The sequence below is a fragment of the Patagioenas fasciata genome, chromosome Z, assembly GCF_037038585.1.
Source record: "Patagioenas fasciata isolate bPatFas1 chromosome Z, bPatFas1.hap1, whole genome shotgun sequence".
NCBI classification, from domain to species: Eukaryota; Metazoa; Chordata; class Aves; order Columbiformes; family Columbidae; genus Patagioenas; species Patagioenas fasciata.
In genome coordinates this window covers 4,952,219-5,024,307 of record NC_092560.1, presented here as the reverse complement: position 1 = coordinate 5,024,307, position 72,089 = coordinate 4,952,219, and the positions used below count along the sequence as shown (strand labels likewise).

The window sequence follows — 72,089 nt, the reverse complement described above, 5'->3', positions numbered from 1 at the left end:
AAAAAGGAATCATACTGTTGAAAACAGCACACTATGACAGGTAAATGTCAACATTAAAGGTGCTAATGCTTTGCACCATCTTAATGCTCTATCTGACTAAGTATTTCATGGAATATTTGGTTTGTAAGAAATAAAAAATTTCAAGATGACAGTTCTGGGAGATTTCCGACAAGATAGTTGTGAACTAGACAGGTTAATGCAGCTGAACAAGAACTGTGTGCTCTGCTTTGTGCGAAAACCATGACAGCAAAGAAAACCTCTACAGAGGTTGGATAAAAGCGTTTGGAGACTTTCAGAATGGACTGAGCAGTCCTCAAGACGTTCCCAAGCAAACAGGACTCACCAGGGGGACCTGTGGTCCCGTCACAGGAGACATGTATCAGATACAGGCTTTGCCTGCTAGTCTGAGTGTCCTGCTGTGTATGACCGCTCCAGATCTGTCCGAAGCCTGCTAGATTGTGGGGATGTGTTCATTTATTTACAGATACTATGCAGTGTTTTTTTGTTTTTTCCCATAAACTCTGTATACCTCTATCAATTCCAAGCGAAATGCTGGATGCCAAGTCACCACAGGGTATGTGTCAGCATTTGTTAAACACGCTCTGTACTCTCCTATTAATTTTACATTGCTGTGGTTTCACTGTTGGGGAAATGCAAATGGCAGCACATGGCATTGCCCTGTGGGGAAACAAGGGAAACGCTGCATATTTTAGTAATGCAGGGTTCATTTTTCCTGCCTTCGTAGACTTCTTTGCATTTTTTTTTTGCTGTATGGACAATTTCAGTGCTATAATTTCACAATTTCACCTGCCCAAGACATTCCTTCTCTATAGGCAGGATTTTTTGCATATGACTTATAAATATCCAAATAAAAAAAAAAAAAAAAAGGCAGGCTTTCATGGAAGGAGAATACTTCTGACAACAATAAAATCCCTTAACGTTTAAAATACAACAACAAAATCCTGCTTCCCCACGTATCAGTCCATGGAGTTTGGATGAAGGCTCATAGAGCATTACAGTTCTACATCTTGTGTACTTTCAAGCCCTATTATAGGGCTTGATAAACAGGATTAGATAGGTGTTGCTTGAACTTCCTATTTGATGTGGAAAAATAAAAGGAGCCTGGCTCCAACAGGCACCTTTTTTTTTTACTTTTCTGCAATGTGGAAAGAAGTTGCAGCCAAGGTGTTCAGTGGGAAATTGATGATCCCAGAGACTAAAAGCAATCAGGGCTGGTGAAGCATGAGGTTTGCAGGGGAGCATCAAGAAGAGAGGATGAGGCAAACCTCCTCCAACAATGGAGCACGCTTCTTGCAGTGTTAGTTTGTTATAGCCATCATACGCCTCTGCATTTTTCAGCCCATTTCCACAGTATCCACTTAGGATTCCTTCACCAGCAAAAACGCAGAGCACAGAGACTCCATCCTTCGCAGAGTCCCTTGGCCAAAGAAGGCTGCCCTAAGAGATCCCTGTGACAGTTTGAGTTCCACCTGATTGTTTGGTCTCAAGGCCAGTGGCTTGGCATCATTTATTTCGAGCAAAATAGTATGCATCTGCTGTATTTTCCATGTGCAACAGTTCACGTTTTCTTGCCTGATGTCAGCCAGTAGGGATGGAAAGTGAGGAACACATTATGTATAAAGAAGACGATCATACCAGTGCAGGTACAAGCCAAAAAACAAGTAATATAGAAAGAAACCCCAGCTAAGTCGATTCTGGGCTGACATGTGTTGTGTTCTGTGGCTCCAAGAGCATCGTGGTGTGTCCTGAGACTCTGCCACTTGACCTGGTAGGACACAGGGTCAGCGGGGTGGAGGCTCAGCAGGATGTGACCAAAGCAAAGGCACAGGTTACAGACAATAACTCCTCCTTAGATTGCTTAAAGGGTTCTTCTACTACAAGGCCAGTCTACCAGAATTGGTCTATCTTGCAACAGAGAGGCCCTAATTTCTTGCTTTCCTCTTCTGCATTTTACCTCCTCAAAAAGAACTTTTAAGTCTATCACTTCACATCAGTTTCCACTGAGGACCAAATATTTTCCTTTTTCTAACTCGCCAGCTTCCAGACATTAAACAGCAGACAGCTTCTTTCCCAGTGCCTGAGCGTTTTCAGAGGGTTTCATCAGTTTTATGGGTTTTTTTAGTAATGCTCAGCTTTTCTTCTTCTAAGATTTGAGCTTGTTATATACAGCAGATCTATCACTCCCAGATGTGAACAAAACTAGGTTAGGACAGACATGACATGAAGGACTGTGCTTTTCACTTCACTGTAAATAAAAAAAAAAATATACACAGCAAGAGACCAGAGAATATCAATAATCTTTTCAGAACCCAGTGTGGGTGAACAGAGAAACTTAACTAAACAGCTGCATTTCTACAGGTAGTCCTAACTTAAAAAACAAAACATATGTTCCTAGACTAGGTAGTCAAACAACATAAGGACTATGTGATTTATGATGGCTAAGATAAGCCAGTGCCATAGATGTTGCTTCTGGAATAGCTGAAGAGATAGCATATACTGTACTGACAGTTGGGTTGAATATATTTTATATATTTCCAACCCTCCAAGCAAACATAATGCCTAGTGTGGCATACATGGCTTTTGCCACAAATACATCGACGGATTTTGCCAATACATCCCTCTTGTTAAAGAACTGTGTTGAATAAAGAAAGAAGAATCCATGTTGAGATGATGTCCTCTTTTCAGAGTAGGAAGTTCACCAGTGTTCTCTAGCTATTCCTACTGGAGAATACCTCTAACTAAAACTCAGGGTATGCTCATTAATTCCATAAGCTTTGCATTAAAGAGCTGCCCATACCTCTCTCTCTGGATACCTCTCACTGGATCCAGGTGCTAGATCCCAAAGCGGTGACAGATGATGAAGACAGGTTTCTGTTTCACTGTGCTGTTATCGAGGACAAAACGGCACAGTTGCCTGTTTTGGATGCAAAACAACTCCTGATTTCTGAATTCCACTGCACATCCCTAGAGGACCTGTTTAAAGTACCTTAAGGATCCTTTGCAACTGTGTTAGTGTCCAGCTAAAGGAGTATGTTCTGCAATTTGCTTATTGTTACAATGTTCTTCTCATAGATTTGTACTATTAAAAAACAAAACAAACAAAAAAAGCCCCTTAAGTTTTATACTGATTACTTAGTAATCAGTACTGTACCATGCATTATTTACACAACACATGATATTTACTGTAGTAACAGCTAGGAAAGTATGCATGTGTATCGGTGGCCAGTCCCTTCAAGGAAGCACTGTCTATACTTGACTCAGAGGCACAGTCTAGTGTCTGGATACATTTATGGGAAGTCCAGAGAAGGAAAGAAGTTATAAAAAGCCTAGAGGCTCCTGTTTTGTGGGAACTAAAATTGGAGCATACTTCAATTAATCTGCAGTGTGAAACACATCTCCAAAAAGCATGGGCACACACCTCCGGGTTTGACAACTGGACTACATGCTCCCAGTCAGCTCTGATCAAAGCAATTAAGCTCTAGGGAGGAGTGAAACATAACCCCAACTTCATGCACAACGGGCTGGTCCTTAAGTATCTTATTATTTAGCATACTGGTATTTTCACTCTGCATTACAACTGCTTGGTTTTCCCTGGACACCTTGTAGCCCACGAGTATCACAGAGTCATTTTGGTTGGAAGAGACCCTTAATATTATCGAGTCCAACCATGACCTAAATCTAGCAGTAAATCATGTCCCTTAGAACCTCATCTATGCATCTTTTAAACCCCTCCAGGGATGGTGACTCCACCACTGCCCTGGGCAGCCTCTTCCAATGCCCGACAATGCTTTTGGTGAAGAAATGTTTCCTAATGTCCAGTCTGAACCTTCTCTGGTGCAACTTGAGGGCAGACATCATCAGCTGAAGTTTAGAGTAATATTACTACAGTTCAAAAAGCCATACAGACTACATTCTTTAATATCTAGAGATGCTGGCTCATAGTACAAATACCAAGTAGCAAAGTGACTCTGAGGAGAAGGGACACACTAAAATCCCTTTTCCACCAAGAATACAAGGTCACAGAGCAATTCAGCACAAGTCAGACGAACCAGCTCCTCAGTCCTGAAGCTGAGACAGTGACTAGAAGAGGTCTAGGACCAGTAGTCAAGGCATGCAACTAATTCTGACCCAGAATTAATTACAGCAGCAAGATACATGTCAAAGCCAAAGGCCTTTGCAGGAAAGAATTTCAGAGAGAAAGGGCTTGGACAGGTGTAGTTTGGCTACTATAATGGGGAGGGGTAAAGAATGCATATATAACTAAAATACATAAAGATTTTTTGGCAAATAGACAATTGTCTCCTTTTTTAAATTCTTTGAAAGCTAAAAAAGACCCAAGATAGATAATTAAAAGCTCAAGAACAGTAGCATCTGATGAGCAGCTTCAGAATGGCTGCCAGATCTCTTCTGTATTTTAAATTGAAATGATTAAGTAGAAATTAGACTCTAATGTTTCTTAAAATACCTTAAAAGGGTGCTCAGTTTTAATATTTCTCAGTACTTTAACAATTCTGTACCTAAAATAATAAATGCTAATAGCACTGCAAGGCTTTGGTTGAAGTTAAAATATACTAAATTAAAAAATAATAGAATATCTTTTTATCTTAATATAGTACAAAATTATCATGTCAAGCTTGATGTCATACGATATGGAGCCCAGGATTCTCAGGATTTCAATAATAATAATGCAGAAAAATTTTAGTGTTTGAAAATTGTTAAAATTATGGTCTTAACTTTTCAGTTTTTCTTCTCCTCTAATTTTGAAGAGTTTCATAACAAAGATATGAGACTTGAAGAGTTACCATTCCTTTAAGCATAATCTTTTACACACAGTACATCTAAAACAGCTTTTTGAACTTATGGTAAGCAACCATCCTAAAAATGTTTAAAAAAAAAATAAAAAGTTCATAACACAGTGTTTCCAGAGATACAAACCTAATTTCTTTGGAATTGCTGAGAACTTTTATCATGAGAGACTCATTCACTTCCTTATATTTCCTCCTTCAGTTTCCTTACGCGCTCCAATTTTAAGATATCACAAGAGTTCCCCAAATACAGACTTTGAGTTTGTGTGTGTATGCAATGAAAAAACACAAATACGATGAGTGACAGAAAAACGGGTGACATGAGAACACAGGAAACAAACAGTATTAAAGTAGCACAGCAAAAATACATTTTTCAAGCCTAGAAACAGGTGCTGATAACTTTTTGAAACACTGGTTTCAAAACTGCTCATTATTTTCATGTTAGACAAGCTATCTCCTCCCCAAACAGTTGGTAAAAAGGGATGAACACCTGCCACTCTAGTAAACAAGCCAATGTATTTGTGACTCTTCTTCACATATATAAACTATTGTATTGCACTGAGTTGTAAATTTCCCTTTCTCACTCATGTCAGCGTTCTGGGATTACATGATTTATAGCTTCAGAAAATTGGAAAATATTTGTCTGTTGCAGACACCACATAAAATTGTTGAATATTTTAAATCAGTAAACTTACATAAAGAAAAAAAAAAAAAAACAACTTAATCATTCTTTAAAAAGGAAAGACATTGAAACTTCTTTTGCTTGTGTGATAAACAATAAAAAGTTTCTCTTCTGCCAGTTCCAGAATCTTAACTGCCAAAAAAAAAAAAAAAAAAGTTTAAACACTTTTTGGATATTTTCAACTTATTTCATACATATGCATAATGTAATTGGTTTCCTGCTAGCCTGATTGCAGTAATTTATCTTATATACCACAAAAATAAAAATAGCTCCTGGGCAGTTTAAATTGTCTAGTAATGAAGATTATATGGGAGCAAAAGTCTATTATCCTCAATGTTGCAGAAATTAATCCTTAAATAAGGTTAGTATGTCTAAACATATTCAATCACTTAAAATTTTGCCACTAGAAATATTTCATCATCATAAAAAACAAGTGGCCAATGACCCATCTAAGATCTAAAAGGCAAAAGCATAAATTATTTGGACACATCATAATGTCATTTCGATAATAATGACAACAGTAATAACAAAAACAATAATAATGTCTCAATAATAATATTGAATGCCTTTCTGTGTCACAAGTCAATGTTGGGTAGGTGTCATGCAGTAATTCTGATTTCAGCTTCTCTTCAGAGTAGCATAGTTTCTCCCACACTTCCTTCTGGGGTGGGAATTTGTGAATTTCCTACCTACACAGAAAAGCTTCACTGCTCATTAGTCCACAAGGTATAATTTTTTACAGCATTTTTAATATTTTTTAGTATTAATATGATGAAAGGTTAAAACTGAACTGATCACTTGGGTACTGACACCAACAAGGCAATCTGAGCAGACGTACTTTTCTGTAATTCTGCTGAATTCAGTGAGCTACAGCAAATTACACTTGACTAGGACCTACACCACCTGCAGAACTGCAAATGAGAACAGACCACCCATTCTGAAGATATATCAAGATAGAGTACTCCCTTAGACATTGAAATTATTAGCAAATTTCTAACTTTCATGAAACCGTTGGAGCAGAAGTTAAGGAAGACCACTGGGGATTCATCTCACATTATTGGTGTCATGTGCCTATCGAGTCACTTTAATAAGGATTCTTACTTCTAACAATTAAAATAGTCAAATCTTCATCTGCCAGGAAATCTCCCTGAAAGCAGTGACTCATTCACAGACAAACGGGAAGTCTTCATTATCACTCAGTAAACTAACACAAAATATATGCTTGACAGATAATTTTTCACTGCTGTGAACTCCCCCATATTCTTTGAGACCTCTGTCAGAAAAACCTTTGAAACACAAATAGACTATTTTCTCCTTTTTCAGTTTCTTCAAACACTCTTACAGCACTTCATGCTTTTGGCTGGCTTTGTAAGGCTAAAACCAGTCACCACTGGCAGATTAATATAGATAGATCTTATTTTCTACCATAAGGCATGGAGGTTTTTCATTCTTTTCTCTTGGGCAGAAGGGGCATAGTTGCCATTTGAAAGTCTGATTTGAAGATAACTTCTGAAGGTTCAGTTTTCTGTGTGGTTTTTATCATATTATCAGATTATGTGAGCAGAGGATCCACTGTTTCATACATTCCAGTTTGATGCATATGGAGATAGAGGTACCCTGTCCTTCTATACAGTACTTAGTAATTGGTAATTAATTTAATGAAAATTTCTCATGTTTTGTGAAAGTTACTCTTCTCAGAACTGTGAATACTGTTGGTGCTTATTGCTTTTTAAACATGGAGTGCAGTGCTTGCACGTACAGATGTATGTACATGCATAGGAAAAGAGTATTTCAGATCAGTTTCATTCCTCTCTTATTGGTGGCTAGCGGAGCAGAATAAGGACACTCTCCCATGATATAGCTGATGCCAGATTAAGTTTATGCTCAGCCTAATCTCAAGCTTTGATACCAACTGAGCTCCTGTACTTACCAGAGAAATTCACAGGTAAATGTGTTGCAAGGAATTATAGTTTGGAGTCTCTCCCGGTCTGTCCCTCAGATCTATTCCACATTGTATAAAATCTTTAAGTTTCCAATCAGAAAGATCAAGTGAACAAAAATGTGGAAGGCTGCTTGAGATGGGTGATTAAAGTGCTTATTTGAGTGGCAGGAGCTAAACTCTTATCATAGTAACTTCTAAGTGTTTCAGTTAAAGTGAATTGGCTTTAAATGACAAAATTGTACCTTAAAATATCTTTTAATGTGAAAGTTCTCCAGGAAAATGTGCCTTGGGGTTCAAATCACCCCAAATAGAATATTGTCAGTCATTAAAACACTGAATTAAAAAGCACTGACTATATTAGAGCCTTCTCATTTTGCAAGCTCTTCTCAGGGTTCATTCCAGCTGCTTTGCTTTCATTAAAGATTTGTGAAATGAAAATTAAACATTTTGTTTCAGGATGAAAGGAAAGAAAAGAGTTGTGAACAAATCTCTGTTTTGAACATAATTTTTTCCACATAAACCCCCCAGTAGTGGCAAGTGAAGGCTGGATACTGATGCCTTTATGTCTGCCCCTTCGTGCAATCCAGGACAAAATCTCTTGTTTCGTCTGTTTCATTTAACTTAGATTTCACTGTCAGAAATACATTTAACACTAGTGACATTTACCTGTTACTGACAGATTTTATTAATAGTTTAATAGTTCACTAACAATTCCTCCCACACCCAGTAGGCACAGATAAGAAAAACAACCATGATTCTTCTTTGGTCTGTATCCAAAGACCTCACTGAACTTCTACAGGGTGAATATCTGCTAGTGCTTGACTGTACTAAATCCACAGTTTATTTTTCCCTTATTCTCTCAGTCCTCCGAGGTGAGACGTCTCAATAGTGACATCAACACGGGCAGTATGAATGGAACTTGGCAGATCAGCGTAAACGACCTGGCGCACAGCCATGCTTAATTCTGCTCCCCTGCAATCTCAGCCCAGAAAAGAACCAGAAGCACTTCATCTTAAACAGAAGCAGAATTCTCTACCATAGGGAAGAAAACAACCTAAGCCAGCAATTAATCTTCATCCTTTCAAAAAGTGGAAAAAGGAAAAAAAAAAGAAGGAAAAAGAAATGGCAAAATGCAGCATGTACATTTTCTAGTAGTTTCATTGGACTTGGCTGGCTGAAAGGTATGCTTATTCATGGAGTAAATAACAGCCTACAGGAACCACATATATCTTATCTATACATCCTTCACTGCCCCGGGCAAGAATAAATTTCATATCTGGTCCTCAGGCCAGTGTGTACTATGTATTACAACTGAAGTGCTCTTTCACCATCTCACTCTTAAAACTTTATTTTGGTCCTTTCACTGCCATCCTCTTCTGGTCACTCTAAAATCTTATTAGATATGACTAAGTCTGGGGTTTTATATGCATCATGGGAAAATAACCATGATAAAATTTAAAACTTCTAACAGTTCTTACATTTATTTCCTTAACAGAGACTCATTGTTTTTATCACTTTTCTATTTTGTAAACACGTTCAATATGTATAATCTGAAAAAGTCAACCAAGTGAACTCAACACACAGTAACTTACTATCTTCTTCTAATTACTCTCCAATTTTAAAATAATTTCTTAATTCTAACTTCAGTTAGTATTGGTGAAAAAAATATTTATCTCTAATTAAAATATAATTTTCACTTAAGCAAAATTTTTGCACAGAACACATCTTCTATCATCAAAAACGTAATCCACAGTTCCTTAAGGAATACAACTTAATTGTCTCAGACCATTTTTCAGCCAAGAAATATGAAAAAAAATAAAATTCAGATTGCCCAATTGAGAAAAAAATACTTAAGTTTTTTTGTTGTTATTTTGTTTGTTTGTTTTACTGAGAGCCAGATTTTTCCAGAGAAAATAATCTTTCCTAATCAGTCTTCAGATAGTTCAGCAACATCTAGCTGACATTAACCAATATACAAATTTGCTCCGACTTTTAATAAATAAAAATTTAATGTAAATATTACAAATAAAATGTTACTGTAAATTTTATAAATTAAAAAAATGTAAATTTTCTAAATAAAAATTCAATAAAGCAGAAGAATCATATGCTTGTCTTGCAGTTGGGGATGGTGGAAGATACGGCAAACCTTCATTTCACAAATCCTGGTGATATGTGGAAATCAGATCATATTCTGCAGTCTTCAGCAAAGCCACCACAAAACTGCCTATCCAGTCCTAAACTACTATCATCTGAGAGAGAAAAAAACTGCTATTCAGAATAAATTGATGCTCATGTGCGTTAAGATCTTATGTCTCTACAATAGCTGATAGTAGACAGTTTTCTCTGGAAATAATCTATCCTAACACAAAAAGCATAAACCAGGCATAATTCCTTGGCAGATAAAACAATGAGCAGGCACAGAATCTGTTTTGTAATCCTTGCCTTGTAAAGTACTTATCTATTGGTACTTTAAAAAACCCTGAAGAAATAAAGAGCCATCACTTGTGGCACTTTATCTTCTTTCCATTTCCTGGTACCAGTAGTTTGCAGGTATTTATGTTCCATCTGCATGAAACTTCATTGCAAGGCTAATGTAATGCTCCACTAATAACTACATCCTGGAATTAAAGCTACAGTAATGTCTTTCCATAAACCCCATCATGCTATCACCTAAAAAAGTATTACCTGTACAGAGAGTAACTATTACATCCCTTTTGGGATGTCTCCATTTTCTGCAAAACTCAAAGACACTGTGGTCTGTATCATAGTGACAAATGTCCTGACTACATGAAAACATGGAACATGAATACATCTCAGTGTAGTGATTTCCAAGGAATTCTGTTTAAATATAAATTTCTTAGACATAAGACATGAAAGCAGAGGTTTTTGAAAGAGCATAATCTCTTAAAGATATGTATTTCTAAAAGTATTGCAAAGTATACCTATCTTAGGCAACAGACTTGTTTTTAATGAAGTATAAATGAGTTAAAAATGATACTGAACCATTTTTGTAGATGGAATATTTTCCAGATTTAGGCAAAATACTACAAAACATCTGTTTCAATGTGTTTACTGTACATCACCAGTCTGCTGACATTATAGTTTTTACTGTATTTTTAAATGCCTCTGATTGGATAAATATTTTGTGATATATAAAACCAGCATATGTATAACTGAGTTTGGTTGGTTTGTTTTTTTGGTTTTGGTTTTGGTTTTGTTGTTGTTGTTGTTTGGTTGGGTTTTTTTAAGAATTACTGCTATGACAACCTACTTGATAGATACACATATTTCCAATTTTTAGAGGTAAGAACTGTTTGCTATTAACCATTCAGAAAAATATCCAGGACAGAATTGTTCAGATACCAGGCTGTGCTGTTCTCATTAAAAATCATAAGCTTTACCTTCATATGCCAGTTGCTTTGGCAGAGAAACATACCTGTCCAGGTTATTCCCGGTGTGGACAGGACAACACACAGCTGTGAAAGCAACTCAAGACTTTCTATTCTCCACTTCCTTTCAATGCATTTCATGTTATATTTATCATTTCAGTAACAAAAGCACAACAGTTGAACTAGGAGTTCTTTACAAAGAAAAATATATATTTTAAAAATTCCATATTTCTCATAACACACATAAAATTATTGAATATTGCAGCACTCAGATTCAACATAGAAACAGACCATAGTTTGGAAGTTTTTCAGACAGAAGGTTTAGGGATTGTGCCGTAGCTCGCCGATTGTCAAGTCTCTCAATCAGTGATTTAAAGGGTAACGGAATAAACAGGTGGCTGCATATGTGCATTTATATTTATTTATACGTTGCCATAGGAAATGCTTTGTTTACAATCATTTTGCAGACAGAGATCTTTTGGCACCCACCCTCCATCCTTCTTCATACATAAACCAAAACAAGAAACGTTGATTATCGCTTATCTTTTGCCAGGTGGTAAAAGAGGAATGCATCCCAATATGTATCTGGACATCATCTGGATCAATTTCGCTAATGGTCCAAACTAAAATTTCTGTTTGGAAGACTGACAAATTAGGGAGGAGAAGGTTTGCAAATGCCTGCCTACATTTGTGAGCCATGTATCATTCTACTACATAAATTATAACTAGAGATAATTATGTGGAATGCAAAGTTCCTGACAAATTTATGTTTGCTTTTATTTCCTCATTTCTATTAAAATCACTGCAAAAAAAAAATAAAAATAGATGCAGCAGCACTAAGTCATTTAACTAATATTTTGGGGAACAGCATCACAACATATTACACAGTGCATCACATCAAAGCTGTGGTAAGGTCTACAAAGCACACACTGAAGCACGCACCAACTGCAGGAGCTGTTTTTCGCCTTCACTGTGTCACAGGAGACCTGAGAAAGGACTCGGGAGGGACAATCTTTATTCGGATCTTACATTCTCAGTCTCTTCACCATGCACTAGCACACACAGAATCACATAGTACTTGGTAAAAGAACATAACGCAGAAGAAAATCTGTTCTGCTCCAGCAAAAAAGTACACTCAGGAATAAATCTAAACCTCAGGCATTTATAGCTTAGATACATATCATATACAAACCATGATGTTAGTAAATGACCTGACAGTTGCTTAAATGAAATACAGGGTTGTGTCCTTGTTAAGAACCTTCATGTTAAATGTTCAGACAGGTCTATGTTTTTTGTCCTGAACTGTTTTAAAAAACCTCTAATAACTGATGTTCCCTTGACAAGGTTGTATAACTCACACTTTCATACAAAAGTATCAAATTTCCAGTAAAGCTTCCTGATAGATTCTCCTTAATGTACAATGAAGGCTTATAGTTAGTTCTCTATTTTTAATGTGTCATGACTCCATTCTCCAGTCCCTTCAAACAACATACAGCAAATTCCTAACCTGATGGCCAAGAGGGAGGAATTATTTTATGGTACTCAGTTGCAGAGCTCAAATAAAAATCAGCTGTTGAAAAGCAGCCACAGCTTGAGAAGCTCAAAATGAGCCCACAATGTGCACTTGCAGCCCAAAAAGCCAACTGTATCTTGAGCTGCATCACAAGGAGCGTGGGCTGGGAATGGAGGGAGGTGATTCTGCCCCTCTGCTCCACTCTGGTGAGACCCCCCTGCAGTGCTGGTCCAGCTCTGGGTCCTCAGCACAGGACACACATGGACCTGCTGGAGAGGGGCCAGAGGAGCCACAGGAATGATCCGAGGCTGGAACAGCTCTGCTGGGAGGACAGGCTGAGAGAGCTGGGGTGTTCAGCTGCAGAAGAGAAGCTCCAGGGAGACCTTACAGCACCTAAAGGGAACCTACAAGAAAGCTGGGGAGGGACTTTTTACAAGGGCATGTAGTGATAGGACAAGGGGTGATGGCTTTAAACTGAAATGGAAGAGATTTAAATTAGATAGAAGAAAGAAATTATTCATGATGAGGGTGCTGAGTCCCTGGCACAGGCTGCCCAGAGAAGCTGTGGATGCCGCATCCCTTCAAGTGTCCAAGGTCAGCTGGACGGGGCTTTGAGCGACCTGGTCTAGCCAAAGGCCTCCCTGCCCATGGCAGAGGAGGTGGAACTAGATGATCTTTAACGTCTCTTTAATGCAAACCATTCCGTGATTCTATGATCGTTCCATTTGTGGTTCGGCCTTGCAGGGCAGATAAGACAGTTTAACAAGTGACTGTCTGTCAGCAAGAGACAACATGAGATACAAATCTCAGGTACACAGCAAATGCACAGGTGCCTTATCCTTCAGTCCTTCACCCAAACCAGTTAACAGTCCAACAAACTTCCTAAGAAAATACTACTTGTTTCTGAAGTCACTTGATCATACAAGGTAGTTCTTACTTCTTATGACTGTATGTATATATTATACAGTGCAACTTGCTAACACTAAGGAAATATTTCGAAATTTAAAATTCATTCTGGATGTTCCAATTTCTGGATGTCTCCAATGAGAGAACCAGTTTTAAAAGCTTTGCTGTGAGTGTGACTTCTCAGGATTTTCTGAAAATCCAGTTTCAGAATTACAACTCTTTCTAAGAACACTGCATTTGCATTACTTAGTATGTTATTTTTCCAACACAGCAGAAGCTGAGTAAATTACATTTATCACAATTGGTAGCTATTTGGTTAAAAAAAACAAAAAAACAAAAAAAAAACCAAAAAAAAAACCTACCAATTGCTATGATGTATTGACTTTTTCCTCAGTGGTTAATAAGGGCATGTAGAGCAGAAGGAGTTTGGTTTTATGGCTTTAAAAGAGAGAAAAATACTCTAATTGGGTTAAAAAAAAAATATATAGACTTCTACTCTGCCAAAGTATCCTTTCCATTTAGCCTCACCATTCACTAACATATAACCTCAGCAAATTAAGACAAACTGCATACATCTGCAGCAGAAGCAGCTTCAAAGTAACAACTGTATTAGGGGAAAAAAAAGCTTTGAATAAGCTTTTAGATAAGTAAAAGGCTGAAAGTAGATAAGTAGATAATAAGTCCTATTCTTAAAATAGATGCATCTTTTATTAGGTAACTGCTCAGCACACAGCACAGGTACAAGAGTCCTAATGAATGCTTACAGGAGCTTCTATGTTACAAGTACTAAAAGTGATTAACATGCATTTTGAAAAGGTTTTAACAAATGAAGAAATCATGCCTTTTGTTGTATATGCTCAACATGCCCAAAATTTCCATGTGAGTTTTGGATAAGACCACTACTGTGTTTAGTGCCTAAGTCACACCAAATCCCCGATGTAGGCACTTCAGTCTCACATGTCTTTTTTTGAGCATACTTCCATCACTTAACTGGAAGCATCTTAAAGTGCCTACATTTTCCAAATATATTTCCCAAGCAAGTTCTGGTTGTGCTCAGAAACTCTACACTTTATGCACAAGCATCTCAATACCTGTTTTTCACGAGGCTGTCTTTATCCACATACATCATCTGCGGGCTCTAATCAGTTGACTAATCTTCAGGAATACTTAAAGCACGCAGAAAACAGCCAAAAGAAGCAGATCTTTCCCTTTTAATTCAGTAGTGTAGTCTATAGGCCAGCTCCAGAAGATGCAAATTCTTGCTCTCATATTGTCCTGTCCCACTCAGCAGGATGAGGGCAGCAGTAAGTTTTAAATACTTTGTGTGGTAACCAGGAGTAATGACAATTACTTGAGAATTCAATTAAATCATGAATTTACTAAGAGCTCAGTGGAATTACAGCGAACAGTGGCTTGGCAAACATTTGTAACTGTATCATAAAACTTAACAAGACTACAATAACAAAACTCAGAACAATATTAAGTTACGTGCCCAGAATAAAGTTAGAAAGACAGAGAGAAAAGAGAGATAAAGATATCAGAAGAAAAGAAAGATTTCAACACTCCAAGGGTCTGTTGATCCAGTGACAATCTCTGTTGCTCTCCTGGTGGTGGGGGCAATGAAACTTCATTACTAATGTCCCAAGTGAGGAGTTTTTTTTATAGTTTAGTTCATATGCAAGTGAGATAGGAGAGGGTGGTTCATCTCCTCCCTCTGCTCACTCCTCATGCTAATTAGATTGCTCCAGAAATGGGTCAGTGGTCCTATACATAAGTTGGTGGTCCTAGAATGGCCCCAAAGTGAGTTGGGGAGCTGATGATTTGTTATTTCCCCCAGCTGGTCAGTGATCACTGAATGACCCTGGCTTTGTTCAAGCCCACTGTATGAGGCCTCAAGGAAGAGATACCATTAATGAGGCCTTTTTTTCAAGAACAGTGAGGACTCAAGGAAGAGACACCATTAATGCCTTTATCTCAGAGACTGATGCCTTAAAGAAAGACTGATGCCTTTTGCAAAGAAAAGGTAGGCTCAAGGAAGAGATAAGTCCTGTCTCCACAGCCCTTAACTCTCCCTCCTTGCCATTAGTTGCAAACACCAGCTGTTTAAAGCAAAACATACCACGTCCATCACACTTATTCCTCAAGCAATTTACAGGTACGTATTCCCACCTCCCAAGAGCCTCAGACATCAGCTGATAGCACATTCTAGCCCTGAGATGCTGGAAAAAGTCGAAACATGGCTCCATCAGAACACTGAGACTCATGCCGTGCTCTTCCAGTGGGAAGCTGGGGCAGCAGCTTTATCAGCCGCAGCTGTTGGGAATCTACTGCTTAGGAACCGGGTTGTTCCATATGTTTCACAGACAGCATCATCAGCTAAATCTAAGCCATGAATTCTGGCGCAACAGCTATGTGACACCCACCCTGTGTGGTTTTGTGGATTTAGTCATCACTGCCTCCAGTTCAGAACCCAGCTTTTGTAAACGGGCAGGTGCCACCTATTAAAAACATCCAGCAGGTAAATATGTTAAGCCTCTAAGTGAAGGCTTTCAACAGCACAGGTATTCTTTCATTTTAATTTACCCTTTCTATTTTCCTCATTCGTCATTTTTATCTTAGTTTTCCTTCTAACCATCTCCTCCACTCATTTATTCACTGAATGCCTCATCTTCCATCATCCATCTTCCCTTTCAACCTTCCTTTCAAAACTCTCCTTTCACCTCCTTTTTTCAAGAAGACTGTAACTGAAATAAAAAATGACAAAACATTTACACAATGTTTCTGCACTCTCTTAGAAAATATATGAACTTCTGACTGTCCAGGAAAACAAATGGAAATGATTATGAACTTATGATTACAAAAGGAAAAGTTCTGTAAGGCTAAACAGCAGTGAAATATTCAGCATTCCTAGCCTTTTTTTTTTTTTAATAAAAGACTGCATTTATGCTCTTCCTGATACATTCTTTTGATGGGACACCAGCGAATTTAGACTGAACCTGGTCAAACAAAAATAAGTGGAAAAAAACCCTACATTTAAATAAATGTTAGAGGTTTGACAGCTAAATACTGCGGAAGAATAGACAAATACAAAAGCTGAAGTCCAGTGTCAAGGGTAACTAGAAGAAAGGATGTTACAGCAATTGAAAGATCCTGGAAATTTCTTACAGAATAATTTAATAAATCCTGTAAATTGCAACAGGAACTAGGCTAAATGTTACGAAGCCCCACAGAGAATCTTCCAAGAATTCATAATGCAGAAATAACATGCACTAACCAAGATGAAGATTTAAAGAGCTGTGGATAAGAAAAGAACCTTAGTGCCCAAAAATTAGTATAACATTCACTATAAAACTAATTAAAGACCTGTCTCTTTGTTACCTTATTGTAGTGCCCTATGTAGTGGTAAGATCTTGCTCCTTCGGAGGTCAGATACCACAGAAGATGCTGCTGTGAGTGTCCCCACTTTGGTATGACAGAAGGAAACTAATCTAAGCTAAAGACAACTTGCTAATAGGGTTCAGTAGGATATTTCAGCAATCTCCTCCTGAAATCCAGAGTGGAGGAAAAAAAAAAAGGACTGTTTAAATGAAAGATAAAGTTAATATCAGCAAATGACAGACAGGCAAGTTAGATAAAATTAATAGCATGCGACTGAATTCCCATCTAAGCATACAACTCCTTTTTGTTAAATACTGATACTGATAATAATAAACTAAGCACTGCTGCCTTTATTCAAGTATTAAATTTTGTTTATGGGACACTAGCACTGGCAAAATTCATATCTCTGGAAGAAAGAAATCTAGGGAAAACAGCCAGAGACATAAAACACTCAGGGAAAATTTAGATGGGTGACATTCTGGCAATAATTCTCAATAAATTTAATATCTCTCTCTCTCTCATCCCTGGGAAGGATAAGTTAGATTTATCCAAATATTAGCAAGATACTACATTTAAATGAGTGTAAACATGTATGTATATATTGTAATAAATATATATATGTACAAAAACATACATCATAAATCTATGTTTCATCAAGAAAAAATACTGTTCAGAAGCGTGAGAAACACGAGTCATAACATTACAGATTTCTCATAGCTTTAAGATGTATATAGATTTACTTGAGGTGTGCATATGTTCAGAAAAAAAGGAAATTCAAAGTCATTCTTCTTGTTTCCAGCCTAAAAAACCTTTACATTTTGCTTCTATATTTTATATCTAAAATGCAGTTGCAGAACAAATTACAGAGTATTTGAGTTTATAGGGAATTTGCATTTCATACATAATAATAAAATTTGACATTACCAAAGAACTGGATTTCGTAACTACTAGAATTTGCTAATCAGTGAGAATGGATAGGAACAAATGCTGGCATTCCATGTCCACTCCTCTACTACAGACCAAGGCCACCTGAACATGATGGTAAAAACAGTCTGAAAACTTTGTATTATGGCCTAACTTTACTCTCACATTCTTGTTTTTACTGTAGTAAAGAAAAAAGCCAAGAGCCATTATAGTTGTGCTGAAAATGTATATAAGAAATAAAGGAAGGCACCCTCTCACACATCCTCCTTCCTGCCTATTGACATGATTACTGTACAGGCCTTGCTTTCCATTAAATCTTACTATGGAAAATTCAATTTTCATACTAAAATTAGCAAGCTTTTGATTCAAGTAACTAAGAGATAAAACATAATGCATCACTTATTGATATTCTCAAAAAGAAAGTAAACTCAGATTTAGAGATTAGCCATTAGATGAATCTTCTGCACCTAAAAAGACATTCAAGAACCAATCAACTTTTCATATGAGTTAGCAGTAAAATGTAATACACAACTACAGACCTTTCCCTGCAAATGCATACAAATCCTTATATTTTCTTCTTGGATACCTCAAGTTTCATTTTCTGAGGAAAAATGTTACAGAGGCTCAGAGGTTTCAGAAGAAGACTAAGCCGCTGAATGAGAATCAACAAACTCCATGAAGATACAGACTAACATTTGATTCCTTGCTTAAGAAGTAGCAGAGATTTTAAAAAGGATATGATGAGTTACTACTTAAAATCTCAACTATCACCTGCTTTTACACATCTCACACTCATTGCAGAACTAGATGCACGAGTCAGTCAGCCATATATTTCTTGGTAAGTTTTCTGGGATAGGCAAAAGGTTTCTTTTGAACTGATTGTGATCACTTTTCTTCTGTATGCATTTTTACGTTATTGGCTGCTTCCTGAACAGATTATCTTAGTTGCAGAGATTAAGAAATAATCAGTAGGGAAAATTTTTGCTCCTGGAGTCCATTAGCAGCATATATTTCCTATCCATCATAGAAACAATTTGATGTAATCCTCTCATTAGATGTACAGGTTGGAGCTATAGAAATTGTGTGCAATGAAAAACAATGCTTGTACATGTTGAGGGAAGGCTCAGTCCTCCAAGACACTGAGATGTTTTCAAAGCACAGAACCTGATCTCCCAGTGCTTTCCATGGGCATTTATGGCACTCAACACCATGCAAGAGGAAGCTCTAACTCCCTCCAATGTTTGCTACCAAGCTTCATGTCTTTGAAAGCTTTCACACTTCAAAAGGGATCCTCTGCCTTATTGATAGACTTGGTTTCCTACAAATCAATAAAGTATTCAACTGTAGGCTCACTTGTAAAGATATAGATCATTTTGGAGGCAGTGGCATCGCTGAGTGTCCTAGTGCAGCCAATAGGTTATCAAAAAGCATTTCACAGACGATAGAAAAAGGCCAAACAAAGTATAAAGAAAAGTTATTATATGAGTAAGAAGCACTATGAGCCATTTTGAAAGCCCATAAAGCAGCAGTCGGTGACCAAGAATAACATTGCTGAGAGTCTGTATAGAGGAAGGATAAAAAAGAAAGGAGGAAACAAACAAAACCTTAACAAAACTTTTCAGTACTCAGCGACTGTCATACGGATTTATCTGGGTTCAAATTCTCCAAAACAAAACACTGGAGTTGCTACAATTTAAGTTCAAGGATTTTTTATTATTATTATTAAATATGCAAGGCTGGTCCTATCAGCATCTGATGTGCCAGTATGATTTCTTCAGAAACTGAGGAAATAATCTTATCCTGTTCTAAACCTGGAGAAATCTGAACCTGAATCAGTCCCCAGTGTTCCTCAGGGCTCAATCCTAGAGCCAGTTCAATGTATTTATCGATAATATGGATGCAGGAATTAAATGTACCATTACCAGCTTTGCCAATGATACCAAACTGGGAGGTGCTGTTGACTTTCTTGAGGGGCCTTACAGAGGGATCCAGATTGATTGGAGCGGTGGGCTATCATTAGTGGGATGAAATTTAACAAGTCAAAAAGCCAGATTCTTTACCTGGGATGGAGTAACTCTGGGCAGCAGTATAAGGTGGGAGAGGAGTGGACCCCTGCAGAAAGGGGTCTGGGGTGCTGGATGACAGCAGTGTGAGCCCTGGCACCCAAGAGGGCAAACCCCATCTGGGGGGCATCAAACCCAGCATGACTCCGGTCAAAAGAGGGGACTGACCCGCTGTGTTCAGTGTTTGCGTGGCTTCGTTGGCAGTAGTGTGTGCAGTTCTGGGCTCCAACTTTTACAAAGGATATGAAGATCCTGCAATGTGTTCAGAGAAGGGCAACAAAGCTGGTGACAGGGCTGGAAGGCTTGTCCTGTGAGGAGAGGCTGAGGACTTTGTGTTTGTCTAGGTTGGAGAAAAGGAGGCTGAGGGGTGACCCCATTGCTCTCTGCAGGTTCCTGAGGAGGCAAGTGGAGAGAGGGGTGCTGAGCTCTTCTCCCGGGTATCCAGCGATAGGACGTGTGGGAATGGTTCAAAACTGCACCAGGGAGGTTCAAACTGGGCATTAGGAAGCATTTCATTACCAAGAGGGTGGTCACACACTGGAACAGGTTTCCTAGAGAGGTGGTCAAAGCCCCAAGCCTGTCGATATTTAAGAGGCATTTGACAATACCCTTAATAATGCGCGTTAACTTTTGGTCAGCCCTGAGGTGACCAGGTAGATGGACCAGATGATCACTGCAGGTCCCTTCCAACTAAAATGCTCTATTCTATTATAATTTTCTATTCTATTCTGTGCAAGAGCAGCTAAACAGGTCAGAACCGAGGCAAGCAAAACCCATTTGCACACCTTCTTTCTACTTGGCTCAGACCTCCTAAGGATCAAGTGCAACAGCAAAGCACTTTAAGTGCTTTTTTGTACCGTTCCATTAAACATTATTGGGTTAAATTTGGGCTTCGGCACCTTATGGCAGCTTAAACAAGCCAACACAGTTCTGGCAAGGAAGAGGATGAAGATAAGCACTACACACAGATTTATCCCTACAGACGCTACCAAGAACTGATGAAAAAATTGTCAGTCTCATAGCATAAGGAGAAGGTACAGTGGAATAGTACGGACCCTGGAAGAATACAAATAACATTCTCCCATTGCAAAAATGATTACACACAAGGACGGGGGGCTGGGGGACTGGAAGTAGCATATTAATACATCTGAAAAACAAACCAAAGCCAAACGAACAAAAAGCAAAAAAAAAAAAACCCACACACATACACAAAAAAACCTTGTCTGACGATGAAGACACGCTACAACTCCTTTCCGTAAGATTTTTGTGTTCCCTTTCTCAAGGAAATAATTTTTAAGTTTGAATAAATAACTGAACTTTTTCATTTTCTCAATCCCAAGTTATTAGCTGCCATCATTGTGATGAAGCTGCTGTTACAACCGTGGCCTCCCTTACTAAATAGTGAAGTGAAATCCTGTTTCAGTAACACAGAAACTTTCCTGAAAGGCATGGTGCTTAATCAGGACTGTATTATCAGAGTAGAGACTTAAAGTGCTATGCACTCTTTGCCGTAAGCATTGAGTCACTTGTTCTCACTTTCCCCACATTCCCCCCAAAAAAGAACACAGTAACACAGTTCAAAGAAATGCTCATTACAGGTGGTCTGAATGTAATGTTTCTGAGTTATGTATTAATACATCCAGTTTTCTTAGTGATCCTACTCTTTAATAACCATTCCATTCCTCTGTGCGCCGAACACGTACACTGTCCATCACAAACAAAAAAAACCCAGCTGTAAACCAAACAAAACTAAAGCTCTTGTATGACAGTATAAGTGTTATATTACTTCAAAATCATGAATTGTTAAAGCATTAATCATCTGAATTGGTAATTCAAATAAAATCACAAAAATTACCCCATTGTACTCAGATGATTTGACGTCAGGATTTTGGAACGGTACTTTAAGTTTCAGATTCTGTATACAAGAAAACCCCAAAATACATGTATTTCAACAATCCTTTCTCAATTATTTTGCTGCGTGGAAAGACATCTCTTCTGTCAAAAAGCATGGGAATTTAGCTACTCACCTCCCAAGAAAACTGCAGAAAGGCCAGGAAATTACCTTTCACAACCTTCAGAGCTTCAGATTAAAAACTACCACATGGCAGCTACAGGAAACATCTCTGTTTTCACCTTCCCGATGAACAACCCGAGTTTGATCTCTCCTGCCATCATCAGGCAAACCTACAAGAGGAAAAGCATGCAATTCCACAGCGAAATGTATTCTTTCACACTCTCAGCTTAGGTTATTTCACTTACATCAGGAAAAAAATAAAACAATGCAATGCAAAATTAAAAGTCAAAGACCAGTAACTCCGTCAAAATCCATGCATTCAGCTAATTATAAGGTCAGCTAACTAAAAATGTTTCATGGAGACATCAATAGTTTTAGTCTGATCTCTTTGCAGGGCTTTTTTGCCTGTTTGGCTAGCTGTTTGAAAACATAATCAACTGGCTAAACAGAACTTCAGCTAAGATACAGGCTTTAATCATAGGAACTCCAAACAAGTTGGCAACTTGGCTCACATGACAAAAACCTTTCCCAAATTGAATTAGAATATTATGCCTTCACCTCATTAGTACTACAGTTAAAATGCATCACTTAGGTCAAAAGAAGCAAATATATTGAAAGACTTCCAAAAAAACCCAAAGAAAAAACATTTTAATTAATTCCATGAATATCTGAGGAGCTCTAGCAAATTGTCTGGTACACAAAGGTGGTGAGCACAAAATGTTGGCAGAAGAATCATCCTAGGAGAATGTTTTCCATTGCTCTTACTGATTCATTCGGGTTTTTTTATACCAACAGGTGAGCTGCTCATTTTAAGTACTCTTCCAGGGAGAAAAAACACTTTCCTTCCATATTTCATTCTTTCTGGTTATGATTTTCAGAACTGACTCATGATTCTGAATACCTACATTTTTTAAGTATTAACTTTGAAAGACATTAAGAGAACAAGATTTTCAGATCTGATAAGACAGTTATGTTTGGATATCCCAGAAACATAAAGGCACAAAATCACCAACTTTCATATGCTGTGTGCCTAAAATTACTTAAATTGATTTGACTTACTCTCAAATTACTAAAGATCTACATGTTGAGAAATGTTCTACAGAAATAAAAGCAGAAGTATAAAACTGTTGTAGAATTACAAAAAAAAAAAAATCAGGAAGGTTTCAAAGAAGTATTTCTGATCACCTGAGGCAGACTTTGCAATCTCAGGAACACTGGTGCATCAGTGGTTCAAACTCTGATATTTCCTACAAGCTAATGTACAGAAGTACCATTTTCTAAAGTGTAATTGCATAAAGCATTTCTAAAAGAGTAATAGAAGACTTTCAGGTTATCCATCAGAGGAAATCTAGTGAGAAATAAAATGTACTTGGTGGAAAATGAGGAGATTCTGTCACATTAGGCACCACTGCCCTCTTCAGTCAGGCAGACGTCGATTTCATATACTTTGTTTAGATAACTTTGCCTGATGATTTCCCAATAAAATGCTGACATAGAAAACTTTTGTTTTTCTTTTAGGTAATGTTTTTCTAGTAATAGCAAGATGTAGCGCAAAATTTCATTAAAATAAAAAATAAATTAATATTTTGCTGTAATGTTTTTTAATTCGACACGTGGTTTAGATGCATGTACACCAGGAAGAAAACATACAGTTCTTTACATACTTGACATTTCCTCTCATTCATATACAGATTCCAGAAACGTGTTCCTTTATTTGGAAGACTGCATCGCAAAGCAAGCAAGTCACTCACGGTTTTCATTCACTTCATGCCTGATAGGGCTACAAAAGAATCACATACCTTAAAAGCAAGATTTCAGTAGACAGGTGAGAACTGGTTAATGAAGATTGGTTTTTAAGTCAGCATATCTTTCACTATATTCTTCAATTAGTATGCAATTACATAGGAGTAACACAGAGAGTGGTGGTCAATGGTGCGGAGTCCAGTTGGAGGCCAGTATCTAGTGGAGTGCCTCAGGGGTCAGTACTGGGGCCAATATTATTCAATATATTCATTAACGATTTAGACGAGGGAATTGAGTGTACCATCAGCAAGTTTGCTGATGACACTAAGCTGGGAGGAGTGGCTGACACTGGAAGCTGTGCTGCCATCCAGCGGGACCTGGACAGGCTGGAGAGTTGGGTGGGGAATAACCTGATGAAATTTAACAAGGGAAAGTGTAGAGTCCTGCATCTGGGCAGGAACAACCCCAGGTTCCAGTATAAGTTGGGGAATGACCTATTAGAGAGCAGTGTAGGGGAAAGGGACCTGGGGGTCTTGGTGGACAACAGGATGACCATGAGCCAGCACTGTGCCCTTGTGGCCAGGAAGGCTAATGGCATCCTTGGGTGTATTACAAGGGGGGTGGTCAGTAGATCGAGAGAGGTCCTCCTTCCCCTCTACTCCGCCCTGGTGAGACCCCATCTGGAATATTGTGTCCAGTTCTGGGCCCCTCAGTTCAAGAAGGACAGGGAACTGCTGGAGAGGGTCCAGCGTAGGGCAACAAAGATGATTAAGGGAGTGGAGCACCTCCCTTATGAAGAAAGGCTGAGGGAGCTGGGGCTCTTTAGTTTGGAGAAGAGGAGACTGAGGGGTGACCTTATTAATGTTTATAAATATATAGAGGGTGAGTGCCACGAGGATGGAGTCAGGCTCTTCTCAGTGGCAAACAATGATAGGACAAGGGGCAATGGGATCAAGCTGGAACACAAGAGGTTCCACTTAAATTTGAGAAAGAACTTCTTCTCAGTGAGGGTAACAGAGCACTGGAACGGGCTGCCCAGGGAGGTTGTGGAGTCTCCTTCCCTGGAGACATTCAAAGCCCACCTGGACACATTCCTGTGCGACCTCACCTAGGCGTTCCTGCTCCAACACGGGGGATTGGACTAGATGATCTTTTGAGGTCCCTTCCAATCCCAAACATACTGTGATACTGTGATACACTGCAAGCAAAAATCTCACACCTGAGATTTGAGAGTTTCTGGGTACACCAGGACGAAAAGGCAGCACTGGAAATCCAAAAAGTTCAAATAGAGGTCCAGATGTCATAAGACTTTTAATTAAGTCCTTGTTTTTCTTACATCACTTAAGAATTGAATCTTGATTTAGGATACAGCCAGTCTTTCAACACAAGGCAGCATGACAGTAAACAGTAGGTAAAAGCTTTCAGGTTTCCCCATAGAAAGAAGAGATATTCTACTTCTCTGAGCTTCATTTTTTAAGACAAATATACAGAATGGGAACAAATTGTATTATCACCATTTTGTCATTCATCTTTCATCTCTCCACTTTTAGAGATGGAGAAAATTCAGCCATTATCTGGAAGCATGTCATACAAAGAAGGGACTTCTACCTTAGATTCTGAGCAGCCATTCGAGCAAAAATAAAATTGCACAGCAGCTTATCTCCAAGTGCCAACAGAACATGAAACCCAACAAAACAGTCCCTCTCATGCAGATCTAATTCCCCAGCATCTCCTTCTGCAGTAAGCTTGGCACAAAAGCCAGCAGACTCGAGCTATTATCAGATCCTGTTTCAGATGTTCAGGAATTACAGAAACAATATACTTAACTGCACCAGGGTTTAGAAAGCACAATACTCGCACACATAAGGCTACATGTGGAAGAATAAGAGCTTCAAATCAGCTCATTACAGTGCACTATAGGCAGTTATAACATCTCCTGGCAAACTATGGGCGGTTCTTGTACATTCCTTTCAAAAAAAACAATCACATTTTCACTAAGGCAGATTTTCCTTAATTCAACCACTTATTTTAAAAAGTTGGCTTGGACCTAGAAGCAACAGAGAGGTATTTTGTATAGTTCTAACTGCAAATATTACTCATTTTCTTGCAGCAAATTACAAGCCCAGGTACCTTAGGAGCTCAGTAAGATGGTTGCTCACACAAGTTCAGCCAAGTCAGCTCAGACCCAGTAGTGCAAGCTCATGCTCCAGTCTGTAGGATGCAGTCACCCCTACAGAAAGCCCTTCAGGATCCTCCCAGTGCTAGCAAGGCTTTTTTCATGCAACACTGTATGAGAGAGTCCAGTGCAGCCACCAAGATGCTGAAGGGAGTGGAGCATCTCCCGTGTGAGGAAAGGCTGAGGGAGCTGGGGCTCTGGAGCTGGAGGAGACTGAGGGGCGACGCCATTCATGTTTACAGATATATAAAGGGTGAGTGTCATGAGGATGGAGCCAGGCTCTTCTCAGTGACAACCCGTGGTAGGACAAGGGGCAATGGGTACAAACTGGAACACAAAATGTTCCACTTAAACATGGGAAGAAACTTCTTCATGGTGAGGGTGTCAGAGCCTGGCCCAGGCTGCCCAGGGAGGTTGTGGAGTCTCCTTCTCTGCAGACATTCAAACCCGCCTGGACACCTTCCTGTGGAACCTCAGCTGGGTGTTCCTGCTCCATGGGGGGATTGCACTGGATGAGCTTTCCAGGTCCCTTCCAACCCCTGACATCCTGTGAATCTGTAATATAGCAAACCCAAGCCGATTGACCTTACGTATGCACATGGCATAATGTTCTCAAGCCAAAAAGTCATGCAGTCCATAGGGGACGCAATGCACAGATGCAGTGGCTGATTCCAGAATTAGACACAGTATCATTTGTAGTATGCAGGAGTAGTGTGTGCCTTACTAAGGTAGATTAAGTGTGAATGCCAGTGAAGGGAACTGGTGACCATTCCTCAACCTTTTACACTTGTAGTCAGATGCACAAGAACTTCAGTTACACAAGCAGACTGTGAACCCTTAACCCTTTTAGTCCTGCATGCTTCTCTTTTTTAGTAGGGCATCTGTCTGGCAGCTTTCTTTTATATGGTTACTTCATTACGATGCACTGCAGGCACATTTTTTACATCTGTCAGGAATGTTAGGCCACAAGCAAGTAGTTAATTAATGTTAAGATAACCCTCATGTGAGAGAAATACTTTTGCTTTTGGTTTCATCACAGCTGCATCTGTATTTAATAGATTTTAAAATGGCATCTGTCTAGTTCATTTATCTCGTTTTCTTCCCTTCTTCATTCCAGTGACTTGTTCCACAGTTCTGACTACTCACTGAACACATTTCTCTCTCTAACATCATTTTTAATACGTAAAATATGGATAGGACAAGGAAAAATATCAATTATGACATAATTCCAAGAGAGCCAGCACAGCATTGACACAAGATGGTGAAAAAGAAAATGTTATTCTTTAATTGTTCAACTGAACATCCATTTATGATTTCTATGACAGAAGAAAGTAACAGCTTCAGAAAATAAAGCACATCTAATCTATGGATCCAGAGTTATCATTTTACATTGTAAAAAGATATTACGTGCATTTGTACTCCCCTGCATATACCTCTCTACATCCTAAGTCAAGCCTTCTATCTATTTTGGGTACTTTAGGCTCTAAAGTTTAGACGGGATTTTGCATGATACAAACAGGTTTGTAAAAAGAAAAAACCTACAATGAAATTTCTAAAAAAATTGAAACAATAGTACCTGTACCCTTTTTGTCTTTGTGGTCCATCACACTATACCCACCAGTACAAATACTCAGCAAACACATTTCCAGAAAAACTTTATAAACAACCTCACAACCCTGAAATCACACATAAGTCTGAAGCTTCAGAATTTTGTAATTAATTAAAAAAAAAAAAAAAAGAGACAGAAAACACATGAGGAAAGCTTTCTAGCCATTATGCTGTCTCTAATAATATTTTAGAAACTAGCAATAAAGTCAGAACTGCTTCAAGTCATTCACTGAGAATCTGAAAGAGCGCTAAGTGAATTGTGTTCTAAATCATCACGTTTTACCTAGATCAATAAAGCTGATCTAGTCTGAATTTCAAACAATAGCTTATCTGTAGCTCAGTTTCCTCTTTTTCAGTGAAACTAATTGCATAGAAGATATTGCTCATATTTACTTAGCAATGCACAGAGCTACATAAGACCACAGAAGACGGCTTACAGGGTCAGAACAATGGATGATTGTGATGTCGGGATTGTGAGAAACTACAAGAGTTGACAGTGTGAGAACAAGTCTTGGTGGAAAAATACAAGAAGCAAGGACTGTACACTAACTGACACATCAAGGATAGTGGATTAGCTTGTGATAGACCAAAAAATGCTTTTATGGCAGCAAATTTGTTGGGAACACAAAAATATATCGCTTATGTAATGCCTAACTTAGCAAACCAGCAAATGCTTGAGCAAGCATCATAGCAAGTATCAATGCAAGCCTGAATTTGTAATAAATGTCTCTCTTCACACCTTAAAGAGAGTCTGTGCCTCATTTGCTACAGGTGATCCAACACCTCTTTGGTCCATCTTCAACAGTGGCAAAAACAGATGTACTTAGGAAGCCGACACAAGCCTAGGTCACAATCTGCAGTCACTCCCTTGCAGAAGTCCACTCCACAGAAATCCAAAGTCTTTGTACTAGAAAAATTAATTTCCCTCATTCTTTAATTTTACAGCAGTCTTGTTCTCTCACTGCTGAAACTGCGGAAGCACCCCCTCCATAGCATTATTGTCAGTGTATCTGCAACCTGCATTCGCCTCCATATTTGCCTCTCTGTCACTTCTTCCATAGGAGGTGACATGGCCAATCTACATCATGACTTCCCATCTCTCCTCTCCAGCTGCTGGGACTGTCCAACATCTGCAGAGCTTCCACCCCGAACAGCACAGGAGGAGCTTGGTGGAGAGCGGGGCAGACAACAAAGCAGCAAGGACAGGGCTCAGGCTCCATCCTCTGTGCATCAACCAGAAAGAGCCACAGCTCCTTCCTGATGGATTCTTCTCACTCCCAACTGTTGCCATGAGTTTGACAACCCTCTCAGACTCGAACTTCACACCAACGTCTTCACTTGTTCCTTAAGCCAGCCTTGCTAAAATTACCAGGAAAGGGAAGGCAAGGAGTGTTTAAAGTTTTTCACTGTTCGCAAATTGCCTTCGGAGTAGACATTTCGTCATTGCTAAGCAGAATTACAAAACTCTTCTGTTTTTAACAAACCTATTTGATTTTAGCTTCAGATCAGATTTTCGAAGTGATAGAGGTGCATGAATGGTTCAAATGTGTGCCAAAAAGGATTATCAGATGTATCAAGATAGAGTTTGAAATTAGAAAGAAAAAATAATTACATGCTTTTTTGAAAGCCTATTCTCATCCTGTATCTCATAAATATCTTTTTGACCTATCTTTATCTTTCAGTATTATAGATTTCTATTACCATCCAAAGTCTCACTCACTCTGTGGTCAATAACTATTTTTCTACCACTGAAGTGAAAAGCAAGTTTTTTCCTGTATTTCAAGTGCACATAAATATGTGATGCATTCCCACACCAACATGACTACACACCTGTGATCAGGAAACCCAACAACTCTTCCTCATTCACTGGAGACAGGGATATGTATAAACACACATGCTTTACGAAAAATATCCTTTTTATTTAGTATTTCTTTGTATTTTCCCTTTTGATTATATTTTTCCTTTCAAAATCAGTATCACAACAAAGACTCTATAGCTCCTATTTATGCTATTCCTTGAGGCCAGGGTGCACATTTCAGGTGTCTCTGAAAATGTGTTTATGGAAAGCCAGAAGCAGTATAAAAATGCCACTTTTTTTAAGCAGTCGCCAATTGACCGATGATACTGGATTTTGGAAGCACTACGCAGCGCACTACAGACATCTCCAGCACTAACAACAAGGGTGGAAGCACTTGGAGGATGAGAAGGAGACACTTGTGAGAGACTAGGGAGCTTTAATGCTTTTTAAAACGACACGACCACACTGCAATAAAACACCTGACCCTGTATGCTTTCTGCAAACTGGGCAGAAGGAGCACAGGATAAATGCAGATCTCAACAAATGCCAACATGAAATACCATCGTAAAATTTCAACAAGAAAAATCAACTCATAGCGATCACCCAGACTTAACAGGTACCTTTCAATTCGCCTTCTTGCTTCCTGCTGGCAGCATCAGACTTAGTTTTGCTAGTATATACAGAGCTGACAACCCTTTCTTTAGGAAAAACAGAACAACAACAAAAAGCAGACACACTTTGGATCCTCAAAAATAACAAACATGAAGACAGGGAAAGATTAAACTGAAAAGCAAGACTTTTGTTCAGGATGGAAACTATATGAAATGTGAAAACGTGATAATTGCATCAGGAAATTTTTCCTGGCACATAAGTCGAACTAAGACTGCACTTCACGAATGGATCAGCTAGCGCAGGTTTGACTGTGAGGAGAAAGTACAACGGTTTAAAATGTGGCTCCACAGAGAGTTCATTCCCGCTTCACTGAGGAAAAAAATCAGAGGGGACGCTGAAGGTCAGCAGGATGGGATTAAAAGAGATGCTTATGGCTCTCTGATACTGTGGTCTGGCACTCCTCCTAGCACAATATAAAGGTAAACATAAATCACATTCTTGGCCTGCATCAGTGTAAAATAGCAGCGCTAGAGCTCAGTTCTACCTTGCTCCTTTCCTGAAATGTTTCTGAGGCAGGATCAAAACATGTAAATCTGTTGCAGTACCCAGCCTAGCACTCCAACCTTCCGTCTGGCTACAAACCCCTGTACTTCTACCAATGCAGATCAATCAGTACAACCATGAAAGTCTGTAAGTGTGGCCTTTTTATGGGATTTCAGGACATCTCAGAAACATAAAAGAAGAAGGGATAGACAGCAAGGTGTAAAGCAGCAGGACTACAAACTGCTGCTTTTAAAAGTAGAGCTCTAATGTCCCTTTAGGATTTCTAATACTATCAGTTAAACCAGCAAATTAAGTGGCTGACCAAAAGCAGACTGCAGGTACCTGGGCCACAGCCACTAACTGCTGGTGTAGTAAGAATTGGCCCCCAAATTTGTATGCATGCACAATAGATCCTTCAATTAACATAGCCAGCTTTTAAAGGAAATGTTTTAGAATCTGAAGGTATGCCTGCAGCTGACACAGGCACTCCCAAGGTATTTTTAAACTACCTAAATTCGGTACAGCTAGCAGAGAACAGTTGACACAAGGAATTGCAGGTGGGACAACTGCCCAAGTGTTTACAAATCCTTGGGTAAGTTTTGGCAGGCACAGAGGGGCAAGGTTGCTTCATTTGCTAGAGATACACCCCACTCGGGAAGCTGCAGCCAAAGACGCGAGTAGCGATTGTGTGGACTGCAGTATGTTGTCTTCACTGAACACTGGGTGCAAGGCAAGGACTGAATCCGCTGTGCATTAAAACGGCAACAGAACTAGAGGTCTTACACGCAGAGAGTTTCACAGAGATGGTTTTCATGCAGCTCACACGTCAGCAGATGTTCATTTTGGCAGAAAGATCATTGCAATGGTCTGGTGCTAACAGTCAATTACAAATCTCGGAAAACGCCAAGGCAGATATCAGTACAACCTGTAGAGACCTATTCTTTTATGCATGAGGACTGTTACAATTCTGCTTCTGTAATGTAATCTTTTAGATGCAAATTTGTTTTACCAGTGGTACAAGGTCATTTCCTCTGAAAATGGACTGATTGTGCTATACACAGAGTTTACGAATTACAAGCACTTCTCAGAATTATGGAGATAGTATTCCCTAATCATTTGGTGTCTAGTTTCTTTATAGAAAGAGTAATTGGCAATTATTCCAAACTGGTAATTTGGCTCCATAGTGATTAATGATATTCTTTAAAAAATAGTCCAGTGTGTTGCAGGAGGTTTATTACAAACAAGACAAAAACTGCTTATTTAGAAACAAAATTCCAACAGACTTTCATGTGTTGATCTGCTTAAACCAGAAAAATATTTATCTGCTCTAAGTGTGAACACACAAATAATTCCAGACCAACAGCCGTCCTCTTCTTAAAAAAATGAATTAAACTCCAGGTTGTGTCTTCCAAAAAATACACTGATTTTTTCCTAAAGTTAAGTTATGTTCTCATCAAAACAACCTTTATGTGTGAAAATTATTTACATCATAGGGACAAATATGAGTCTTGGAAGTGCGGACCTGTAAATATTAGTATGTCTGATGCTGTGGTCTTTTGAAGTAGATTTGTTGCCTAAACATAATGAATCGTCATAGTCTTTGGGAGCCTGGAAACATGACAAGGTAACTGACATACATCATAGGTAAAACAAATAAATCTAGAAGTTCCTTTTCGCACCACTGTAAAATGATATATACTGTTGTTTAGAATCAATAAGTCTGAAACCCCAAAATAAGAAGGTATCTTAAGATCCAGAGCTGGACAGCACAATCCTGTATAAATCTGTCACCAGGTAGAAATAAAAAAGAGAGGAATGCTTATTAGCTCAAGCGTTACACCTGGCTAACACGGATGATTCTCATACCAGATTAATATCTTCACACAGCTCTGCTTGGTGCCATGTAGACACAACAACTTGGTTGAGGCTCACTCAAGAGCAGCTGAAAATGCTCCAGTACAGAACTAAAAACTGATTAATTTTTTTCTTTACTAGTGAAGTCCTCAAGTAGCCACTGGGTAACTTCCAGTAAGCTACTTTTGTTTAAATCATTTATATTTTTCTTCTGTTTGCGCTTCTCTCAAGTAAATACCGTGCTCTGTAAAATCCCAGAGCTCAATGGTCAGTTTTACCACCACTCTTGAGAGACCACAGACCTGCAAGAAGTGACTTTAGGTTATATTTGCTTAGTAATCACAGCAAACTGAAAAGAATCAGGAGCTTTATATCCAGTCAGAAGGGACAAAGAAATGTTCATAAATCACAGAATTGTGGAAGTGTCGAGGGTTTAGATTGCGGGGTGACAATCAAACCCTGGCAGATGTATTGTTAACCTCCTCTCCCCCCGCTTCCCCTTTTGCCCCTCCCTCTCCCCCTTCCCACTAAGGACAGGCAATCAGGAGGGAAGGAAGGACAGAGAGAAGAGAGTTGGAAAAATTAAAGATGTTTTACTAATGCTACTAATAAGAATAGAGAAAATAATACAAAATATACAAAACCAATCTTGAAAGTCTCAGCAACTGCAGAGCCAGCACCCAAAGTCCTGGATTGGACTCTGTAGCCAACCGGAGCTGGATTCAGTCTGTCACCAGGCCTCAGTTCGCAGGGACGACTCGCAAGGTCCTCTCCTAATGTCAGCCATAAGAAGGGGAAAAAGGGACAAGATCCTCCTGATCTCCCACTTTTATAGGAAGTATTCACATGAATGGGATGTTATACACAGTTGGTCAGTTTCCTGGTCACCTGTTTCTCGTTGCCCCTCTCGCGAGATGTCCATCCATGCTTATCAATATTCCATTGCTATGTTTACCAAAACATGTATCTGGTTCTCCAGGAAAATGCAGCTAAGATGAAGCTTTAGCTGACAGGAGAATTCACTAAAAGAGAAACTTGTTTTTTAACAACACCAGGACAGGAAGTCAGAGAGAAGGAGTTTTGGAGGTCACCTAAGGCATCTCCTTGCCCAAGAGCATGGAAAATGACATCCACCCTCATATAAAACTTACTTAACCTGTTCTTAAAATCTTCCTATACTTGTCATGATTGGAGGCCTGCCGCTACAAGGCACTCCACATAATCCCTCTTTAGAGATCTTGTTAATTCCAAGAGTGACAAAACAGAGGATTACGAATGAAAAGTTACAGAAAAAAAAAAAAAATCACTGCATAGGAATGAAGCAAGCACAAGTTCAAGTTTCTTGGGTTTTTAATTTTTGTCTTATGTTTGTTCTTTGGGAGGTCTTGACTTGGCATGTCTAGGGACAATACTAGTCAAACTATGGAAACCAGTTGTGCAAAGAACTGAAAGATAGTGAGATGACATGTATAACTACTGATTGGGTATTTCAGGAATCTAAATCTGTATAGTGAATGGAAAGGTTAGCTCCTTGTTTAAATATTCCAATCAAAACTCTCTCTTTGCACCAACTATACATGGACCTCCACATTGTTTTAGCTGTGAACTTATCTGTGGTGCAAAATCTGTCTGCTTTAGGTACTCAGATTCTCCAACTGAAACAGCTGTCAGCCCTGTAAACCAGAAATCTGTCATGTTCACCTTCCGCCATCCAGTTTTGCCCTGAGGTCACCTTCAACAGTGCAGAGGCATGGAGTAGGATCAGTCCCAGCTTTTGGTCCCAGATGTGTCCATCTTCAGCAGAAAGGAAGGAGAAAGAAAACAAAAGCCTCCAGAGAAATGTATCTCTGCAGACAGGATGTGCTTTGTGCACAGAAGAAGAAGAGGGAAACTGCGTTTAGGGCAGGGACGAGCTGTCAATGTTTAAGGCAGACACAGAACACCTATTTGAAAATAAACTAAAGCTGGGGGCAGGGGAGGTAATCTCTCCACATAATTGCAGTTGTCCTGTTTGTGATATTCCCTCTCTCTGAGAATCACTGCCGTAACAGCGACAAGTTTCTATGACTCAGTGCATGACTTACATTAATGCCTAGAAGTGCCCTCTGTAAAACAATATTCATTTATTTCCCAGCAAACATATTCAGGCTTCATAAAATGTGCATGCATTTCTTCCTTTGGAGGGGGAGGGATAAAATATTTAGACTGGTTTCTAAATCTATTGCTTTTTCTTCCTCCCTCCTTTTCTCCCAATGCAGCTAACAAAATAATAATTCCTTGCCGTGTCTCACTCGATAAAACGCTAAATAAAATCAAAAAGCCAACCTGCTCATATCGTGAAACAAAATATAATGCAGACGTCATGCACATGGCTAATCTTTCCTAAGTAATGTTGCTCAAGTAGATAGCACCAGCCACACTAAAGAAACACATTTCCAAGATACTGCCCAGGCTATTTACTATCATTATCATTTCCTCAGGCTTCTAGGTAAACAAGCATGCATCAAAAATAGACCTTCAAAAGGTTCAGAAATTAAAGTGGTGAGAAATCCTGCTGACTCACTGGCTGTCTGTCCCACCAACAGTGGAACACGGATTTCACCTCAAAGCTTTACCCCCTGCGATATATGAAATACATTTTTAAGGTTAGTTTACTATTATTAATTTATTTGGCAACTAGCAGTATGCCAATACTATCACATTCTGTTTGCCCACTGAAATGTACAGATAGATATAAAGACAAAAAAAATATACCATTTAGGTAATCTTCAATTATTATGAGAATTCCAAAGAATTATCTGTAGAACAAGGTCCTACACAACACGGGATATTTCTAAAACTTATGTGGCATAAATTCTAAAGTGTAACAGCCTTTGAAAGAAAAAAAAAGTGGATATATGCCTATATTATGCCTACCATCAAAGCATATCTCTTGAAAATAAACTATCACTATTCTGCAAACAAGTTTATCTAACAGGTGCCTATGTCTTTTCACAGCTGCCACTCACCTCAGAAATTGTTTTGTGTAAGATCTTAAACAAGTACTTCCAAAATTCTCACTAATTCAAAAGGGACCAAGACTTGGTTTTTTGTCTGTTTGTTTGTTTGTTGTTTTCCAGTCGATTTTTCTGCCACACTTGCTGCTATAATTACCTTACAAGGCAGTCACCTTGCCATCAGTTTTCATTCCTTAATCTGGCAAAATTATCTTGGTCTTAGTAAATTCTTTGGTAAATTCAGATTCTCAAACTAAGGGATCCCCAAAATTTCTCCCTATTTATCTTGTATGTGTCACCGATTAAGTCTCAAATGCCTGCAAACATTTCACAGGTGACTTGATACGATAGCACTAGTAGCTACAGGTGTAACAAGTCACTGTTTTCAATGGGACCAGAATTGCAAATTTGGGGTGCTCCCTTTATTCCTGCCTGACACGTGTTATTTCTTCCCCTCCCTTGTCCTACAGCATGTACAATACAGACTCATTTATTAACCACAGCAACCACTTTGTCCATTTCTCCTTGGTAGACATTTCTTGGGAAAATGGCAACAGCTTTATTAAGAAATATTGCACATTAATTTAAAACAGCATAAAGATTGTGAGCAAGTCTCAGCTAGTGTAATATGGACTGTTCAACTGTCAGCGCACTGATTTATAGTGTTTAAGATACACCACAGCCACTGTAATCAAAATTATAGTCATATTGCTTCCTGGCATGTGAACTGGCAAGGATATGGTTGAAGTCTTTACTTCTGTAAATAAACTGGTGAAAGCCTGAAAGACCACATGAATCTTCCACTATTTTAGTCCAGTTTAAGCACAAGCGTAATTTTAAGGTGTTTATGACAATGAAAAATTTCATACTTAATGTTACACATAACAATGTCAGTAGCATACACTCTTGATAAAGAAAACATCCAAAAGGATATGATGAAACATAGAAATAGTTCCTCATGCCAGTAACTTTTGTTGCATCTTTAAAAACAGATTATTTGTGTCATGGGGCAATGACACTTACGTACAACTGGTTTTGATGTCTTCTCTTTAGCCCAAGGAATCTGGTTTTTGTTATTTTCTCATTTTTATGCATCTTGCCTTCTTCAAGAAAAGTTTCTTCTTTTTTCATGCTGTGCCTGATCAAATTTTTATTCTTTTGTTTAGTTTTTAAGTCATTCAAACTTCATTTCCAGAAGCAAAAACCCAGTGGAATGCGTGTTATCAATGTTATGCTAAGACACCAAAGCTAGTCTACAAAAATAAAGACATAAACATAGCCCTGATGTTGAAAATATTTAAACCATAAATAACAGCTTTAAAAATGTGTAAAGCAAAAATGGAGTATCATTCCAATAAATTAGCAAAAACGACCCGTTACAGTTATAAAATTGCACAGCACAATTCTTTTAACACAAAATCAGTAAAACCAGCTGGAGATGTTACTTACAAGCTCCTTAAGAGTCTGACATCTTTCTTCGAAATCTGGTTTGATGAGACTAAGCCTACATGGATTTAAAAAAAAAGGTAAAAAGAAGGATGATAATTATTTGTTATCTTTTTCCACTGTCCTCGCCGTTAATTGAATTTCTTCTGGGTAAGGAAAACAGGCTGGAAATATCAATTCAGTCACACTTAATTTTGTTGAGAACTGTGAAATGTAAATGCAAAACAAACATTTAAAAAAAAGCTACAGAGGCTTTAGGCATATAAGGATAGTTGTTGATAATATTTTCTCTGTTGCATTTAACATTAATTTCTTCTCCCTCATAACTGTTTTATTTGTATTAGCTCTCACACCCTGATAGTTCTTTGCTTCACGCTACCTCTCGCGAAAGAAGCTGGGATCCAAAACATAAGTAAAATAGGTTAAAACAACAAAAATATATTTTTTTCAAATAAAATTTGACCATTTTGTACTTGATTGGGCAACATTCAGAATCAGGAGTATTTCTTTGCCCAACACATTTATTTCTGTATGTTCCTCATTCAGTCAATCTGAACTATTTCCTGTTTTTTAACCTTGATTAATCCCCAAACAACCAATATTGAGAGCACCTGTTAATTCAAGGTCAAATATGTTAGTCATAAACCCATGGTATTCTGATCTCAAATTAAAGCGGAGAAGGACAAGCATGTAGACAGAACAAAAAAAATCATTAAGGTACCTAGGTAATACACATCCATAATTTTACAGTAATGCTGTGAAATACTTTTGCAATTAATTAAATTCACAGAACTTATTCTGTCCTGTCACTGGGCACCACCAAAAAGAGCTTGGCACCCTCCCTTCAGATATTCATACACATTGATGAGTTTTAAAAACACTTTTACTTCCTTACCCTGCCTCCCATTATTTTCCACAAATTTTTAAAACATGCATTTTCCAAAATGCTTCTATCCTACGAATGACTTGTCAGATTTACTTAAAAACTTCTAAAAACAATTCAGTAGCCAAGGAAGAAAGAATTTGGACCAAATTATTCTGTATAGCTCATGTATAATGCGAGTAAATCTATACTAAAATACAAAATTCATCTCAACTTTATTTGCAGTGCTGCTTTCTCTGCATGTTCAAAGTGATTAAAAAAGACTGTCAGGCGTTCCTTATTCTAATAATCATCCTAAAGATGCAGACATACTTGGACTTAAAGATTTAGGCTGAATACAACCTTAAATATTGCAGCTGATTGCATCAGTGCCCAAGTAAAACTCCATGAGAGTGTGGTACTTTGTGAATTTTTTCACAAAGCTTTTGCAAATCAGACTACTACACATCCCATATTTAATCTCTCCTGTACATTTCAAATTCTAGGTAAACAATCCAGTAAGCAGCATGTTCTTCTCATAACCCCAGAGCAGCAAGAATACTCAGTTGTCTCTCTACCACTTAATTATAGGATTCCCTCTTTCATCTCACAATGTAAATGTGCTTTTGGGATGTTAATTCTGTATCATTTGCAAACAACTGCAAGAAAAGGTGTAGACACAACAGTGGTATATAAAAAGCTATCAAAATGAGAAGGAAAAGAACAGTCCAATTAAATTGCACAAAAGCCCCTTCAAAATCCCAGTCTGGCACAAGTAGCACAAATTTAAAGAGTTCCTTGTGATTATGGTGGTACATGCTCATGAGGCAACATTCAAAACAGCTTAAATGCAAGATTGTTTGCAAGCAGAGTAGCTGGAGAAGACAAATTGAAATAGTCTCCAGGCTTCCATTCTTTCTTAGAAAAAGTAACCTTAATTTTCAAGTGAAATTGAAGCAGTACCCAATTGCTACCATGCTATTATCAATTATGTTTCACTGGACATGTACTATCACGTAGTAGTAAAACAATACTACTAAAGAATATGATGAAGTTCAGAATTTTTACTTGGGTGTATATTACAAGAATTTGTACATATTTATCAGTATATTCCTATGAAAAAGACATTATTTGTAACAAAAATGCTGAGTTTATTTTCTAACATTATGTGGAATAGTTGCTTTGCAGCACAGAGCATGCTTTTGTGAACACCTGAAGAAAAGAATGGCTAAAATATACAACTAAATTTTTCCCATGGCTACAGTCAGAGGCTGAGAGAAATTTTGTCACTTTCATGCTTACACTTGCATAATTACAGTTATCTATTACATGCTCTATCATATATGCCTGGTTGGCTTAATTCACACTGTCATCTTTCACTTGCTTCCTCCCCTGGAATCAAGGTGAACTAGTTTACTACTTCTCATACTTTTAATTCGCTACCTGAATTTTACATGATCAAAGAACATTTTAGATGTATGTGCAGAAACCTTATCATGTGCTGGTGGTTGTTTTTCTGAATTACCTAATTTCAGCAAAGAGTATGACATCGGTAGAGGATTCAACCTGTTTTGATTTATATTTAGAGTACTTTACACAGCTCTTCTGTATCTTCCAAACTTATCAATTTGTTTAATTATAAACCGTCAGCTTACGAACTACTGTTGAAAAAATTTTTCCACATTGAACTTCAAACACTTAATATATTATTATGTCATTTATATGTGGCATTATGTAAAAGCATACAATTTTGAGATAGTTTTTATCCTAGTACACAAGATTTGATACAAAATTACAAAACAGAGTTCTAGTGCTATTCTTCCTGGTGATGATAAAACATGATTAGGAATTCAAGTCTTACAGTGGTCAGTACAGCTAGAGAACTTCTAGCCAATTGTCAGTGATAAATAAATCCTGCCTCACTAATCAATAGATTTTTTTCTTACTGATTTCACTGCAATCTTTTTTTCACCTCTGAACTGGAAGGCTGTGAATTCCTCATGTGCGATTTCTCTCCCTCGCCTTTAGAAGAAAAAGATCTCTACATATATGATATTTGCTCAGATAGCGGCAGATTAGATATCCTAAGGAACATACAGAAAGACGATTAAAAGTTGAATCAGACTTACGAATATGATTGTTATGGAGGCACTCCAAAGTCAGTTTTAAGTGGACAAGTTCCAAAACAGACTTTATTCTAGCTGGAAAAGTGCAGCCAATGAACCGACTAGAAACAGAGTTTATACAATTATTTAGCACTCGACGACATAAAATAAAGGTTTGGATATCAGCTGAGGAGATCATTGGGGTACAACAACATAAGAAAAATGAGAATCCACATGCACACACTCACAAGAAACAAAACCAGAGCCCTCTGACTCCAGGGTACCCACAAGAAACAATCACTTGCCTGGGTTAGGTGAGTGCCTGTACTTGCCTGGTTAGGCAAGGACTCATTCAAGAGTATAGCCAGTAAATAAACACTCACCCAAACGAGGAGGTGAGATGCTCTCAATCCCGGGAAGTCTCCTTAGACAGCACCTCCAGTTCACAAACCTGCTGCTCTGAGAAGACCATTCCCAAGGATGCCTTCAGCGAGGACCTTATTTTATAGCCTGGTGAAATCTGACTGTGTACATTACAACATTGTCCAGAAGCTTTGCAGCTTTTCTGGGCACCTCCTTTGTTGAGGACCTGTCAATTGACCAAGGGTCCCACACCTTCTGCCCTACCAGCTGGCAGAGGTGAAGTCACTGTGCTCTGAGGATGTGACTGACAGCACCTTGGTACCACCCTAGGTGTGTACATGGGGACAGGCACAGTGGGGCAACAAAAGGTGCTAAGGAGCCATCAACTGCCCCATTGAAGGCTCCAAGTCTCAGTAGGGGGGTGTGCAACTGCCACACAATCCACCCTGTGACCACAGTCACGATCTGACAAGCTACTCTGCAGTGGTGGTGCAGTCATCTCTTGCCTCCGAAGTCAAAAGGGGGCCTCTGCTGGTGAGTTTTAATGCTCACTGTGGATCACCATACCTTATGTGTCATTTTCCTGTTATACATTATCATTACAAGTCAACCTACTAATAAACAACAGAATAGTGCAAATTACAACAATTACAGTTATTATCAAATGCTGGAGGAGGCTGTTTAGTCATCGTGATAAGAAAAACAAATGCATTGAAAGCTTTTTCACCAGCTCATCCCCAGAACAGCAACAACTGACCCTGAGTCCTCTGTTATTTGTCCTCATAGTGGTTCTTGTAATGGCACCCAGATGCTCAGGATGTAGACACGGCTTCCTGTACACACGTTTTTCCTTCAATATGACCAAGTGCAATATGGCCTGGCTTTGGACAGTCCTTCTGTATTCATGTTGCTGATGAGTTAGGGAGCTTATGCAATGTTATGCATAGAGTTCATTAGTGTTTCCAGTTGCAGGCTTGCACACTGAACGGCATGTTGGTGCTGCCCTGGTGTGACCCTCATTCCAAAGACTGACTCTAACAACCACCCAATCTCAGCTGGAGCTTCTTCCACCACGTCCATATGTTCCTTGGTAGGAGCAGTCAGGATTGTCCATCTTCCTTTTGTCCTGCAAAAGAACACAAAGACGGGCCTTGGTCCCTTGGAACTGGGCTTTTGGAGCTAGACGTCCCAGACTATCCACCAGACACTAATGTGGTAGGTTTTCCCATTTTCATCAAGGGCAACGCAAACATGTAAGCCTCTAGGTTTTGCTAAAGTCATGGGCACAATACCAATGGAAGGTAGTTTCACCATGACAGGCTGGCCCACTTGTGTTTTTGGGGGCTGGTCTTTTCCTTTGTCTGTTTGTAGAGTCGCTGTCTGTTAGCAGCCTCTCGGGGCAAAATGCCCTGATTTTGGGGCTTCCATAGCTCCCCCAGTGGTTATTGACTATGAGGACAGCTTGTGCTGTGTGTGTCCCAGCTGGGTTGCAAGACGTCAGCATGTTTTTTAATCAGATCATTGGTCCATTCCATGATCCCATTGGCTTGGGGGTAATATGGTGCATGAAACACCCACTTAATACCTTCTGCCGCCCAGCCCAACCCTGAAAAATGCATGCCATTATCACTTCGGATATTCTCAGGAGTGGGTAGAACACTAAACCACTCACACAGTGCTCGCATTGTTTGGTTGTTTCCCTTCCCAGGTAAAAGTGAATTGTGCTTTGTCTTCTTCCCTTAGGGGAATCACGAAAAACGTATCTCTGACATCTAAGGAAGTGCTGCTGCAACCTCCATGGATGGGCTGCTGCTTGTATTGCAGTCACCACCGAGGACATATTTTGGACCAGAGCTGTTAGGGATGCAATGTTACTATTCAGTTTTCAATAAGTGCCACTGCCCATCATTTTTATTGACAAAAAGATTCCTTCTCATGAAGACAGTCGAGTTCCAACCACAAAGTCATGATGAAAGCTCAGTTCATGAGTCTGTGAGACCGGCTGGACACCAATTCAAACTGCGAAGTAATTGTGATGGGAGCCACCAACCATTCTCAGGATGTGGACTCTGCAATCAGAAGAATGTGACTCAATTCCCACCAGTGGTGTCCCAGTCTGAAGAGAGGGCTCCAGTTCAAAGACCTGCTGCTCCGAGAAGACCACTCCCCAGATATCCCTGTCCCAGTCCTCAGGGTCTGTTGCCTGCAATCAATCTCTGAATTTGGACAGCGCTAAGGGGGGATTTTGCTCAGGATAACATGAGCTCAATCCTCTGTTATAACAAACATACCCGCTCTCTCTCTCTCTCACTGTAACTCGGCTTTCAAACAATCTTATTTCCAGCTCTTTTCCAGAATCACGCCTCTCCAACTGGTTATAGAGCTTGCACTGGTCCCAGGCTTGCTTTAAGCAGGCGCACAGAACAGCACCAAGAACAGCACAGACAACACCACAAACACTAGCACAGAAAACAATGATTTTTACAAAAAGTTCCAGTTACTTAAAAGACTAATCTGTCTATTTTACCCTAAATAAACTTACAAGATCAGCTTCTTTGGTTACAGGGTTAAATGGCTACTTGGATGTGCACACAGCGAAACTCCCAACACCCTTAGAAACAGGAGAATGAACAGATATAGTTTCTTTCAAACTGATCTGTATTCAGAAATAAAGAGAAGGAAACAATACACAATAATTTATTTTTATGAATGTCAGGAATGACAGTGCACTTTAATTTTGTATCCAGCTCAAACTATATCTGAGCCAAATATTTCATTTTAAGAGTCCTGCTAAATCTTTTTGAAGGCCTTGTTTTATGTGTTCATGAAATAACTCACTATTTTTTAGCTTTCAGGAATGGTAATTGCTGTAAATCTTCTAAATTAGCATGAGTAGTATCAGCAAGACACTCTGTTAAAATTCATCTACATTGTTGTTGGAATATTTATTAGGTACTAAAATATTTAAAGGAAACCCACAACCACTACAATTCAAATTACATTTTGCCTAAGAAAGCCTTTTTTATAGCACTTATTTTTGTTTTGTTGCTGTATAAGAAAGCATCTAACCCAACTCCTAATCTTGAGTGGAAAAAATTCTTTTCATTAGATTGCTGAATGAAATCATTATATTAACTAGATATTCCCCATAGTTTTTTATCAGTTTGCACAAGTAAATTGCACTGCTCATTGTAGTAATTGACATTTTCCACATTTGCAGATACAATAGAAATGTTAGCACCATTTATAAGCTAGTTAGCTCTTGACGGATTAGTGACCTTCAGAGGTCATTCAGTAAGGGGTTTTTTCTGGCTGCTGCTGTAGCAGCTAGAGAGATTACCTCCCCCATTTTCTCATTATGATCACCTACTCTCTACCATCCCTTTTGTGTCAGCATCTCCTAACTTGTTCCAGTCCAACTGAGCTAGCTGACATCGATTATTTAAATTTTTAATATTCACTTCACTCATTCCCCACCTCCCTTTTTGCCTCCCTTAAAATTCATTTGTATTCTCTGCTCCAGCTGATGGTCATGCGTCTCAAGCTTTTCAGCTCGTGCTGTATCATCAGGTCTGGCTCAGCACCACAGCAACGCAACAGGATGAGCAAACACTGGGAATGGGCAAAACCGAAGCAGCTCTGAACATCAGCCAACCCATTACACTTGGCATCCATTATAAACTACTCTCTTAAGTAATTCAGTGGGGATTCTGACAGGTTTACTTGTAGGAGAGACCATATACCAATTGCTTTATTAAAAGACATTACTACACAAAGATCAACCTGAAATGCTGGATTTTCCTTCCTCTATGACAAAGTGACTTGACTTGAGGAAAGAGCTGTACATAGAGACCTGACCTCTTCTGTTTGTTTTCCAAATAAATACCTCACCTATAAAAGACAAGAAACTAACAGAATTTGGCGTGGTGCAAATACCATGGTTAGCATAATTTATATTAATCCGTGGCTCTTACCTTGTTCCTATTTGCAGCTGTTTTAGGAGCAAAACCCACAGAAAACCATGCTGACTAAAGACAACTCAAGTAACAACCGCTCATTTTTAGTACGTGTAGAGTTTCAAATTCATCTCCCCAGAGACAGATGAAATTAACTTCTCACATTTCTTCAGTGGTAAGAAGACATAAATGCTTCACGGAAAGAAAACAATCACCACATTCCCCATCTTTTCTGGGAGGAGGGATAACAAAAATATTTTTTAAGAGATAAAATACACTTTGTATTTCTTTCTAATTACACTAACTCAGAGACAAATATTAAATGAAAACGGAAATATTGGAAGGCTCTGAAAACTCATTCTGAATTTCTCTTCCATCTTAATGTTAAGTCATCAGTATAGGAACTTTCAAATTAACATGCACTGACTCTCACCTTCATTAGTCATTTATTTCTGTCTACAGTGAGCACAGGTCAGGTTTTCTATCTAATTTCCTAGGATAAAACCGGCAAAATAAGATAGAAGGCCACAGACAGGCTCCTCATCTTACAAACTCTAGATTAATTCTCTGAGTTTGCTATCAAGTATTCTATAAATTTTCACAGATCCATGTTTTACACTATATTTCTTCCTATTCTGTATTAGGGTTATGTATTTTTATCTTTCTTCAAACAATTATTGTATTGTATTGAGGCCCAAAGTAATTTTTTTCCCAACTTTTAATCTACATCTTTTCCAGACATTAGATCTCCTCCACTTTTATCTAACATCCACAGGAACAGGGGGAAAATGAACTGTCTTACTTTTAGAACTCTTCCTCCTACTGAGGAGTTCTCATTTTTCCAGAGAAACAGACAACATTCTGTGCCTGTCTTTAAAGAGAAAAAATAATATATACAGTTTAGCTCTAAAACTGCAGTTTTGCAGTTATTTACTCTTGCTCTTCCAGGCTTACATTTGAGTTTCTCACCCATTGTATAAACTATTTGCACCATTTTTAGCGTTTCGATGTTTGATTTAAGATACTTGGTGCTACTTCACAGGGAAGTACAGCTGTCAAAATGCTCTGCCACAGGCTTCTACTCTCAGTGTAGCTGTGAGGTTGTAACCTCAAGGATCTTTCTACGTGCATCTCTGTAGGTACCACAGGTCCTGATGGAAGTCTTTTCTTCTTCTTGTTGACATGGCTGTAAAGCAGAGACACTTCTATAGACCTCAAAAGAAGTTGCCTTGACTTAAAATGAAACTAAGCCAAACCAAATGAGTCCCTGTCATGCTACATATATTTTTTGTTTCTTCCCTAGAAAAGTAAAGAGAGAGCAAAAGGCCACCATTGTGAGATTCTCTAGTATATACTATCCAAAATATTGATGAAATTTCATTTCAAACAATTGAAAAAAAAAAAAAAAAAAAAAAAAAAAACAAAAACCTTACCAGTAGCAAAGTATTGTTGAGATATTTCAAATACTTTCCCAGGAAATTTCTCTAGCTCCAGTTTCATCAAATAATGCTTTCTTATGACGAAAGATTCTAGCAGGAAATCTCTAAGTTGTTTTCCTGCCCAGTTATGCTTTTTATAGTCATATCAAGTCGTACACTGTATATACAGATTTATATACACACCTATTAGCATATTACATTTAATTTATCATTCATTCACACATAAATATCAAGTGTTTTTTCCATCTCCTCACACTACCTCAGCTATCTGTTGGATTTATTCTTAACGTTCCCAATGCCCTTAACCACTCCAGCAGACGTGGACAACCATCTTACCAGCACAAAACCCACGCTGAGGCCAGGTGAGATAAGCCCAACACCAGTATCAGGGAAGCAGGAAATCAAACCATTCATTTCACTACAGGGTAACAGAACGCATTCTGCAGCAGGGACGCAGTTCACTGACCTATGCAACAATCAAGGGAGAAAATTCATCAAAAAAGCAAAAACAAACTCAAAGCAATAGTTACAGCCAAGCAGTAAACCAAGCAGTGGCCAGCTGATAAAGCTTCCTCACATACTGCACGTTTGGAAAAAAAAGAGTTTACAGGTTACTCCTCACCCAGTTATGTTTACTTCAATACAATAGTCTTTAAATAAAGGATGGTCAGTTCCAGGGCTAAAACTGAAGTAAATTCTCAGTGATTGTCACCTAACTACCAAGGACAATCTATAGAGTCCTGGACTGACTGACAAGTCACATTTCAGAACAGCTCTGGTCCTACTGAAATTAATGCAAAATTGCTATTCTGAAAGTTTGTGGTATTTTTAAGTTTTAGATTAGCTCTGTGAGCTCTAAGTCTCCATGAAGTATTGTGTAAAGAGTCTACAATTCCCAGTATTCCTTACATTTTACCGTAGCACAAAGTTGTGAGACAAGAAGACTATAGAAACAAAATAATCTGTGTAAAGGAAAACAAAACAAAAAACACAACAAAAAACCCCACTTATTTGTCATATATTGCTTCTTTCATTTTGTCTGCCACTCTAGTGACAACCCAAGTCCTACACAGCAGAACTTGTGGCAACTACAGACTCACATCAACAACTATCACACATGGCCTTCCTCATAAAGTACCTGCACCTCTGGAAGTCCTGATGGTAAAGTGTACACACTAAATAACCAGGGTGTATCTTTGCTATCAGAGTAACATGAACATCAGAAGAATGGTAGTAGAGCCCTTTCACCATACCAAATAGCACATAAAGATTCTGTTCGTTTACATGTACACAGACAAGAGATTGACTTCTCCTGCCTCTCTAGAATGAGATCTGGTGACTGGAAACGATTCATTATTGTATGATACAGTATAATTTAAGTCAGTAAAATTAAGAAGGTTATAAAATGTCTGTAGGCAAGCAGAAATCTAGCTAGAAACCATGACATATTGCTTAGAAAAACTGTCACGGGATTATTTTTTAACTATTATTTATTTCTTTACAATGTATCTGGAAAAGAGAATCATGAATACATTGTTGAGGGCAGTTTTTACTCAGGGGAAGGAATAATACATGGTAGGAATAACAGAGAAAGACACTTAACATCAGCAGAACACTCTGCACCTGTGTTTGCTCTTGCAGTCTTGTGGCCAAAATAATTTGTGTGTCACTAAGTCCGAAACTTGACAAGACTCATTCCTAAGATCATACAGCTACAAGCACAGGAGTAAGGAAAACAACAAGCTGCTTGTCTTGTTGATCAAACAACATAAATTCACATAGACAGCAGCTGCTGATGATCCCTTCAAATCTAAATCACAGACTAAATTCAGATCTGGACTTTGTCTCATGAACTCATCTTTCTTTGCCATAAACCCAGGCATAAACTGAAAACTACTCCATATTTGTGCTTTATGAGGAATGAAGATGACTCTCAAGGAAAGTCACCGAAGGCTATTATGGGACTCCTGAGCAAGGGACTTCAAATTTTCTAGATAATCTTCTCCGGTGATCAGCTGACTTGAACCCAGGCCTAGCTCTGAGACAACAGTTGTTTAATCTTGGCTGAAACTTCTGAAAAAAAAAAAGCTAAAAGTCCATCAACAAAAGCCATGAAAAATGAGGAATGCAGAGTTGCAGAGAATGGTAGGGTTGCAAAGAACAGTTAGCTGATCAAGATTTCAAGACTTGCACAAAAATATTCTGTCAAAAAAAATGAAGAACTACAAACTGTCATAAGTATGCGTTATCATCATCACATGTATCACCAACACAAGCATGCCTCTGCAGAACTTCCAAGACACTGGCTTATTGTTAAAACACTTTACTAAAAGAGCATGACAGATCTGAAAAAAGTATTTATCCTTTCAACAAATGTATCAGTCTCAGTAGGAGGCAAAAGAATAAACAGCACACAAAGCACAGTAAATAAAAAGTGAAAGTATTTATTATATTGTCACTTCTAATTCCAGGAGATTTAATAGATATTTCCTTATAACATTCACATGCCCTTTGGAGACTATCATGACAGAATGATGTGTTACTGTCTTCCTTTTATGTAGACACCAAATCAGATGCATCAGATGCAAACAAGGGATCACTTGTAAGGCTGATCTCAGTTTAGGAGGCACTTCAGCCTATATTTGCGTACCATGCATCTGTACACCAAAGAGCCTTGCTGAGTCCAAATTTGAACAGCAGCACAGAAAACAAGACAATGTTGTCGATCTCATGGATGTGCAGCATCCAATCCTCTATAATTTGTTTCATTAGTCCCTTTCTCATCCTTTTCCAAATACCCTTTCTGGATGTATTTGCCTCATCCCTTGCTCTCTGCTTCCTTCTTGCTTTCTCCCTAAAACCACTGCCCATGGATCAAGTACTCAAGAGAGGAAACTGAGTACTGCCATTCAAGGAAAACATCAAAAGGTGAAATGGCCCTGAGGTGTCTGCCAAGGCATAAATATAAAAATACTTTGGATTTGGGGGAAAAGAATAAATGCCAGAATATCTTTTGGCTCTGGTTATATGGCTTGTAAGTAGTTTCCATAGGAAAGAAAACCCATCAATGCAGAACAGAGGCAAGAGCTGGGCTGAAGTGGTGGCACACACCCTCAAGCTTAAAGAGATAAGTTTCTACATCCTCATTCTACATGTGCAATTCTCACACTTTAGATATAATCTAGGAGAATGTGCTATCGGTGACAACAATATTTTGTAGGAGAAGCTGATGTATGGCATGCAACTACATAAAAAACAATGTGGGAAAACTGAGCTTTTTTATAGAAACTTTATATCCCTGCCCCATGTTCCCACAAGCAGAAACATCTGGCCTTGAATTCTGACTCACAGAATTGCAGCTTCAAGCACATTTTGGAAAATACTCATGCACCGTATTTATCTGAAAACATTAACAGCAATATTAAAGCAAGATTCAGCAACAGCTACTCAGCCGTGTGCTTGCTCTACCAAAGCAAAAGCTTGCTCAACATCCACTGCAAAAAATCATGTCTCTGCTGTCTCAGCCCCACTTGCCACTGTGAGGAATCACAAGAGAACCCATTTAGCTAGATTAACTGTGGTATGTGCTACAATAGCACAGAATAGTAGGAAAAAGGTGAGTATAAAGAACCATCAATCTGTTCTATTCTATTTTAAAGTAAGAATACAATGTTTTTAACCTTACATTGGGGTCAAGAGCAGCCAAAATTATTTTTGAGTCAACCTGAGTACCTATAGGAAAATGAAGTTTTTCTGTTTCAGATTTCCAGTTTTTCAGTCTGGTTACTTTCATAGACAAGAATCACTTGCTCTACAGTAACGTGAGAACATTGAGCTGGATTAAATATGCTCTATTCTAGCAAACTTAGCCATTTTTACACTTGAACAGTCAAAGCAAAAATTGGTAGTATCACACAACTCTAGTCAGGAGTCAAGTTTCCAACTGTGAAATGAAATGCTGTGAAGCAACTGACCATGTGCAGTAGAAAAAAAAAAATCCATTGCTATTCCCAAGTCTAGTTGGTAATGACTCCCTTATATAAAATGTATTGAATTGCCATTTACAAAATGAACTATTTTAGAGGAGAAAGCTGGTCCCCAGTGACAAGCTGCTGAAGCTATCAAGTTTTCCACAGAAGAATTACACGTATCTCTTCGAGACACAGAAAAGATGAGACATGAAAAGATGAGACATGAAAAAAAGACACCTTTTGAGCAACAGAAAGTTTTCATGGTATTTGATAAACATATCAAGAATTTGATAAAGTTCGAAGCCACAGAGGATTAAAAATGACAGTAAGTCCACCCAAGATGAATTTCAGAATGTATTTCCTCAGACACTTGAGAGGATTTTTTTTAATCTCAGGAACAAATATTAAGCTCATAAAAAAAGATTTTTAAAAAATGTTCAAGTAAAGCCTGAACAAGCATTTTTGAGCTCCAGGTTCTACACAGACTTCATACAAGGTATTGGATACTGCCTGATACTCCAACATCAGTGTTTCTGTACAGTCATGAACCCTCAAGCTTCAGTTTCTACTTGCACCTATATTCATACTTCGTGTTCGTTTACAAGCCTGACTTGGAGAAATGATTGGCTTCCAAGCCTGTGGAAGGCTGGTGGGTGGGAGACTTGCTAGTTGGAACTATAACCCTTCCTCCTACCTGCAATCAGACCAGATTTGTCAAAGGAAACCAAAACACACTTCATGTCCTCACTGTTTTTTCCTGCTGGACTTGCAGCCCACCTCACTGTCAAGCTCCCCATCTCTCCCAGATTTAGCATTCTGATACACAGTCTCAGGAGTGCAAGTAGTGTTTTTGCTTCTAGAGGGCATTCCTGGACCCTCTGTCAGTCAACCTGAGATGATCCAGAGTGCACATACAGTCAAGTCCAGGTATTCTGAGGCAAGGAGGACAAGTCTACATTTTTGTAACACAAGTTGGCTATTTCAAGATCTTGTCCTACAGCCCCACACTACCAAAACACTGCCACATAAACCTAATACAGCATGTAATTCTATCATTGTGCCTTAGAGTGAACAAAGCAAACGCTGTCTTCTAGTAAAAAGATATCTTGTTTTAAGAGGAGGAGAAGAACATGCACAGTACCTTCTGGAACAGACCGTGTCAAAATTTAGCTTCCCTTCCTGGAAAATGTTTGAATACATCACAGACTCAGTGCCAAGATGTATGGCAAATAACTAGCTTGAGATTCCCATTAGGAAAACAAACAAACAAAACCAACCAACCAAAAAACCCACAAACAAACAAATCCCACTTATTTAGCTCTTTGACTGCATATGTAGTTTGCAGCTTTGCACAAACTTTGTTGTGGAAACTTAGGAACCCATGGTTAGGCAATAGCTGGAAACATTTTGAAAATGACTTACTTTCAACTAAATATAGTGTGGCATCTTCTGCTTATCTCACTACAAAAAGTTTATCACTGAAATACTTCCTCCTGTCTGTCTTATTAATTTGACTGATAAGTCTGACTCCAGACTTTCTAACAGAATTATCTTGTTAGTGATTGTAATGAAGAAGATGTGAATCATCCCCACTGTCACCTAAGTTCATATTTAAAGTTAATGAGTCAGTACTGCCTGAATTACATAGCAAATTCATAAGCAAAACCAAGTCTGAACTCATTATCACTTCAGAATGTTTGACTGCTGACCAAACACAGCCAGTCCTTAAACAAAAAATATCTGAGCTTTAGTAGATATTAGCTCTTTGTTGACCTCATAAACAAAAGTGATAATGTTGATGCACAATGAATATAAACTAGAGACCATCAGCATATTTCACATTCAACATTGTGAACAGTTAATATTTCATTATAATGATCATTTGTAGCTGACACATTCAATTTAACCAGAATATTGCAAAAACATTATTGCAAAACCTAAGTTTAGAGGAGAGATCAGGGAACAGGTCAGTGGAGGGACTGAAAGGCTCACTAGCAAATAATATAGCTTGACTGAACTGGGGTGTTATTAATGAATCAAAATATTAGAAGAAATGGTTATAGTTTAAGGTGATATATTTAGAGAAGGCAGAAATACTACCCCTAGAAAACAAAAAGGAGACTCTCAGTGCTTCCCTCATATTTAACAGTGTAGTACAACCATAAAGACTACTTCTCTTCAAGCTGTATTTATGTATACAAATTGGTATATTTATGTATATTGCTATATATGTAAATATTTAAATATAAGGCCACTGTCAAGCTAACGGAGCCTTGCCCTCTTAATGCCTCTCAATATCGAGGATAACCACAAACAGCCCAAACAGTCTCACTGCTACTGCAGCATCAAACAAAGCATATTTCAACAAGTTATGAGAAGATCTTCACTTGCCCAGAGGCAGAGCAGACTACTTCACTACTTCTCTGCAGGACTGTCAGCAGATGGACTAACCATCTTCCTCAGAAAAATGTCACAGATCAAGAGAACATCTGTTAGTAGAAGTAGGCCCTGACAGAAGCTCCAGCTTTGAGCTGTGTGAAATAAGATATTAATTTCTATTTACAGCTTCAGTGACACCAAAATTAAAATTACATAATTTCACCTCCTGTCAACACTGGCATGTCTGCTTAAGGTATCTCAGAATAGCTTTTAGAAACATCAGCTACTGTTCTTTAATCAAGGTTAAGTCAGAAGTAATTCCACCAGCAGGTATCCTTGTTGTAAAAGATACTGTTAAAACCTGTTGTGCATGGACTGTCACAAGTGAATTTATGGTCTGACAACATACAAACAAGAAAAATGAGAGCAACGGTTGCTGAACACCTAAACAGTCTACTGTTGTTAGAGAAAGCAAATAATAGAGAGCTATTGCTTATCACTAACTACATGTTTCTGAAAATGTCAGTCCAGAAACTGTACTTAAGAACTTAAAATAATAGTAAATGGAGGTGTAATTGCATTGGTCCAGTAAGTTATAGAGAAATGCAATTTGACGTTAAATAAATGTTTTTCTTTTCATAAAAGTTACAAAAAAAAACAAAAAACTCTTCCTTCTTCCACCTTCATTTCCCTTTAACTGCTGTATTTCTTTTGAAACACAGTCTTCTCACAGAAATAGTAACTGACTGATCAATAGCAAGTGACAACGCACCTGTGAGCAACTGAGCTTTTCAGACTTCCCATTCAAATTACTCACAGCTCTCTTTTCCCTTATTCCCTGAAACATTATGCAGTAATACCAGTCTAGATTTAGAGGTGAACTGAGGTTTAAGCAAATGGCACTTGAGCTGGCATGTCACTCCCTAGACATCCCACCCCTAGGTTATGTCTGCACTGCAGTCCCTGTATGACAATCAACAGCCTTAATGCCTCCTCCCTACACTCCTATCTACGCATCACAACACCAGAGCTCCACCTGTCTCCAAGGGCGGAGGCACAGCACCAGCAGTATTTCAAACAACACAGTCACAAACATCCTGGTCAGTCGGACTCCTGCCTAGCAGTCCAAGTTTAGTCTCACAGCAGCTCATCTTCCCAGTGTCATTAGCCCCAACATGGTGCACGACTGACAAGTTCCCCCTCCCATGCCTAAACGACCTAGACATCTCATTAAGTCACACTGCCTCTCTAGCAGCCAAGTTTCCAGGCAGCTCCAGCCCTCTCAGCTACCTACATAATAGTTTCCAACTCTGACCACCTGCGTCCTCTATCCCTGAGCAGTTCTAACACAGAACCGCTCTCAGTGCATGAGCATACTGGCACTGGCTGGAGGATGTGTAATCCAAAGGATCACATCATTTCTTCTCAGCAGGTCACGCTCCTTCCATAAGGCTTACATCCTCCTCACCATATGAGGGTTTTCACAATGAGGGTGGGTACTAGAACATCCTTTCCAGCTGCACTCATGAGCTTCTCCAATTCTTCACACTGAAATCCCATTACTTTCACATCAGGTGAATAAACGTATTCTGCTTTGGCAAGTGATCATTCACACCATATACTTCAGAATAAACTCAGTGGACAGCAAGATTTTGAGTAATAAGAAAACCACAGCCATCTTCAAAGCTCACAACAGTTTAACCTCTCATTTTTTCTTACTTTATTAGGCCAATTAAAAATAGAAAAAGAAAAAACAAAGGGAGGAGGGGGGAAGTAAACCAAGAGATTCAAAGATCTCAGGACAAACAGTCCACACAAATGTGATACTCTTCATATGTCTGTCAACACATGCTCTCATACTCACATACTGCCAACTTCTCTGCTTGCTTCAGCTACTGATTTTGTACCCCCTTGTCAGGCCCTGCCAAGTCCAGTCCCAAAAAGCTAATTATTGTTTGTTTGTCCAACACACTCCCCAGGTCATCACCCAGAGAGCACGGCTACCACAACTGAGAAAAAAACAACAAACACTTTTCACACTAGGCAAATGCTCCTCAGTCTTCCTTTCCAAAGCATGATCATCTCTTTTCAGAGAAATTATAGAAACTTAGCATCTTAGTATCCTGTGTCAAATGTATTTGAAAGTGGACAGAGGGTTCAAATCTTATCAAAGGAGGCATGCAAACACACATAGAAAGCACAATAACAGCGGCCTCACTTAAGTTGCAAGCCCAAAGAACATGTGTAATGCGAAATACTCAAGTAAACAAAATTTTGGAAGTTAGCCTTAAGATCAGCTCCGTTTTGGTAAAATACTTCACCAAGGTCTAAAGTAGCTATCTTTAAGCCAGGATCTCCAAATGTTTGCAGTTGAAATTATTTTTCTTTATGATCTCTCATTCAGATTTGCCAGTGCTCTCCTGAGACACAGTATCTAATTGAGTATCACGAATTTGCTTAAAAGTGTAGGAGTATTTTAAAGTTAAAATATATATAATGGAACAAGCTGTATCCTGCATACAAGTATAGAAGAAGGGAGGTTGATATAATTCAATATGCTCTACAGAAACGTCTGAACTGATGTAACGCACCTCTTTCTGTCAGTAGTAGTTGCATTCATGTGTAAGTGATACCATTTTACCACGTACAAAGTAGGAGAGCCTGTGTACACAAAGAAGCCCTTTCCAATTCATTGTACCTCAACAACTTGATGTTAGTTTGAGTGTAATTTGGTCTTTTAACTATCCACAGGAAAAGAGATTCCTAGATAGGTAAAATACCTCCTTCAAAACTCAGCAGCATTTATGCGTTCTTAATAGGCTACTCAGCTCAATATACCACAAATTTTAGCATACTGCAAAGAATATATTTCTCTGGGAAATGTTCACAATATCTACCATGAGTTTCGAAGCAATTAATTTCCTTTTGATAACACCACAGCATTTCTCTCCAAGATTAAGGGATCAAAAATACATAAAAATACATTCTCCTTTTTTTTTTTTTTAAAACAAAGATAAATGCAACTCTTTTATTCAGTACTTTTTTCAGTCAGGGTGACAGACAATGTGTATTGCTCTGAATTTACACAGCTAGAAGCTAAATTATCAATAGAAAAATTTACAAATGTGAAAAAAATGAAAGAGGGGACTAACTTCCCATTTGCACAATTCATTTAAACAAAGGAGTTCCTTCTCCAGTGAGAAAGCTGATCATAATGCCTCAATATATCTAAACTAATTCAAAAAATATTTCAGAAATACAAATATGTTAAAAATATTTGTGCATAACTGAAGAATCGTAAAGGTGGAGACTGACAGAAAATTATCTGACAAGTATATTAGAACAACTGGATTTTGAGGGAACATTTTTTGCCTCCTTGCATATCTTCAACCACGTACTGCTGTGATGCAATAACACTTCAAACCCCTCTGATAAAAATCTTTCATTAAGCTATATAAAAAGTGAGCACAAATACAGCAGGCAAAGCAAGGGCATTTTTGGCTTTTACTACTGATGTAAATTAAGTATTGTGCCTGCAAGTAAGTTTAAGATAAACAGGGTGATTCCAGGTCTCCTAGATATTCCTATACACAAAAAAGCTCCTTCAGACCCAAGTTTTAGCAACCAGGCAATGACTGTTACAACAAGAGACTTCAAAATGCAAGTAATTGTAATGCTGCTCACTGTAATTTTAAACCAAATGTGTCTTGGTGTCTATGATAATAAATAAGGAGCTTTACATACTCCATTTCAGAGAAAAGTCGTCAAGACAAAATAAATAATGCAAAGTAGCTCTTACTCACTGTGCAACTGTATTCTCATGAAGCCTCTAAAATAGATTCCATACAATAAACCCTCCATTAACCATTTTATATGGACTTTTGCGAGATTTAATTAATGCTGCCAAGTGCTTTGAGATTAATGAAAAAACAATCTGTCAGTATAAAATACTATTGTCAGACATTCATTTCAACGTGGTTTTGTACATATAAATGAGACTTCACAACCACAAGGAATCATTTATATGAAGGAGCAATTTTTTAATTAGTCCACATAAGGTGAATATAAATTTATCTAGGTACATTTCCAAAATCGTAATTTTGTCACTATGCACATCCAGCTACAGCTACACTCAACTTGCTTTCATGAGTAACATTCAACCTATAAATATATGCACAACCATCCATATTACCTGTGTTTTTCACAAAGACCTGACACTACTGTACTTAAAAGTGACTGCCGTGTCTAATAAGGAGAAAAGCAGCAATGAAGTTCCTACAGCACTTTTGTAGTCATGATTTAAGAGTATGAATTATGTAAGCACTGTGTTACTTCTCTCTACAATCCTAGTAGTAAACCAGATACAAACAGAGCTAACAGGCCAAGTTGGACACACAAGCCCTCTTCCACATTTCAAACAGACATAAAAATCATAGTATTTCAACTCAGTTTGGGAACACTAAGTCTAACTATCTATGTTAATTGTTAATATGTTAATATCTTAACTGTAAAATGTTAATAACGTTAATTACACAGTTTTAAAAACAGATAGTTTGCATTTGTGGAGCAGTGGTTGACAGCCAGAAAAGAAAGCTCACAGTGGAGTGCTAGGAAGACTTTTGGACATAAAAGATATTACAGCAGAAAACTAAATCTCCAATGATTTTATCCGCTCATTTATAACATATAAACGTATCTGCTTATAAAATTGCAAAATATTTTAACATCTACCACAGTAACATTTTATCTTGAATGTCATGACAGATGATCCTGGGAACTAAAACACTAGACATGAGAAATTCAGGACTTAGGAAAGAATTTGTTTCATGTGGCCATTTCCTCATGCCCTAATCCCAAATAATATATATATGTGTTCAACACTGAAACTGTAGTTGGACAAGCTTTTTGCCAACACAAACAAATGTTGCTGCCAAGAAACACTAATTCTATGCCTCCATTTCCACCTTTTTATTGCAAGAGCTGCTCCACACCTTTCTGCAAACCAGTGTAAGTTTTTGTGCAACTACATAGTGAACTGGATCTGTGAACTGATCTACTGAAAAAAAACACCTGGGTGGGAAACAAGTGTCCTTTGAGCTATGCCTCACAAAAATGATTTTTAGTCTATATTTAGCTTTGAAAGCACCTCCATCAATTCACACCTTAAGAATGGTTTGCTCATTTGGAAGCTTGGCTGGTTTTAACAAATATATCCATAATAAAATAATAAAAGATACTACTTTTCCTAACAACCTTCTCCCACAAGCATCCTTACACTATCCATGTCCACAACAGTACTGTAACTGTTTCCACAGGACAAATCCTCTTAACACTCTGTTTCACTTCCAGTAACTTTTTTGGCTCTTTGGAAGCAAATAAATTAACTTTCTAAAGCAGGAGTTCTTTTAAACTAACATTCTCTATTCTTTCATTTCAACATTTTCAGTATTTCATTGTGTTGAATACAGAGACTTCACATACTAACACTTTTGTTTTTCAATTGATGGTCCCCATGTTATTTTTAATGCTGTTCATTGTTTATTTCATATTTGTAACACATATTTACATTTCAGAACACTCATTTTGCTGAAAAAGACCTATCATATATAATTCAAGCTAAATTACTGTTATGAAAGACGTAGATCTACAATTGTAAAATTACACTAAGACACTATCAAATTACCCTAATTCTATTACAGATATTTGTTAACTCATATTTTTGCTAAAAATATGTAACTAGAATTTATTTTATAATGCCTCTTAGAACTCCTATTCAGCCTTTTCCGTTCATTAATTTCCATTTAGCAACTGCTTAATCTTGTGGTTAATACCTGATCTTATGACCAGAGAGAAGTTAAAAGTTAACTGTTCGACAAAATAATTTATTTTGCCAACAAATATACAGGATGACTGCTGCAGAAAAACAATACTTTTGTGTCATATTTGATAATTGTTCTGTCTCTTGAGACCTCCGTAAGTGACACTACTAAAAAAATTCCAGAGTTTATCCTATTAAAAAGTTTTCACAAAGTATATACCTCCCAACTTAGCTACATATAATTTCAGTATTTACAAATGGCTGTTTCCTTCACTCATAAAACAGAACTGAAAGAATCAGTATGACTTCTATCTAGGTTCTGTCTTTGTATCTCAGTGATTGGAGTGAACAGCCCAGAAACGCATAGATCTGTATGGCCCTGTGTATTTTGCTAAAATGTCCACTAAGCTCTCTATGCTTCCTTCTTTCATCAAGATCACAAAAACAGTTATTAAGCATTATTTTCTTTAGTTACCTGGCCTTTTTCTTATTTGTAAGTTGTGTCTTGCAGTTCAATAAGAAGAATATTCTTTGTGGGGAAAAGTGAGTGGCAATAAGCAGTATTTGATAGAATTCTTCACCAAGTTGCATTCACAAGCAGCAAAATGTAGCATATTATTGAGATAATCTGGCAAAACTAAGCTATCATAGTAACAGATTTTTTAAAGAAAGAAAGAACTGTAGTTATAAAAAGCTGTATGTGAATTAAAAACCTAGATTCAAAGATTCCTAGGTTTAAAAGCCTGAATGTACCACCACAATCATTTGTTCTGACCCTCCAAGTAACACAGGACAGCTAACTTCACCCAGCAACTCCTTTTGTAAGCTGCAGTTTGGATGTGAGTTAGACAGTCTTTTTACAAAGGCACTCAGTGAAGCATTTACCATCTCCTATAATAATCTGCCCTGCTACCTGAACATCCTCACTATAACTACTGTACATCATATTTCTCATAATTTGGAAGATATTCTCATTCCTTTGCCAAAATTCCCATCAACATAACTGAGCCTGTTTCTCAAAAAATCCGCCTGCACAATTTTCTCAAACGCCTGGACTAGCATACTTCCTTTCCTACTTTTTACTTTGAAGGAGAACAGATACAAGTGTTCATAAATTTTTCTTCACCAGCTGTGAAACTGGTAACTCCTTCTCCTGAAGATCTACCACCCACTATCATATCTACCTACAGATCTCTGTCTACACAGAAAACACCTGCAAAACACCTCTGAGTAGACTGAGCAAAATTACCTCGTGATGTTAGAAATGCTTAAACCACATCACTGATTGTTTTGTGAACCAGCTGGCTGCGAGACCACAAGAAGAAAATGAACCATTTACCTGGTCCTCAGTAATATGAAAGATCTTTGTCTGGTTCAACATCTTACCACTTAAGTGCCACAGTGTAACACGGATCTTTTTATCTATATTCAGCATCAATTCAGAAGCAACAAACACCATAAATTTCACTACAGGAAGAGCTACAATCAAATGAGAACACTTTTTAAAAAGATGATGCAGCAGACTAGCATATAAGAAGCAGCGTGCCATAGTTCCAATTAGGAAAGGCTTGAGAAAGTAGGGAAAAAAAAGAGCCCTGGCTGACTGAACAGCAAAGGTAGTTAGCGGAAACAAAAAAGCATCCTCTGATGTACGTAAGACTTAGCAAATGAAAAAAGAATTGCAAACTCCAACACAAAATTAAAAATGTAATTAGATGGAGGAAAAAATCTGAAAGAACAACTAGCTAAAGGAATCACAACTAAATCTACATACAGGGACAAAAAGTGCCCTATAATTCTATATTGGCTAATAATGGTCTAGGAATAAAGAATCACTCAGAAATTACAAAGCCATTGTAGACATGCTTAAACGCACTGTAGAAGAAACCTAGTTAAGCTGCATATCACAGGCTTTTTTTTGTGAACTTGACATAACAGGATCTGTATGGACAGGCTACTGTGTAGCTATGGACAAAATAAGTGCTAAGAGATAACCAGGACAAAATGACACTCATATAAAACCACTAGAAGAAAGCTATTAAGAATAGCTGAATTAAAAATGAGTAGGTTAAACTCCCACTTAAAATTTCCTTCCATGGAAAATATGGTATCGAGTTATTCCAACAGATTCCAAGGAAAACTACAGGTTTGTGAAACTGTAATCTGTATAGGACACTTTAGCAGAGTTTATAACAACACTAGAACAAACAGATACATGAATAAATACAAACCCGGGTGGAAGTGTTGATTTTGCTTCCATAATTAGAAGGCAAGTGTTACAAACCTCTTGAAGTTCTGATGAAGACATCAATATACATGCGGACAAGAATTATCTGATGCAAAATTCCAATTCACTTGTCCCTGTACGGTCAACTAAACACAGTAGAAGAAAAAAAAAAAAAAATTAGGGGAAAAAAAAAAGCCAGAATTCCTGGTTTTACATGGCATCAAATTAGATTTATAGAGTTATGGTTTGCATCTAGAACAACTCAAGAGCTACATTATTTCAAGAAACTCTGAGAACATCCCAGTAAAGTGCACCTGAACTAATTCAGATTGCCCTCCAGCTTTAGAAAAACCTGAACTCATAAGTATAAAAAGCTACTGCTGAATTTTCCTGGCAGTTTAATTTACTCATATTAAAACTCAGGTGTAGGAAATCACTGCAGTTCAAATCTACGAGTTACTCCAATAACTATTTCTGAAGTGTTTAGAAGTGTACTTAGTGCAAATATGTTTATATTACATTGTTTCGAAATTTGTAAAGGAAATTCTTCAAGAAAATTAAACCAATATTTGTACTTCATTACAATTTATGCAAATACTTTCATATAATACACTTCAAATATTCAAAAAACTCGGTTGTTTCGTGTCACTTTTCTGCCTTCTGCATAAACAGACTTTGCCTCTTACAACGATCTGTGCTAACTTGTCCTTACTGGTCCTAAATACTCAATTTTCCAAAGATTGCCTAAATAAAAACTAATATAATCACTAAATAAAAACTAATATAATCACATCCTACTGTTCAAATTCCCAGTTCTGTCAGCTTGCCTTAATTTATGTGTTGTGTCAGTGAGTATGAGGAAGAAAAAAAAAAATAAATTTATATATGTATATATATGTATATACACATATATATATATAAACTCCCTTAGATAGTATCAAAAACGGACATTTAAAAATTGTTTCCCTGCAACACAGACATCACAGAATACCAGGCTGGAAGGGACCACAGGGATCATCTGGTCCAACCTTTCTTGGCACAAGCATGGTCTAAATGAGATTGCCCAGTGCCTCTAGAGCTGAATCTTAAACATGTCCAGTGCTGGGGAATCCAACACTTTCATGGGGATATTATCCAATGGTTGATTATTCTCATCATTAAAAATTTCCCTTTTGTGTCCCATTGGAATCTCCTGAGGAGTAACTTGTACCCATTGCCTGCTGTCTTTTCCATGGGGTTTCTTGTAAAAAGGGAGTCTCCACCTTCTTTGTAGTCACCCTTTAAATACCGGAACACAGAGACAAGGTCTTGCCTGAGGATCTTTCCTCAAGGCTGAACTGCCCAATTCCCTCAGCCTTTCCTCATATGGTGGCTTCCCAGTCCTTTGATCATCTTTGTGGCCCTTCACTGGACCCTCTCCAGCCTGTCCACAGCTATTTCATGTAGCAGAGACAGCAGAATCAATTTCATACTTAACTGCAAAAAAAAATGTAATGGAATCCAGAGCTTTAATTTAAAATATGGCATGTATGAAAACAGACAGATATGACTGCTTTATTAATAACTTTGTGAGAATTCTTATTATTCCTCTCCCAGACATGATGGGACAGACATATTGGCTGGGTTTCTTTAAAGTGTGACCTTGCAAGAAAACTACACTAGAATATACTGATTAAATTGGCAGTATCACATGTATCGTCACCATTTGTCTCACCCACATTCACCAGACTCCTACGGCTTTTAAAACTACAGCCACCAGCTAAATCGACACCCAGTGACCTCTATTTCTTAATACTGTAGAGAATAAGCACAGATTTTGACTTATCACAGAATCACAGAACGTCAGGGATTGGAAGGGACATGGAAAGCTCGTCCAGTGCAATCCCCCCGCCGGAGCAGGAACACCCAGCTGAGGTTCCACAGGAAGGTGTCCAGGCGGGTTTGAATGTCTGCAGAGAAGGAGACTCCACAACCTCCCTGGGCAGCCTGGGCCAGGCTCTGTCACACTCACTGGGAAGAAGTTTGTTCTCATATTTAAGTGGAACCTCCTGTGTTCCAGTTTGAACCCATTATCCCTTGTCCTACCGTTGGTTGTCACTGAGAAGAACCTGGCTCCATCCTCCTGACACTCACCCTTTACATATTTATATACGTTAACGAGGTCACCCCTCAGTCTCCTCCAGCTCCAGAGCCCCAGCTCCCTCAGCCTTTCCTCACACGGGAGATGCTCCACTCCCTTCAGCATCTTGGTGGCTGCGCTGGACTCTCTCCAGCAGTTCCCTGTCCTTCTGGAACCGAGGGGCCACAACTGGACACATATTCCAGGTGTGGTCTCCCCAGGGCAGAGCAGAGGGGCAGGAGAACCTCTCTGACCCACTGACCACCCCCTTCTAACCCACCCCAGGTACCATTGGCCTTCCTGGCCGCAAGGGCCCAGTGCCGGCTCATGGTCATCCTACTGTCCACAGGACCCCAGGTCCCTTTCCCCTACAATTATTCCGCTTATTTCTCGTCACTGCTAAATGTCTCTCTTGCCATTTCCCCACCGCACCTCAGGAAGCGGCTCCACCCCCGACCAGGGGCGCGGGAACCCCGCGCGGGAGGCAAAATGGCGGACAAAAGGGGGCGGGGCCTGACGAGACGCTCCCGCCTCTGAGGCGCCGAGCGCGGCCAACCGCAGGCCGCCACTCCACACCACGTGACTGCGCGGTACTACAACTCCCATCATGCCCCGGGGACGAGCTCTTTCCCCACCCTGTTTCCGGCCGCGCTCGCAGAAGGCGCCGGCGCTGCTGAGGGAAGGTCGCGCAGGGCACAGGGTCGCTAGGTTGCTGCGTGGGTAACATGCTGGCTGCCGGTGTCCGCAGGTTCACCACCTCCGCCCTCCGCAGGAGCCACTATGAGGAAGGCCCTGGGAAGGTAACGGTCGGCGGGGACGAGGCCCCGGCCCAGGCCCGCTGCGGCGCGGCCTGAAGGTCGCGGGAGGGGGAAACGGGGCCTGAGGGGAAGGGGGGGCCCGCCGCGGTTTGGAGGGGGATTCTAAGACCCCAGCGAAGTGGATGCTGTTGTGAGGAGCGGAGTAACGGCTTCTCTATTGCCAGGTCTCCGGGGTGGGCTTTGGGGTCTTTTTACAGCCGCAACAAAGCAAATTCTGCTGCAAATGTTTTCAGTATCCTCCCCTGCAACCTTTTGCTTCAGTGGTACAGATGATGAGCATTACAGTATGAGGAACAACAGTGATACTGTAAACGCTTTCTGATGTGCTTTATGCTTAACATGTTATTTTAAGTCCTACGTCTAAAAGTTAATTTTACATGCCTAGTGAACATGAGGAAAATAACAGAATTTTAGGGGTTGGAGGAAGGGACCTTGAAAGATCATCTAGTCCAATACCCCTGCCTGAGCAGGAACACCTAGATGAGGCTACACGAAAACAGATAATAAATCTTCACAATGAAGATAATTAAATATGTGAACAGATTACTTGGAGACTCTGTGGGATCTGAATCTTTAGGGATGCTTTTGCTTGGCTGGATGAGGCCTTCACTGAGCTGACCCTGCTTTGGATTGGTGGGGGGAGGGGAAGAATGGCCAAAATAACCTCCAAAGATCATATCGAAGCTATTAGTCTAGTTACTGTGTTTCTTTGCTTGAGAGGAAGGGAAGTTGTTTTGATACTGAATATTTGTTTTATCAGCTTGACTCTACCTGTTAGTGGTCTGGACCTCTCACCGTTTACAGGTCAATGAGGAAGTAACTACTGTATTGATTGCAAAACTAAATTTTTTTTTTTTTCTAGAACCTTCCATTTTCTGTGGAAAACAAGTGGCGATTGCTTGGAGTAATGTGTGTGTTCTTTGGAAGTGGATTTGTCGCCCCTTTTGTTATAGTCAGACACCAGCTGCTTAAGAAATGAAGGAGACAGACTGTAATTGCACTAATTGGGTAGGTTGGTTTTATTTTTAGATTTCATAGCATAATGGAATCTGTAGTCAAAACTGAGCTTTGAGGAGTCTATTCTCTTATAAAACCACCTTTAAAATGTTCAGCCTTTTGCAGTCCAGGTGCTTCGAGTTTGTGGTCTGCAGTGGCATCTAACCTCACATAATAAATTTAAGTTTGCCTCGCAGCGCTGCTGCACTCTCATTGACTTATGAACCTTGACTCCCCAAAGTCTGCACCTCTGACTGCAGCTTCTTGATAGTCCACAGATATGCTAACTGACTGGAGAATGCTAGTCATTTGACTTAGATAATAGCTAACCAAAACCGTGTCTACCACCTTTGAGGAAACAAAGCTACATTTGACATAATCTGTAGGAAGAACTGGCATGTGTGATGTGAACCAAACGGTATGAGAAACTGTGATACTGTAAACGCTTGCTGATGTGCCAGTTAAAACTCAGTGGAAAACAAGATTTCTTGGACTTAGGTCAGCCGTGTCAGAACAGTCACACCATCTAGATACAACATTCGTAACCATTTATGAGATAGAGTCCACTTAAGGTCACTGACAGCACAAGTGATTATAATTAATGATGATGATGATCCTAACAAGACAAAGCAAACCTCAGATGTAGTTCAGGCTGTGCAAGCATGCTGCTTCCAGTTGAAAGGCCGCTTCAGTTTATCCTAATCTGATTTCACTTTGGAAATATCTGGTATTGTCAGTTCTGCAATCTGAGAAGCAATAAGTCTTCAGGAGCTTGAATTACCCAGGTAGTTCTTGGAAGGAAATAACTGTCCTCCCTGGAATCTGGTAATTAAAACTAATTGAAATAATTTATGTAATTTTTTTGGCTAGTCTGGTGTTTTTGGCTTTTAAACTAAGGAGAAAAGAATGGGAGACTTGTATTTAACCAGAGCATTTAGAACTGTGTGATTTCATACAAGTCAAGGCCTCTGCTACAGAAGTATGTGGTAGATGAAGGAAAGCCCATCAAAATTCTAGTTAAAGCATATCTTTAGTTTTTCTAGATGCAAAGATATCGGAGTTCTTAAATTTATTAATTCTTTGTTTTTTTCTTACAGGGATAAAGTCTTCTACACAGCATCTTTGAATGGAACAAGGATAGCTGAAATTGTGTACCATGCTGGTTGTGACTAAATAAAATCTTAAATGTGAAAGTCTTGAGCTGTGTATTTTGTGAAACTCTCGAAGTGCTTTTGACAACTGGTGTACACCAAGAAACCCTTCAAATTGCAGTGTATTCACACTAAACTGAGCAGTAATTGTCTTTAGGTATAAAATGAGAGGGTTGGAAAAAGCACATTTCAAAAATGGATTAACATTTCTAGTCAGGTATTTAAATAGCTTTACTAAGCCATGTGGTCTTCTCAAGTACCCTTCAGACTACTCGCAGAGTAATGTCCTGGGACAGATTATAACCAGTGAGCTGTCACCATAACTCATGCTGCAGAATTTTCATCTTGAGTATTTTCAGCTGATCAGTTGAGAATGTTTTACTTGGCTTTGTTTCTGCACAGAAAAGAGTTGCTGTTACTGGTGCTGTTGCCCTGAGCAGGAATACCTGCTCTGCCTAGTCTTCAGGTTTGGATAATGAAGTAGTCTGGAAAACATGTACAGCAAAAATAACTACAACTCTGACCAGAAAAAGTGTTGATGATACTCTTTAGTTTATCATAACTCTGATAGTGCTGCAAATTTGTAACTATTTGGGAAGAATTAATAGGTTTTGTTTTGTAGTTGGAGTCTTAGCACAGGGTTGTGCCTAATGTTGGGGCCTGTGTAATTAAGGTTAGGTAATCTAGCAACTGTGAAGGTTGCTGGTGGGATACTTCTGCCAACTTGAATATGACAAGCAGGTGTTTGAATTAGTGGCCCCATTGACAGCACAAAGTAATTTTCACATCCATTTTGGTTGCAACAACCTCTTTGTCTCAAGGCGGTGTGAAAAGCACTAGTGTAACCCAATAATGGTTACTTTACCCTTGCCGATAGTGCCATTAGATGGTAAGTATTCTGAGTTGCTTTTCTTCACTGAGGTTTTGTGTTTGTCTTTTTTTTCCCCCTAAAGCCCATTTGCTCTATCATGGTGCATTTAATGTGGCTTGCAATATCTACCAGTCCATGAACTGAATGGTTGCTTTGTGGAAGTTGTGGTTGTGTTGTCCAGTCCAAATCTGTACAAATACTAGTTTGTCATCAAATATCAGTAGAAGTGAATATAGAAGCAATAAAAGACTGTTGTAACAGAGTGGTGCTTTTCAGGGGGTGACTTTAGAGTGCTGATGACTAGTGTTGGAAGAACCTGAACTGGGAAGGAAGAGTGATATTGTCTTGCTACAACTTCTTCTAGAGCTAGAAGGAAGTGTAGTGATGCATGGTGATTTTGATCAAAAGACCAGCAAAGGCTGCAGAAAAATGATAATGAAGAAAGCAAGATTCAGATGAAAGATCCCAAACTAATAGGTTCAAAGAGTAAGAATGCCTGATAGCTATGACTGAGATAGAATTCTATGGTATAATTTGTTTGTTACTGTCTGTCTACAGAGTAATACCTTTCAACAAAGATTTACAGAGCAGATAAACGGTGTGCACTGTAGGTGATGCAGGAACATCATGCCGAGACAGCTAGGGAATGCAGAAAAGGTGCACATTTCTTGGTCTAGATGTTGGGAATTCCTGGAAAAAAAACTCAGGTCCTATTTAAAAAAATAAAAAATAAAAATTCTGCCCTTTTAATGCAGAAATCAAAACGGGAGCTCTGAGGTGTCAAAGTCTCATTTGCCTCCTGCTGCAGATATGCAAGTCAAATGTCTGTTGCACAAGGCAAGTCCTAATGGGACCTTGTTGAAGAATCCCATTTCTTTTACAGATTACAAACACAATTTCCACTGCATTTATTTGTACATAGCTCACTGTGTTTGTTCTTTAATAACTTTGTGGCAGTTTGGTTGTTTTTTTTTGTTGTTGTTACTTCCACCCTTACTCCCTGTCCTTGATGCATTTGGAAAGAGGGAGCATCATCTGTGAATATTCATCTCGTGGGCTAAGCAAACCAGTTCCTTTAATCTGCTTGAAACAAAGTCTCTGTTCTGAATATCATCCCCTTCTCTGTACATTTTCTACTTAAATATACTTTTGAGCAGGGGTGGTTATACTTGAAAGAGTTATTTTTAATTTAAATGCTGGAGACTTCATCTTCTCATGATGTATTCTAAAAACTGTACTCATCTTTTTTTTTTTCCCAGTGTCACTACATTGATGGATCGTAGTCATTTACTTAGGAGCAGAGGGGTCCTGGGGGCTACTAGTTATAAGAAGTTTTCAAATTATGACCGTGTTTCCAATCCTGCTACGGACTTATAAAAATGACTGATGTGAATCGCAATACCCATAACCTTTCATCTCCTGCTTTTTTACTTATTTTCTGTCACTGCAGCTGTGAGGCACAGTAGGGGATGATCTCAACCTCTACTGCGCTCATGGTTGTCTTCCAACTGTTATTTGTTTGCTCCCACTCTCTCTGCCAGTATGTCAGACAAAAGTTAAAGCACGTCAGTCCTGCTTTGGATAATTTAGCTGACTAAATGCATTGTGTTAGTCATAAACTATCATTTGACAAACCTGTTTGCATATTGTCCCATTATTAATTAATCCGTCATCTAAAAGAATGTTTAATACAATTTTGTAGGCTTTTTAATCCAATCTGCTCACTTAATTACTTCTTGAGTGTAGGTTGAGGAGACTTGCTAATTTTGATGTGTGCAGCTCTCCAGTTGTTACCTTGTATTTTTGACATTACACTTACACAATGTAAGTTTCAAAATGAGTAGCCATATTCTCCATTCATTGCAAACTCTGTCTTACGCTTACATGCTGCCAAAGCTGTAATTAGTCTCTTTAGATTTGGACTGTTTCTCTACATTACTTGCTCGGGCAGTTTTCAGTAATTTTCAAGCCCCATCAGTTATCAAGTCCATAAGTTCTCTGTCTGACTTAAGTAATTGGTTCCCTTAGGTTTTCAAAACTTTTATTTCTGTAATAGAAACACATTAACAGATCTGTTTTGATCTATCTTTCTATTAATGCAAACTGGGACAGTCTGCATTTTACCCAAAGGCATTTTTTACTACTCGATTATCTATAAAGCCATGACTGTTCAATAAAGCAAAGTCTAAAATCCTTTGCTTGGGTGGAAAATACTGGATTTCATCGAGAGATATGTGGCTCTTACTGTTAATATCAGATGTTTGACAGTGTTATTTCACAGAGGCACAACTCCAAACTATATCAGTTTCTTTGCTGTTATGAGAAGACCACTGCTTTTAGCTAAGCTTGATTTTAGGAGAGTATGTCAGAGCTTAGAGCACCTTCCCTCTTCAACTTTTTTATTTTTCACTGCTACTCCTAAAATTATGTTTGTCATGATATTTTCTGTTTTACCCATTCTATGGTTTCCTATTTAAGTCCTACCACTATTTGCTTATTGACTGCTAAATAGATAAGACAGAGAGACTCGAGTAGATTTTTCTTTATTTAATAAACTTATTGCTAACCATTGTTTGTGGCATCTCTCAACTCTTTTCCTCCATGCCTTGTTGCACATGGTGGAAAATCTAGCAGCAAAATGCTAGGGGAGACCAAATGTTCTCTGGTGGGAAACCCAATGCTGGTCTCAGGAAGCAATGCTCTGGATAAAATGACTTCAAAAAAAGTCCAGTTTGAGATATTAATGCATTAATCAAGAGGTGCTGAGCTGCCGGGTCTTCTATTTACTTCACAAATGGGACAACCCCAGCTCTACAGCCTGACAAGCCCAACCCGGTCATCCCCCAGCACAAGTCTGGGGGCAGATTAGTTGATCTTGTTGACTTCAAAAGAATCAGAATCTCATCCAGGAATTACTTCACTGAACACATTCCCACCACAGATATTAATGTGGAAATACTCAGCCCTGAATTTTTCCAAAAATTGAGGTGTTGCTGTGCATATGTGTACTGATAGTTAATGGTAAAGAAACAGATCAGATTAATTAAAGGAGTTGTAGGATTAAGTTGTTCAAAACATATATTTCGTCATGGTCAGTTCTATAATAGTCTGAGTACCCAATGAAATATATATATTTTAAAGTAACCCTTTGGGTTCCCTTTAGCACACCTTGACTTGATAAAAGATAAATCAATTAAAAAAAAATAAAAGATAAACCAAAACACAAGATGTAGAAAAATAAAACACAGGCTTGAAGTTATAGGCAATGAGCAATATGTAAGTGGCTTCTGTCATTAAAATTGTACTAAGGAAATGATCATGGTTAAAGGACATCTGGGAAATAACACGTGTGGGTGATAATATATTTTTCTTGCTGTTTGCCAATTTTAATGAAAATCTTTTATGTTCTATGTTTATTTGTTTCCAGGTTTTTTGTTATCGTTTTCCCCTTCACAAATTCTGTTTTGACTCAAACTCAAAATAGTTTCAGTTTCCAGAGAGGTTCATGTCTCAGCATTAGATATCAGTAGTCTTCAAGCAGTTTCTCAGTTAAATCTAAGCAGACATGATTTAGATGTTCCTATGTTGTAATATTTGGAATGTTTCTGATTTGGGGATCTTTCTGTCTTACTCTGGAGCTTAATTTTGTCTCATTTCGTAAACACAGCTGAACATTTGCAAAACCTTTACAAAGTGCTCTGAAGTTATCAAATGAAGCATTTTGGTGGAGAGAGGAAGAAGGAGTATATCAGAGGTCAGATATTTTTAGAAGTAACAAATGATTAATGTTTGACACAAATAGGATGGTAAAGCAACAGTCAAAATACGTTTGTTCTCTGTGTTTATATTGCATATCTCAGATGTACAGAGGTTGCTAATCCTTAATCAACACGATATAGATAAAATTCAATGTCAACAAATGCAAAGTGGTAGTGGGGCAATTTAAACTCTCATGGAAGTGATATATCCTGAATAAATCATGGTCATTCTAGCAGAAGACACCGTTGTGGACTACTGAATGAAAACATTTTGCTCAGTGTATAGTGGCAATCAAAAAGGCGAGGAGGATGTTAACTTCTTCCACAGAAAGAGACAGAAACCATAGTTGTGTTGTATGCCATTGGTTGAACACCATGTGGAATTTTCTTGTTCTACCCAGATTACTGAAGGACCTTCCTGGTATGGAAAGGTTTTAATATGAAGAGGGAATAAACCATTAGAACTCTTTAGAAATGAGTGAGAGGAAAAAGCTAAACCCTGGAAGTCTTTCACATCTCGAAAACATTACTAGTCCCAATGACAACAAACCACTGTTTGCACCTCTCAGCTGCGACTTCTGCAGCAGGTTAGGGGGCTGAAGAACGTCGGTTGGTTGGTCGGTTGGTTGGTTGGTTGGTTGGTTGGTTTGCTTGAGGGGAAAATGGAACATCAACTTTGAACTGCTCCTTCACTAAGCAACATACTATCATACAGGAGTTAAATTTATTATTGACTTGGACAGGAGAATGAAAGACTTGTGTTCAGTTACATTAAATATGGTAAATATTTTAATTTGGTGAAAAATACCATACCTATTATTTTTCAAATTAAATGTTTCTGGAATTTCTGTTCAGCAATTACTTTTACAGTGTACCCTTTTCAGATCAGATCCAGTTTTCAAGAAGCAATGTGCATTAGATTATCTTTTCCCTAAAGAACAGAAATTCCAGGTTTTGTTCAGTTGTGCCTTGAAGCACCTGGTATTAACCCACATTGGAGACAGGATACTGCATTTGATGGTCCACACTTCTGAGCCATTGTGCGCAACCATTGTGGGCAACCTTTGAATAATAGATCAACATTAGTACAAGAGAAACCTGGGATAAGTTTTTTGTTGCTTTAAATTGAGTTATTTACAACCATTTGAAGTGATTTGCTGCCATATACAACAATTAGAGTATGAGTTACTTATAAAAATTACATGAAAAGTCTTTTTACAACTAATTAAATACTAAAAATTCAAAATATTTTCTAATTTTTCAACTACTCTTTTCGTTTTTGTTTTTGTTTTTTGTTTGTTTTTTTTTTTTTTCTGGCCTGAAAATTTTATTTCTGTTTGAGGTTAACACAGGAACATTAAACAATTTAGAGGTTTATAAACAAATTGGGCTTGAGGAAGAAAATATGAAAGTAGAGATGTGGTTGTCATGACAACCAAATTAGCAGCCGTTCTTCTTGAATGCAGGCAGTGGATGAGAGCTTGGACAGTATTGCACAGAATAACACTTGGAAATTAATTTTATTGTTTATAGACAAAGGTCATGTACATACGGCATTTCATTACCTCGGCTGATTTCCAGAATCTCAGTGTAGTGATATTGGTGGGTATAATTTTAAAAATTAAATAGAATTGTCAAGGGGAAAAAAAAGAGCACTAACTTTGCTGCCTCCATGTGAAGGAAATTGATTGGGTTTGATTCCATGACAAATAAAATTAAATGAAATTATACACCCACTAAGTCATAGCAGAGCTGGGATACAATCCAGCTGTCTGGTGCTATAAAAATATTCCTTCCTGTCCTCACCTCTTTGGGTTACATTAGAAAACCATAAGAAATACACATAATCATTATTTTCGTGTGTGAAAATATCTAGAGCGGGGCAAAACGGGTTAAGTCTGTGGATTGTTTAAGTGGAAATTGGAATGGGTATCGGGGGAACACAATAACATGAGAATTTATGGTTATAGGTATTGTAATTACATCTCCAATTTCCACCAAAAAAAAAAAAAAAAAGACATAGGTAGAGAAATGAGAAGGCTACTGTGATTTTGGGGTCTGTGGAAACAGACTTCATAACAGCATTGACTGGTCTATGGCAGATCCAGATGGAGAGACAGTGACCATAAGCCCCTCTGTAGAGATGGGAATGCATGCAGTTAATCATTGTTCCAATTATTAATAAATAAAATGTAGAGGTAGAGTTGCCCTTTCTCTGCCATACACACATGTTTTATCAGAGGCAGATGTGTTAATGTCATGTTCCTGCAAGCTGTGGACACCAACCTCTGCCCAGCTCCATACCCAGCTTTTGTTTGCTCTGATTGTAGCAAGAAGATAAATGATAGTTACTCTCTAGGATGATACGTTCAGTAAGTTTGACTTGCATTTAAATGAGTTTAAAATAATAGTATTTGCCGGAATTAATGTGATCCGCTGTTCCATTTTCTCTTTCGGTATTCCATGAATAATATTAAGCTCTTTTCTGTGGTTGTGCCACCTTTTCCATTAGTGATATAGAGCATGCAGCTCTTTGAATAATGTCAGTGCATAAATAGCGTTGCTGAGAACCTAACTAAGAGACAAAATGAAGTAATACAACTTACTTGTGAAAAACAGTGCATATAAAATTTTGTAATTTTGTTGAACAGGAGGTGGAAGGGGAGTGTTGAGAGGGGAGAGTGCAAATTGAGGCTTTGTTTCTTTTTTCTAGAACTTCGATTCCGCTGTTAGAATCCAAAATTACTTGAGTGTTCTTTAGACGAAGCATTCACAGAATCCCAGAATGTGAGGGGTTGGAAGGGACCTGGAAAGCTCATCCAGTGCAATCCCCCCATGGAGCA

The 72,089-nt window shown here is 38.5% G+C and overlaps 1 protein-coding gene, 2 long non-coding RNA genes and 2 other non-coding genes across 5 annotated transcripts; 3 read left to right on the top strand and 2 right to left on the bottom strand.

Moving 5' to 3' along the window:
- Positions 1 to 38,377: 38,377 nt before the first annotated feature.
- On the bottom strand, positions 38,378 to 62,149 carry LOC139826488 (uncharacterized). The gene is made up of 3 exons (XR_011736579.1): positions 62,085 to 62,149; positions 59,591 to 59,679; positions 38,378 to 40,869 (listed from the first exon to the last, which is right to left on the bottom strand). It is a non-coding gene; the product is annotated as an uncharacterized lncRNA (long non-coding RNA).
- Positions 41,377 to 43,981, bottom strand: LOC139826489 (uncharacterized). Its single transcript, XR_011736580.1, has 3 exons — positions 43,718 to 43,981; positions 42,286 to 42,399; positions 41,377 to 42,202 (listed from the first exon to the last, which is right to left on the bottom strand). It is a non-coding gene; the product is annotated as an uncharacterized lncRNA (long non-coding RNA).
- Positions 62,150 to 62,272: 123 nt separating the features above from the next.
- COX7C (cytochrome c oxidase subunit 7C) lies at positions 62,273 to 64,659 on the top strand. Its single transcript, XM_065861049.2, has 3 exons — positions 62,273 to 62,452; positions 63,333 to 63,478; positions 64,564 to 64,659. The coding sequence occupies exons 1-2, from the start codon at positions 62,378 to 62,380 to the stop codon at positions 63,447 to 63,449; spliced, it is 192 nt and encodes a 63-aa protein (XP_065717121.1). The 5' UTR covers positions 62,273 to 62,377; the 3' UTR covers positions 63,450 to 63,478; positions 64,564 to 64,659.
- Positions 62,734 to 62,796, top strand: LOC136115585 (small nucleolar RNA Z39). Its single transcript, XR_010653233.1, has one exon. It is a non-coding gene; the product is annotated as a small nucleolar RNA Z39 (small nucleolar RNA).
- LOC136115584 (small nucleolar RNA Z39) lies at positions 63,862 to 63,923 on the top strand. Its single transcript, XR_010653232.1, has one exon. It is a non-coding gene; the product is annotated as a small nucleolar RNA Z39 (small nucleolar RNA).
- Positions 64,660 to 72,089: the final 7,430 nt, after the last annotated feature.

Coding starts and splice junctions, on each gene's coding strand:
- COX7C (XM_065861049.2), top strand. CDS start 62,378: ATGCTGGCTGCCGGTGTCCGCAGGTTCACCACCTCCGCCCTCCGCAGG. Junction 62,453..63,332: donor ATGAGGAAGGCCCTGGGAAG/GTAACGGTCGGC, acceptor TTTTTTTTCTAG/AACCTTCCATTTTCTGTGGA.